This window comes from Coptis chinensis, chromosome 8 (genome assembly GCF_015680905.1).
Source record: "Coptis chinensis isolate HL-2020 chromosome 8, ASM1568090v1, whole genome shotgun sequence".
Lineage (NCBI taxonomy): Eukaryota > Viridiplantae > Streptophyta > Magnoliopsida > Ranunculales > Ranunculaceae > Coptis > Coptis chinensis.
The window spans coordinates 86,000,381-86,054,213 of record NC_141463.1 but is presented as its reverse complement, the minus strand read 5'-3'; the positions used below and the strand labels follow the sequence as shown (position 1 = coordinate 86,054,213).

Sequence of the window (53,833 nt, the reverse complement as noted above, 5' to 3'; positions counted from 1 at the left end):
ACAAGCATTTTCAATTGCAAATGTAATGTGATTAATCAAAATTGCAAAGAGATTATTGTATGAAATGAACAAGTAATGCTGTTGAAAATACCGATGCCTCGGTAGGTCTCCGGCATTTTTCCATACAGTTATTTGATAAATCTGTGAATGGAGATGCGTCTTGCAGGACTTGGTGCTGCTTGGAAAGTGGCAGACGCCCAAAAGGATTCAACGGTCGCAATCTTTGGACTTGGAGTTGTTGGACTGATGGTAATATAAAATGACATATGGAAGTATTTGCTTGGAACAACCCATAGTTCATACGACTTTGTAATGGATATGATTAACGAAAGGAATTAAGACATGATTTCCCAAAATCTCTATTCTTCTGTAGGAGGCACGAGTTTGTTCACCGCGATCTTAAACATTAACCGAGAAATAGAACTTTTAGCCGACTCTGGAAGTTCTATTTGAGGTCGGTCATTGTAGTTTTGTTTTTCTTCTCGTATATATCATATTCTCATTCTGTATGTTGACTATGAAATTCCTGATTTTTTTTCATTTATTTAATTTTGTTGCATAGGAATGGTAATGATCAATTGCTACCCTTAACGCATACCGCATTTGCTGCAATATTACATTATGTTGTTTTTTGTTAAGTGTCACTCGAGAATCTGAAAAATCTTGCCCCGGAGTTTGAAGCAAAGAGTGATGATTGTAATGTCATAGATGTTGAGTGGCAATCTTTAACAAAAACAAAATACTTCACACAGTCCCCTTCCATTTTGTTCATTCTTCTCTTGAGTAGTCGAGCTGAGCTTGGACGCGTAACCAAAGGTATTTCTCATGCTTTTGCATCTCTTTTGTCTGTTATTTTTAACTTCATATGTAGCATCTCTATAGCATTTTCAAGGAATAAAAACTCTTCAATCACTCTTGACATCGTCGTGTTTAGTTGTCGCTTTACACTACAAATGAGCAGCTAGCACCATAGGAGATCCCACAGCACATAGTATATACCATATGCAGAATATATGCACCATTGGAGATTCTCATCAAGTTTCTTTTTTATTGTATAGAATTCAATATACTCTGAGAATTATAGTATTTTTTTTTTAGTTAAGAAAGTTTAGTAATTAGTATATGGTATCTTTCTGGTAAGCTTTTCTATATATATGAGTTCTTCCTATATATATATAAGAAGTAGTTTTGTTTTATTGATAGATAGAAAGCCGGTAATATTTAAGATTGCCTTTGTTTTCTCTTTGGAGTTATTAATTCATTCCTTTCATCATCAATGAATGCACTTGTGATGTTGGACATTTTCATCATTAGGGACATTAGCAAGAAAAGTGCAACTTAGACCAGATCCTTTTATCATTATATTCCTAAGTATTCCACCTTCTAAAAATTCATGGCTAGAAACTATATGAGTACGAATGGGGAGGAAAATCATGAAATAGAATTATTAAGAAACCAAAGTTATGGTGATGATGTAAAGCATTTACTAGATCGTTTTAAAGTGGTTAATGACACCAACCAAATTAACAGAGAGGTTCTCGCTTTCCTCGAAAGTAAACCATTCTTTCTCTCCTTGAAGTTTGATTAGGCCCACTACAAATAGAGGTAGGTCCCGGACAATTGTTTACTTGAAAGAAGATATGTTTGCACACAATAAATGCTTTCGATTGGGTTGTAATTGGATTGGTTTTGGATGCTATCTTTGAGTTCATACAAACACTTTACTACTTTTTTAGTACCTTTGTAGGACCTAGAACCACACTTGCCTAATATTTATCCAGTTCGTTGATTGCCATATTATATATGCTGCAATTATTGCGAATCATTATAAGTAGTACTTGGGGCAGCCTTTCCCGTTAGATTCTTATCAAACCTTAGAGTGAACCTAATGTTGCGGTGGCTCATAACTCTAGAAACTTTTGAAAATTATGAACCACTTCAATCGGGTTATGACTAAATTCTCTAATGGATTTTACTTTTATCACGTTTATATTAGCTACTAACATAGCGCGAATCTTCAAATCCACAATACCTAGAGTAGCATTGTTATTGATTCATGTCGATCTTTACAAGTCTATTCGGATAGTATCAGAAAAAAGGAATCAGCTGAACTTGCCTGGGTATCTAAGTCTCAGGTACCCAAAAGAACTTATTATTCAGTTTGAGATTTGCTTGGAAGACCTGATTAATCAATTTCTAGGATTTGTTGTAGGCTTAGCAACGTAAAAGAAGGACATGGCGGACTTGTGATGGTCATATCTACTGATTGGTTTCTCGGTCTTTTTTCAACAAATTAAATGACCATGATCCACCATCTATATTGAGATTATCCTTGAGGCAACAGGTTCTTATGATTTGCTGTGCTGAATCAAAAGCCATTAATGATCCCAAAGGTATATGGCACTAAGTTTTGGTTAAGAGTATGGAACATTGAACTGCAGGTAGAGTCGACCAGACAATGTCTTCTTTCAAACTGAATGTTGTTATTTGTAAGTTGTAACGGTGGTGTCGCCGAATCTTCATTGCTACGCTCTAAGCTATGTATATGTTATTTCATCATTCCCGTAGTCGATGCGTGTGCTGTTACAATTATACAGAGCAATAATTTTGAAATATGCTTACAAGCACAAGTTCTGAAATGCAAATTAGATTGACTTCTACCATGCCTGAATTGCAGATACATGTTTAAGAGAATTAGAGTTTGAAGGTAAAATGACATTTCTTACTCTAGGGGTACTTCTAAAGCTTCTCCCGAGCATAAACTCAGTAGCAAGAGATTGTATGGTTTTGATATTTACTTTGTTTTTCCTTAATACTTTGCTGCAGAATGTGGCTATGTTTGGACGAGGTTCTGTTTGTGATTGCCTTTGTTTCGAGATAGGTTTTGGTGCTTAAGTGGGGAGTTTTTTTAACATTTAGGTATGCAAGGTTTTCGACTTTTGTTGTGATTATAGCTTCATAACTATAATCACAACAAAAGTCCAAACATATCGTCATTCTTTTTTTGTCAAACTTTTATCAAACTTTTTTGTTTCGCTTTTCCTGGAGCTTGCTTTCACAATACTACATCCAATGTGTTAAGTCAAATGACTCCCCAATTTCTTAGCTTATTTGATCCTTTGCTGCTGAACGATAGTGCCTCAGATCAGTACTTTTGATTGCAGGTGAATGCCATAGTCCCGCTTTTGCATCAACTCCACAATCGGCGATCTCTTATGGGTTTTGTGGGAACTGTATGCGGATTTCCGGTATACCTATCCATCTCTATCTTTTTAATGTAGGGCCCACGATAAACATTACTCTTATTTGAACTGTATTGTTATGGGACCCTAATGACACCCTTTGCCGTTCTGATTCAAGACGGCAGGTTTTGTTGGCCCTTGGCCCTCGGGCATTTTCCAGAGGTACATCTTTTGTTAATGCTTCATTTGGAATATTAGTTCTATACTTCAATAAATAATATATAGTGGCCACATTTTAGTTCCATGCTATGATGGTAGTCTATATATGAGCTTTTCTTCTTCGTCATCTCAAGTAAATGTACGTTGGAATATTCTAACAGTTTTCCTTTGTTTATCAAAGAAGTAATTATGGTTTTTTTGGTTAATTGATTGTGTATGTATCACGGTTGTGTTTTTTCCATAAATTTTGAACCGGTGTTGTGTCATTCTTATTTTCTTACTGTAGATTGGATATTGTCAAATTATGGTATAAACTATATTAAGATGAATTTAAGGTTGCACAGTAACATCTCCAATTGCTACTAAGTACCAAGGTGCACAAGGTGCACAAAGCAAAATGTAGTCTATTATTGTTTCTGTGCATCTTTAACTACTTGTTCACCTAACAAGTACTACCATGAGTATGACAAAGGTATCACACCAATATTGTTTCAAATTGTTCATGAACAGTAGGTAGCATGATTGCTTATGAGGAGTCTTTATAGCTTCCCACCATCCACACTTAAAGCCAGTGACTGGGGTGGTAATTGGTGAGTGAGAACTGATGAGAACCATCATACATAGTGGTCATGAGTGCATGATTCTGTATCATAATATAGGCTGTGTTTGATACTTCGATTTGTGGGAGTACAATTTGCACACTTATTTATAACCTGAAATCCTATGGATATTAGTGGACAATTTTTACCACTAAAGAGCTCTAATCTGCAGACTATTGAGTTGTGAAAAGTTTGTACAAAATCAAGAGTTTGACCTAACCTATTAATGTGGAAGTTTCGCAAGGAGTTTATTCCCACCTATCAAAGACGCCCTTAGTTGTTTGGAAATAATATAGTTGGAAATTGATCCCTTAATTTGGTAATTATTTCAACAAAAAGGTGATCTTTTTTGGTATCTATTTGTATTTTGTTATCTTTTTTGTTTGCAATAGAAAGTAGTGTAGTGGGAATGAACATTGTCAATCGGCCCATAATGATTTCAAAAATCACATCATATTTTGAAAATTCTTAGTGTAAGCAATTTGGACGACTTTTTAACTTTGTAATTGTTATTGTTATAATATTATTTATTTGAATGCATTTGTTAGTCAGTGTTCACAGGGAAGCACATTTACCCTGTTAAGAGGAGACTTAGTCGTTAGCTAATACTTCAGAGCTCTCTCTCTCTCTCTCTCTCTCTCTCTCTCATATATATATATAGATATATAGATATTTTTTCTATGTTATATTACATGCAACTCTCTAGAGTTTGCTTTTTATCCATACATTTAGGCCTTAGCTTGACACCCTTGTGACTCCTGTTCTCAACTTGCAGTTTATGCACTCTGGAAGGTGCCTGAACTCCTGCTAGTTTTTATGCTCAAGGGGGGCAAGGTATCACATTTTATCATTGGGGGCGCATATTTGATGTTTTCGGGTATTAGTATACCTGCTGAAGGAGTTCTTCCTTTTCAAGCTGGGCAACCATGGGCGCATGCTGGGTCCCAACAATGTAGCTCCAATTGCAGTAAGCAATTGTTCCATGGACTTCTTTTCGATTTCTTCCCGCTTCAAATAATGATTATTTTGGTGGAGTTGTTTGTTGAATACTACTGAATATTTGACAGTCGGGACAACCACTATGAGTAGCACCGAAGACTTGAAAGCCGGTTTATGGAAAGGCTTTCTTAATAACCCATTGTTCACCGGTGATTCACTCTTGCAAGTATATTGAGCAAAATTAATTGTTTTTCCAAGTTGGTCCAAGATGTATATGGTTTATTTATGGAGGGACTTTTGTGCAGGGAATCTGCGAGGAAGGTCATTCGTTTTCCAATGCTAGATTTCTAGAGGATGGGATATGTTGTGCTTAAAGATCCCGCTTTAGCATTGAGTGGTCCGATAACTGATTCATGTGGAGGCACATGTAATACTTCAAGTCAACACAATGGCACACTCACAACATCATCTTGACAAGCCCATATTGAGGATTATATAACTGAGGAAATAATTTCGAAACAAGTGGTTTGAAGATAACATGAGATACTTGTTGAGGCAACAAGCCCTCTATTCTTTTGGATTATGTAGAACTATTTCAATGCAAACTCACATCCGAAATGAATATGCAAGTAATTATACTTGCTTTATAAGATTCATTATTAACAACATTTTCAAACAAAAGAGGTTTGAAAAGTTATGCCAAACTATCAAATTTAATCGAAATAAGTATTTGTCATACATATTAATTTTCCCCTTTTATTCGGATGAGTGTATATCTATTACAACTGTACATGTGTTCATATTCATGTACGTTCCAATAAGATTTATTTGTCATTCATGTGCAGAGCACGTGCATTTTGCTAGTGTACTTAATTAATAATTTGGTTAAAATTTGTAAGATGATAAAATTCAAAAGTTTCGTTTTTAAGTTTTATGTGTTGATGTATTTTATGAATCAATAAGAAATGTATATGAGACAAAAATATGATGTGGTGTTAGGGGTGGGAATTTGGCCCTAACGACCCTAACCCGGCCCTGACCGACCCGACCCTAAGCCCTATAAAGCCCTCACAACTAAAGCCCTCACAAAGTTTAGGGTAGGGCCGGCCCGACCGTAATGCCTTATAGGGTACGACTAGGGCTAAGGTTCTAAAACATAGGCCCGACCCTAATTCAGCCCTCATTAGTCCGGCCTTGTTTCACACTTTCACTATAAATATACATATCATAATTGTCCAACTATTTGTTAAATATTTTCAATTAAAATAACATTGTCCTTTGTAATTTATCACTTACACCTAAATGTACTTCCAATAACTTGTCTTATATAACAAAAACTTGTCAACTTAGCAACTGTGAAGAACAATGAGCACTAATCTAATAAAAAATAAGACTTTATTCATTTGATCATCAAGTCAAAGTCCATAACTTATTATTCTCAATTTCTTTTCTCACTTGCTTCTTATGAATTATATTTTTATTCACATCCAAGCCAAGTCTAGAACTAAAGATTTTCTTCCACACTATTAAAGCGAAATACAGAGCATACATTTGTAACATAGAAACCAAAAAACAACTTTTGTCAGAAAAATGACATTTGTAATCTCAAACTTTTCTCCATCACTTGTTCAAAAGCCAATATTTTCATTTCCACATACAAAGCTTGAATCACTTTTAAATTAGATGAAAGATAATATTATATTTGTTTGAATCTATTATGGAAACAATTTATGATATTAGAAATAATTTAACAACTTCCGTGGCCCTTAACAAAAGCTATTATGTTTCTTCTTTATATCTATTACTTATTCCTTTAAAATGACAATATAATTATTTGTATATATATTTCAATGTTAAATGTAATTTTAGTGAGGTTTGAGTACAAGGAAGAACAAATTCCGAACTCTCGATGTACTTTAGTTCATTAGATTGTGGATGTGCATTTTAAATTGTTGGACTTATCTAGGATTATTACTAGATTGGTGGGACTTTGAGTTTGTAGATCATTGTATGTTTTTGTAATATAAATGAGTTTTAAAACTGATGTTTAAGAAAATATATATAGGCTCGGCCCCTAAAGCCTTTAAAGAGGGCTTAGGGTAAATCTCCAATAAAAAACCTCCACCTATATAGGTGCCATTAGGATTTTACACATCTAATTGTATAGTATTGTATAATTAATAAATATCTACACTTTATAAATGGAAGAGTGTAAAAAAATAGATTTTAAACTTCGGACGTAGGGTCCCTCTTTAATTTAAATTGGGACGTCACTCCAAGTGACGTCCGATTTAAAGCTTCAAACGTTTTGAAGTGGCGTCCGAAGTTTTAAGTTAAACCGTTATTTTAAGTGACGTCCGGGCTTTTATTAACTAATTAGCGAGGGGAATTCCCACTCTCTATTAGCTAATACACTATTACCCACGGTTTAGCACCCCCATTGGAGAGAGTTTTTTGATATTTGAGGTGTAAAATTTCCACTCTATACGGTTTACACCCCCCATTGGAGATGCCCTTAGAGATTGAGATTTAGACTTGTGACCCTACCGACCCATTCTATCTTTGACTTTAGGGTCACCCCCACCTTAATATCCCGAAAGGTTTGAAATATTTAGGTTGTAGCCCATATGTAGTGTTGTAGGTTGTAAAATAATTTGTGTTTGATTAATTTAAGTTGATTGAAAATTTCATTATCATATACAAAAAATCATATCATATCACTCTAATTTACATTTTATTCTTGCTTATATATACATGAAGAAGTGACCTGAGTTCATATCCCGACAATGTAACAATTTATTATTTTGAACTAGATTTTTCATGTAACGTTGGAAGAGCCCACACAAATCACTAGCATATGCAAAACATAATTTTCATTTTGCTATTTATACAATTGCGTACTTTTTAACAAAATATAAATAAAATTACATAGAAAATTGTGAGGGCCTTAATGTGGGCCTTTGAAGGTCGGGCTGAGAGCCGCCTCATGTTTTCACATCTAGGCCCTTATCATATCCAGCTCTCAAAATTGCATGAGAGTTTAAATTTGAGGGCTATTTCGGCCTATGGGCCGAGGGCTTGAGGGCCTTTTTTACACCCCTATTTACAAGTGAATCTATTTGTTATATAGATGGACCGGGCTTTATTTAAACAGTAAAGACGATCCAATTATCTCATTCCGGCCCAAGTCCAATACAAGGTCTTTAATTAACAACTTTATTAACGGTCTACAAATTTGAAATAATAATTTACTATCATGACCGTTTACTCAAATCAATCTGAACCGTCGATCTAACAAATTCAAAACATTTCTTTTCAAAAAAAAAAGGAGATCCTTCCTCTTTTCCCCCATTTCAAATCTCTCTCACTCTCTCATTTTCCAAACCCTAAAATCTCAATGCCGATAATTTCAGAAGCAGCAAGTGCAATTAGAAGTAGATTTGGGTTTAACAAACCTCCAGATAATTCACCGGCTATACCGAAATCTGTTTCGAAAGATACTCTTTTTAAATCTTCTTCTTCTTCATTAAATTTCGATGAAGTAGAAGAACATGATAGTGTTCAGAGTTTTGAGTTGGAAGAAGATTTATCTTTCTGGAAAGATCATAATGTGCAGGTATATACTCTTTTTTTACTTCATTTATTAGGGTTTACTTTATTTGTTGGTTAGTGTATATAATGTTGGAGTGCAAGTTTTTTTTTTGATTGGTAAGCCTGTTTTAAATGAGATCAGTAACTCTTTGATGCTGGCGGGGTTCGTGCCCCAGACCTCTGGTATCATCACCCAAAGGTTTTACCGACTTTGCTAGTCGGCAACTGTACAAGCTTAGAGTTGCTATCCTGTAATGCTGTTTAGTGATAAATTTGTCGTTTTTTTGATATTATGTACAGGTTATCATTAGAATACGTCCTCTAAGCAATTACGAAGTATCAATACAAGGCAACAGTAAATGTGTTAGACAGGATAGTAGTCAAACAATTACTTGGAGTGGGCCTCCGGAGTCTCGTTTTACGTTCGATCATGTGGCAGATGAGAATGTTACCCAGGTTAAGTCTGTTATTCACTTATATGTATTTTGATATTGTAAGTGGTTATGTAGCCTTAGTACTAAAGTAATGTTTGTAACAGGAAAACCTATTCAAAGTTGCTGGATTGCCTATGGTGGAGAATTGCATGGGTGGCTATAACAGTTGCATGTTTGCCTATGGACAGGTTACTTTCCACATTACCTTTTGTCATTGCATTGTTCTTTAAGGACACTGGCTGCTTCCCTTTCCTTGGCTAATTTTTTGTTTTTCAGTTTGAAACTAGTACATATTATTTACTAAAGCTAGTTCTTTGCAGACTGGTAGTGGAAAACCCACACAATGTTGGGAGACATTGAGGGAGGCACTCGAAGACATAGTGTTAATTGTGGGATGACTCCTAGAGTTTTTGAGCATCTGTTTTCAAGAATACAAAAGGTAGGTTCTTTTAACATAAGCTTCATATCTGTCTTGGTCATCTAGTTATATATGCGAGGTTAACATTGTTTGCCTCATGCTGTTATTTATTTATTGAAGAAACCTGTTTTTAATGGACATTATGCTTGAATTGTGTGTCTCAGGAGAAAGAGTCTCGTAGAGATGAAAAGCTGAAATACACATGTAAATGCTCGTTTCTGGAAATCTACAATGAACAGATCCTTGACCTTTTGGACCCGTCCTCTGTCAATTTGCAGGTAATGCTTAAAGTTGATAAATCATTTTTGGTATTACCTCTTGCTTTTGTCGGGATTCACTATTTGACAGTCCTTTTCTTCATAAATATATTAGTGATAGTATTGTTCCAAGGTATTGGTGCAATGTGTTTTCAGTTGTACTTTGGATCTTTAATGTAGTTTACGCCTTCTTTTTCTTTCTCCTTTTTTACTTCAATTGATATTGCAAAACTTAACCAGAAATTTTGTTGGAGCTTTGCAGATAAGAGAAGATTCTAAGAAAGGTGTTTATGTTGAGAACCTCACAGAATTAGAAGTTGCATGTGCGCGGGATGTTATTCAACAACTTATTCAAGTATTACCTCTATACTTTACCATGTTTTTCTGCAGTAGTTACTATGAAATTATATTTAGATGGAAATTGACTATTCATTTGTTTATCTAGGAATAGTTATTTGTTTATTGGTTTTATACTTTTATTTAAGGTTTTGTTTAAAATTTGGAATTTTCTTTCGATTAGGATTAAAAGATATGTTTTGGTTCATCCTTAGACGGATTGTAGATTTAGAATTGAACGAATTACATTTGAGTTTGTTTGGAAAATTGGTAGAGTATTTGAATTGCAATTGTGTTTGCATCATATTGGGATCAGAGAAAAGTTTTTTGAAACTTTTAAGTTTTTAAAGTCCTGGCCTCCTGGGTTGATTTGCTATTGAGGAATGAGAACAAAAGAAATAGATCTCACCTTTTCCACCACTGTCTTCGATCTGCCGCTGCCACTACTGTTTTTAAAAAATTCTGCTACTTTCACTATAAATTGTAAATATAAGCCGTCACCCACCAACCACCAGTAATGCTCTTCATCTCCTTCTTGGTACTTCGTTTCATTTTCTTTTGTTCTGTTTATTGCAACCTTTCGTACTTTTCAGCCATAAATTTACATTTTCACAGTCTATCTCCTCCTTATATTTCTCATACCTACATACTGGACAGACCCGTTTAATTAATACTGGTCCACTCCATATTTAGTGTACTGTTGTCATCACATACTTATAATGGCCAGTTTACCTTCCTTATTGGCAGATATAATTGAAAACTATATAGACTGAATGTTCTATTCATGTTTGCAGGGATCAGCAAATAGAAAGGTTGCTGCCACTAATATGAATCGGGCAAGCAGCCGTTCTCATAGTGTTTTCACCTGTATTATTGAGAGTAAGGTGGGTAACTGCTTTGTATAATATCTCCCAGTATGAACTGTAGTCTTAAGGATATTATTTCATCAACTTTTACATGGAATCCTCATTGTCTACAAATAGAGTTTTGAAATATGGTAGTGTTTGCAGTGGGAATCCCAAGGTGTTACTCATCATAGATTTGCTCGTCTTAACCTTGTGGATTTGGCTGGTTCAGAGAGGTATTGTGCTGTTGATAGTCCTCCTCCCACCCACCCACCCCCCTCCTCTTCATCTTGTTTTTTGTTTTAAATGACAGACAAATTAGACAAGGGTAACTTTTTCCTGTTCTCACTACTGCCGTTGGTTTTTGCATAATGGTCTTGCCACAGGCAGAAAAGCTCAGGTGCTGAAGGTGAACGCCTTAAGGAAGCCACCAACATCAACAAGTCGCTTTCTACATTGGGGTTTGTCCATCTGACTTACCATGTTTGATTTTATCACAATCTTCATATCATAACTTTTTTATTATCCCATGTCTCATTCAGGTTTTCTTATCTTTAAGGATCTCAAGTTGAGTATGTTTTTATGTTTGCAGACTTGTAATAATGAACTTGGTGAATTTATCGAATGGGAAATCACTCCATGTACCATATCGTGATTCGAAGCTGACATTTTTGCTCCAGGTAGTGCATTTTTTATTTTGTCTAAATACAGTAAAATTTCACTTAATTTTATCAAACCAGATTGTCTGTCAAATCAAGTTTGTGTTTATAATAAGGCTCATCAAATCAGGTACTTAGTATTTTGAAAGTCAGCAAATATTTGTTAATTAAATTTACAGGGCAAGGCTCATGCTATAACTCGTTTCAAGTAGAATTACAATTACTTGAGGCACTCTTTTGTTATAGAAAAAGTTAAAAGAAAAACATCTTTTATATTATGTAGTTCCTTATTGTAAACTATCTGTGGGAAAGGAATATTTTTTTCTTCCTTTTGCTTCTTAAAAGATGGTAGTTATTGTGAAGTTGTGAATTTCAAACTCTGATGTTACATGTGCATTTATACTTGTGATATTACTTAGGTACTTGGTTTAGAAAATGAAGAATGAATGTGAGAGTCGATTGCTTTATTGAATATGCTCTGATCCATGGCCAGGGTATATCTGCAGTCTAACATGGGTCCTGGGCCTGATCAGATTGTTATTATGATTTGTCATTTAACCTTTGTTGAGAACCTGCAGGGGATAAATAATACAATGGATTTACTGGAGTATGTTATATCTTAACATAAATAAACTACACCAGTTTTACTTCTTTACTTAGTTTGTAATTTTATTAAGATTTTAACATCAGAGGCTGTCTCAATTAGTTGAAACCTACTACGACTGAATTGCTATTAAGGTCAAGTGTTTACGAAACAGTTAGAATAATTTTGTACACAAGTATTCATTTTCTACTTATAATTATGCTAGAACTGTAGTGTTACAACACCTGTAACAAAACTATTGGTTATGTTAACACTTAACAGAACTATTGGCTATGTCTATAGTCGGAATTGTACTATAAATATGTCCATAGCAGACATTCATGTGTTTGAACTGGGTGTATTCACAGTATTTAGGTGTTTACTATAGGTCAACTACTAAACATTTGACTCTTTTTTCTCTTCAGGATTCGCTAGGGGGGAATTCAAAAACTACTATAATTGCAAATATTAGTCCATCTAATTGGTCGGTGCTCTATTTGTCAAGTAAAGTATAAAATTTAGACACTGATGTCTTCACGACCTAATCTTCGTTACTATGATTTGCAGCTGTTCTTTAGAGACACTGAGCACCCTAAAGTTTGCGCAGCGGGCTAAGTTCATCAAGAACAACGTATGTTTTCTTCCGCACCAATGTTTTTTTTCCCATTGTGGTCATGGTTTAATCATTTTATTATGTCAGATGGCATACTTATAGTGCATTTTTTTTTCCTTTTTCATCCTCTTCTCTATCTCTTTGGTTTGTTCACTTGCACCAATGAGTTTTATGTTACTTTTCGTATCGAATGTTATATAGAGCTAGGGGTATGGTGCTTAGGTCTATGTAACAAGGCTAGTTGATTCATTAGGAGTTAGGACCATGTCACAATGGTAGTATATTAATTAAGTATTTAAGTTATTCTTAAACTTTGTTATAGATTTGCATTGATTCCTTAAATTTTTTGAACCTTATATTCAGATTTGCATTGACATAGGTGTGTCTATATTCCTTGCAAATATTTAAAAATATCACATACAATATGTGTCTGAACCTTGGATCCAAAAAAAAATGTGGTGTGTTCATGTTTTAGTAAACATAAATAAATAATTTAAACCAACTTAAATTCAGTTACTTTGTTTTAGTAATCCTTGTTTTATTATTAAGTCTAAAAGTTCTATCATATTATTGTATGTATGCAAAGAGGTGTAGCCTCTGCCTATTGAATTTCTCGAAGTACTGTCTGAAAATTTAAGCTTGTATTGGTCATCCACACGAAAGTCAATTTATTTTCAGATAGGTTAGGACATTTGGTGGCTTTGATTTCTAGGCCAGAAGAATTCTAGGTGTGATGGACCTCACGGATGATGTATTTTCACCCTTGTTATCTTTGAAGAGTGGAAAGTTGGTTCCTCGTGCTTTTAGTTTCTTGACTCTTGTAATCTTTTTATTGAATAATGCTCGATGTAGACTCATACTAACTTTGGATTTGCAGGCAATTGTAAATGAAGATGCATCTGGAGATGTCCTCACCATGCGCATTCAGATTCAACAACTTAAGGTACTGATGCCATTCTTGTTCTCTATCTCAGTTTGGAATGGAAGCCAACTTTGGTATTCTCAAAGTGTGGAATCAGGGCTTCAAATAGTCAAAATTGTTGATTATATGTTGTGAAAATTAGTTTAAATTAATCAGACACAATTGTAAGTCTAGCAATTTTTCTTGTAAATGTGTTGGACTAGCTCACATAGAAGTATAGAAGTCCAATTGATAAGTTGAGTGGCGTGGGATACTACAGTATATGCTTAGACATTGAGATAGAAAATGCAGTAAGTTGTGATTTGTGGTTTAGAAGATGCAACTCTTACCGATCAAATACTTTTTTGTGAAAGTTGTTCTACGCATGCAATTGTATGTTTTTTTGCTTTTTATAAGATTGGTTTGAGGATTCTCATAGTTCATTTTTCTTGGAAATTATATCAGAAAGAAGTAAGCCGCTTACATGGTCTAGTTAATGGGGGGACTCAAAATAAGGAAAATGATAGTGGGCCCATATGCTTTCCGGGATCTCCAGGCTCGTTTAAGTGGGAAGCACTTCAGGGATCATTTAGTCCATTAACTTCTGATAAAAGGATATCTCAGGTACTCTTTACTTTGTTTTTAAAGATTGTGGAAACCATGTTGTACAAATTTGTGGTCAATTATTGATATTTAACAACCTTTTCAGAAAAAAGAGTACGAAACTGCTCTTGTTGGGGCCTTTAGGAGGGACCGGGACAGAGAAATCGCTATGCAGGCACTGGCTGCTGAGAATCAGGCAGCTTTACAATTGGTAAATTTTGAACTTAAATAGCTGATCTTTACCCAACTGTACAAGTAGATAAGTACATAGACATTCAGTGGCTTGGCCTTATAGGAGGGATAGGGACAGAGAAATGTGTTGCAGGCTTTGTCTGCTGAGAATCATGCATAATTGTGAATTTCTTGTCTTTCTCACATATGTTCCATTGTGCGAATGAGCACATAGAAATCGACTGCTGGAGCTTTAATTCAAGCTTTAACTCCATGAGGATTGGGATAAAATCATGTTTGGGCACCTAAGGACCTTGAAGCTGTAAATTCACACAGATTGAGTGCCAGGGTGGAATGTAGTAAATTGAATGCTCTTTGAATACATGTGCATGCTTGTGTACTCACATAGTGATAGTTATTCTGGATTTTTGGTATTCTCCTGACAATTTGTGTTTTTGGTAATATGGCCTTTTTGCATTCAGCTTCTATTCAATCTCTTATATATATATTCTGAAAATTTAGTGTAATCAAGGTTTTATGGGTGATCAGGCCAAAAAAAGGGAAGAAGAAATTCAAGGTTTGAAAATGAGGCTCCGATTTCGTGAAGCAGGAATAAAGAGGCTAGAGGCAGTTGCTTCTGGAAAGATTTCAGCAGAGACACATCTTTTGCAAGAAAAGGAGGAATATCTGAAGGAAATAGAGGTTCTCCGTGGTCAGGTTGACCGGAATCAAGAGGTGACAAGGTTTGCCATGGAAAATTTGCAGCTTAAAGAAGAACTTAAAAGGCAAGTTACTATATGTTAACACTTAAGTAATCTGCATTCTTATTTATTTATTTTTTGTGATAAGTACTGTGAATGTCCTGTATCTTGACATCTTTTTCTTTATCATCACCTAAAGGTTTTACCGACTTTGCTAGTCGGCAATGTCCTGTATCTTGACATCTTTAGCCTATTATAGTGTTATTTATTGTTTTGATACTCGTTTAAGGAAATGCTTAAGCTGTTTTGGTCATCATAAGAAGTTCGAAATATAAACTTTGAGTTGATTCAAAATAACAGTGAACTTCATCTTTTCTCTGTCAAACTCTTGACACTTTTGTAGAATGATTTGTTGATGGTTTATAAGAGCATATATACTTATAGATAATATATCAATTTAAACATAATACAATCTGGAGGTACTTCACTGTTGAGTCAGTGAAATAGCTTAATAGATTTGTGAAGTTATGTTAAACTTACTCCTGGTCTTGTGTGAATATGAAAGATCATAAAAGGAGGTAACATCATGACACATTTATATTTAAAATTTGCACCCTAAGGGATAAAGCTTCTTCTTACCTTTGCTACTGGTTTGCACTCTATTTATCAGGTTTAAGTCATTTTATGATGAAGGAGAGCGTGAAAGGATGAGTGAACAGATCATGACATTACAGAATAAGGTGAAATTCTCATTGTTTACTATGACCAATAGTACTTTCTCGTTTAGCATAACATTTCTTTTAATCCCTTCCCTGTGTCTCTTCATGATTCTTTCACTCAGTTATTGGAAGCATTGGATTGGAAACTTATGCATGAATCAGATCCTGGAAAGGTTTGGGTTTAATGTTATTTTTTGAGTGAAAATTATTAAGGTCAATCCTTATAGCATTTGTCCTAAAGGTGTACTTTTGCACATACCAGAATGAAAGTTCAGATTTGGAGGCGCTTGAGGATAGTCTTCTGACATCGAGTAAGGTATGGCAATGATGAATGTATCCTGCCTTTCTTTATCTTTAAAACATTTCTCTGTAGATGAAGTATTCTCAAATCTGTCCACCTTCAATTTATAATAATTTTCTTAACTTATATTTATATATTTTAGTTTGTTTCATATATGTACTAGGTTAGAAGTATATTCCTTAGTTGTATATTACTTATCGGTTATTTTACCACAGGAACCAAGATCATCATGGCGTTCTTCTATGAAAGAGGAGAACGAGTTCCTCCGTTTGCAGGTTAGTAGTTCTTTACAATATTCATACTAGAGCGCAACCATATTTCAAATTCAACCTATATTGGGTTAAAATTTCTTTGATTTCAACACAACTTTCGTTTGGATTAATTGTTGATATTGTTGTTCTGCAGGCTATACAGAACCAGAGTGAAATGGAAACACTACAAAGAAAACTGAACTCCTTCCTCGAAGAGAAAGGAATATTAGAAAGGTCCTAGTTTGATTAGTCAAAAATTCATTCATATAACATGTAGAGTTTTTTCTTCCTGGTAGGTGTGAGCCACTTGGAAGCTCTGGAGATGCTTTTGGCATTGAACTATACCGATATTTCTGATTTCATGAAGTGTAGACAATGCTTTGATTTGAACTAGGCAGTGGTCTTTGCAGTAGGTTTAATTGAAAGTCATTGGCAGGGGCCATACGTAATTTAACTAATGAAAACAACACATGCTGGGGGCTGGGGCAATGCACGTAATTTAATTTGCAAATTACATACCAATTGTTCTCATTATGTTTCACAAATTTTGCAGGAGGATTGAAGGTTTGGTAATAGAGCTAGAAGAAGAGAAAAAATCAGCTAGTAACATCAACGAAGAAATGCGGCAACTCCAGCTGCTTGGCCTTCCACCTTATTCTACAACAAATGATCACCCATCTGATGTTACTTTCAATGATCAGATGGAGCTTAAAACCATGGTGGATGCAATTGCTGCTGCAAGCCAACAAGAAGCAGAAGCTCATGAAACAGCAATTGCCTTGGCCAAGGAGAATGATGATCTCCGTGCGAAGTTAAAAGCAGTAATTGAGGACAACAAGAAACTGATTGAATTGTATGAAGTTGCTTCTGCTGAAGTCAGTAAGGTTAGAGATACTGAATTACAAAAAACTGATAATCACCACATTCATCTGGCTGATCAACTTAAAGATCTGCATGAAGAAAATGAAAAACTAATGGGTCTATATGAGAAAGCTATGAAGGAGAGAGATGAGTATCAAAGAATGATCTTCTCTTCTGGACAATGCAATAGTGAAATAAAAGAAGAATTTGACTGTCCAGAAAAGCTTGTTGAAGTGGATGGAGGAAGAGATTACAAGTTTGATGAGCTTCCACATATGACTGGTGAGGCAAATATGTCAGTGGAGACAGGCATCACTGGTTTGATTGAGGTGGAAGAGTCTTGTATACCTAGTGATCCCATCGCAGATGCAGAAAGCCAGGTTGAAGCACAAGCAAAAGATGTTACCCATTTTGAGAGTTCTGAAGATGAAACGAGGCCATATGCGTTCAAAGAGGTGGAAGTTTCAGAAGACCTAGTTATGGCTAGAAACAAGCTGGAAAATGCACGTGATAAGCTGGAAAATGCAGCTGAAGCTTTACCTTTTTTCAGTTCACTTGAAAGAATGCTTATCGTGGTAGATATACTCGGAGACAAAATTAAAGTTGCAGAGGAAAGCATTTTGGCTAAGCAGCAAGAAATTGCAGGTCTGAAACACATCTCTTCTCAAATGCAGAACAACAAATATATTGCGCAGAACAAGTTAGTAGCTCTAAAAACTTCTGCATCAGACTTCTCCTCCTCAATCGTCTACTGGGAACAACGAGAAGCTCGGGCAAGAGCAAGAGTTGATTCTTCCCATGGTTATGTTATCAAGAAGAAGGAAGCTTTAGTTCTTCTTCAGGCTCAAAGGGCCGAAAATGGGGCTGCTATAAGGAAGGCTGAAGAAACTGAACTGGAATTAAGAGAGTACCTTGCTTCTTTGAATTCCAAACTTGAGAAGGAAAATTTAAGAAAGGAGTCGGAGAAGGTTTTGTTTACGATTGAAAATTTGGACAAAATAAGCATTTCAGCACAAAGAAACTGGCACTTTGATTGTAAAGCTACTGAATTACTCAAAGCTGAAGAGGAGAGAACCCGGCTGCATTCAGAGATGAAGCAGTACAAAGAAAAGCTTAGTTTCGTGCTAAAGGAAATCGAAGATCGTAAGAGGAAATCAAAGAAGTTTGAGGCTGATATTGAAGCAGTTGAAGGTGTTATATTGACTGGTACGCAGTCTGTGAAGGAGATGGAAGTCGCATATCAGACTGTTATCGAAGAGAGAGAAGTACTGAAAGAAATGTCAGAGAGTGGGATAGATGAAGTGCAAAAGCTGATTGTTGAATGTCATCAGTGTGTCTTCGAATCAGATTTGAAGGACCGTGAAATAGAGATACTGGAACAGGAAGTGCAGAGTGAGAGTAACAACATTGAGGAACTGAAGGCAAACATGGTTACTGCAAACCAAAATAAGGCTCAATTACTGGATAACACAAGGAGCTTTTTTAAGATCGTTAATGAGGAAAATGAGTCGTGGTCTATATCTGAGAAACTTGAAGAAGTTCTTCAAGAGGCTCGGATGTCTGTTTTGGAAGCGGAGTCATTACTTGGTGATGCTAAATAGTTTCTTCACATCCACGTACTCTGTATTTTGTTAATAGCAACTTGATATAAACAGTTGAAGTGTGTTCAGCATGTTCTAGAGCTTATAGAGTGCTTGTCACGTTATTAGATGGAAATAGTTTCTCATTTTCACTCTACATTCCTTGTTCTGAAACTTCTAGCTCATACTAACATGACACTCGGGTTTAAGAATCAGGTTGCAGTCCAAAGTTGTGAGTCGATGCATTTATCCAAAGCTTCCACATCTAGAATGGTGCATTTCTTTGTGACACACAAACACCAAAAAAAGGTTAAGAGAGATGCACTTGAAATATCAGAAACTATATAATCATATCACCGATATGTGCGCAATATATCGGCATGTTTTCTTAATTTCGTGTTTGTTCAACGTTCTTGCCTTCTTGGAGATTAAAAAAAAAACGAAAAAAGAGAGCAAGGAAAAAAAGAAAGAATGGAGAAGCTGGAATCTAGTGTTCCATGCACACTGAAAAAAATGATTGCAGAAAGCACAGCAGAAGATCTTCCGTCAACTTGTTCTTCTCTTCTAGACTTCTTCCTTTCTCTGCAACTCTTTCACACTGTAAGTCTTTCTCTCTTTGCTTCTTTCTTTCTTTGTTATAAACTGATAAAAATATGTTCTTTACTTCATGTGTAGGTAGTTGGAGAGCTAACTGATACTGAAAAGGCACTTTGTAGTAAGAACAATGAAATAGCGTTGGAGTTTAAGCAGAAGGGTAATGAGTGTTTTACTTCTGGAGATTATGACCAAGCATTGAGTTTCTACACACAGGTTTCTCTCTTTTTTCAGTTATATTTATTAAGATATTGCTTTGCTCTACTTGTTTTATGTAGCTTTTGAGGTATGAATTGGAATACCCAGGGTGGGGTATTTTTTTTTTCTGAATTCATTGCTGTAATGGTGAAGTGTTGTTTTTAGTGAATATGCAGTTTTTTTTTTTTTTTTTTTTTTTTTTTTTTTTGGACAATTTTTTCAGTTTTAATTTTTATGTTTTTAAGGAATTGTTGTTCCCAATGAATAGGCACTACGTTTTGCGCCAATGGATTATGCAAATGAAGCAGAAAAGAGTTTGGTTTCTACCCTTTACATTAATCGGGCATCTACGTTACATGTGAGTGTAATTTGTGATAAAAAGGAAAATTACAAATTGTTACTTATTTTGTTTTTCCTGCCCGTTATATGAACTCCACTTATACGAACTTCAAAGAAACTCCACCACAAAAAACAATGAATTAGAAGCTGATTTTTGGTGGTGATATTCTTCCCACAATATAGATCATCCTTAGAAGAAATCAGCACATTTGAAGATGTCTAGACGTGTCAAAATTTGCTTACAGTGTTATAAAATGATCAAACGGTCCAGATTTTTCAAATTTCAAAACAACTTTTGTCAATGTTAAACATTTTCGTTTGGGCTGATTTTTTGTAGAAAGATTCTCTATTATGAGAAGACTATCTTTACCAAAAATTAGCCTTCAATTCATCTTATAAATCCACTTTTGGTGCTGGAGTTCATTTGGAGTTCATATAAGGTGGAGTTCATATAACGGGCCGGTTTATTTTTTTATCTTTTTTTTACTACAGTTTTAGCTGTAGACATGTAAAGTTGACGTGGTTATTTGTATTTTCCATCTAGAAATTGGGTTTTCTGGTGGAGTGTGTGCGAGATTGCGACCGAGCTGTTGTACTGGCCCCTTACTATGCTAAGGTGACAATGGTTTTTCTTCATTTCACCCCTTTTATGTTTATCTTAGTTTCAATTTAGTTACTTGTACACTGCATGACATCAGCCATCAGTAGAACTAGGAGATCTAGAGTTGGAGAAAAGAGATTGCATATATGTCATGGAGAGGTAGATGGTTCAAAGAGGGAGAAGAAGAGAGATGTCTATATTCCATCCTCAACTCAAACGACCTCCCTTTAGTTAGTCTTGACTCTTGAGTAGTCACAATAATGCATTTTCAAGTTATGGTGCAGTGTGGGGCAAATTCGTTAGTACAATAATAGCTTACAAGCTAAAAAGGAGTTAGGGAAAATGTTCTAACCCTGCTAGTGATGCTAAGTAGACTAACAAACAATCAGGGGAAAAATATAAAGAAAAAGAAGAGTCACTGACTAGAACAAACTCATCTACATGGATATCTTTGAATAGTGATCAATAAGGGCCCATACCATGATTGGATTCTTAATTTATTTGGATAGTCTGAACATATTGTGAAGACCCATCAGTTGTTTTGTTTTCTATTAGAGTAAGGAGTTTCTGTGACAATATAATGAATTGAAGTCAAGTTTCACTAGATATACTATAGCTTCTGATGATTTGTTCATTCCAAATTTTCAAGATACTTATAATATTTCTCAAATTGTGGATTACAATGTACTGCAGGCATGGTACCGGAGAGGGAAAGCAAATGTTTCATTGGAAAGTTACAAAGATGCTATAAAGGATTTCAATGTTGCCATTAGTTTGGAACTTTCTACGGGTGGAAAGCGCCGGATAAGAGACGAGGTTAATATAATTGTACAACAATGTCAAAATACAGCTAGTCCAGTAATTAATTGCAGGAAAAAGAATTTGGGCTCTCTTGGTAGGTTCTATCTCTCCAATACTAATTGTTCAACTTGCTATTTGCTTTTTATCCTGTTGATATGTATGAAGATTATTGACTATGCTATACTTCTGTCTTTTCCTGTTTTTCCTGTGGTTTATGCAAAAGAGCAGCTCCAATCTAGCAAAATTACTGAATTTCCCCCCCATATATATGTCATATCTATATTACATAAAAGTGATAAATTTGACTATATGAATACATGAAGGCCTAACTATCTGATCTTGAGAAGTGTTGGCTCTTACTATTTGCATATAATCTTGGGTTCTTCATTACTTTCTCAGTTTCTCTTGGCAATATCTAAGATGTCCATATATCAGTGTGGGAAACATGGCTCAAGTTACTCATTTCTGAGTAGTGGCATCCTACTCCAATTTTAATGATCCTACTTTATCCTTGGACTATTATTTATGCTCTAATTACTGTTAAGTGATAATAATGAAGTAAAATGGTATTGCATGTTTCCTTGAGGTTTCTATGTAATATCCAGAGGGGCTACAACGGCTCAACCTTACTTGACCATGTGACTAAACTCATATATACTCTGAAACATACACATTCCATAGTTTAGCATTAAAACATTCCTTTCAAGAAACCCATCAAAATTTGGAATCTTGTTGACAAAAAGCAACAATTTGAACCCAAACCCTGTCTTCATTCATCAATGTGGAAGGAAAAGATTCTCTCCTCGGAATAGGAGCCGATAAGGGTGCTTAATGTAAAGTGATTTTATAAAGCGAAAGGAATTCTTTTATTTGCAGGGTATGTGAAAGGAATTCATGATTGGAGTGAAATTAGTAAATCTAGAGACGTTGAGAATAAACACTAGTCAACAAAGACTTAAAACCCGAAAGCACCTTAACATCTCACTGTCCTCTGTGCCTTGTTTCATTTCTTTTGGAATAATTAAGATTTCAGACTTCAAGTACTATGTGATACAACATACGATTTTAGCCACATTGATTTATATTCTAACGTTTGAGTGATATTTTTGTATAGCCTATTTTGTGCATTGATTTTGAGATAGTTTTAGGTGATGTGCTGCAGTTGAGCCCCACCTGATACAACTACAATGCGTATCAACACCAGCTAAAGGGAGGGGTATGGTGTCAGTCAGTGACATCCCTCAAGCTTCCTTGGTTCATTGTGAAGAACCATATGCTGTGGTATGAATGAGTATGACGCTCTGTTTGTATGAAGTATTTGTTCATTTTGGGTTTTTCGCTTCTTTTCCTTTTTTGTTTCTTTGTTCGGTCAGGCTACGTTGACACCCCTACATTGACACCAATACCAAAAAGTGTACTTCCAGTGACTTAATGGCTGATTTTTTGTCCCCACACACACACGTAAAAATATCGCAAACTTAAATACCACTTTTGACATGGTTCCTTGAAATGAGCTGATTTTTTGTGGATATCATATCAATGATGGTGAGATCATATCTACCAAAAATGAGCCATTAAGCTATTTTAGAAGTTCACTTTTTAGTAGGGTTGTCAATTCAGCGTGTCAAACGTAGCCTGACCATTGTCTGTTACTCTGTTTCTGTTTGTTTTTTTTTTGGTTCGAGTTTACAACTTACTTAGCTGTTGACATGGAAAAATGAATTAACTATGATACAATATTGATCTATGCCATTTGTTGTTTGTACTATTGGTTGTGTCATTCATATTGGATTAAGGCAAGGATGATGGTGACGACTGCTCATTGTCATGTGGGACTTGCAAAATCACTTACAGATGTAGGGGAAAATGTGTAGTATAGAGAAAAAAAAGGTCAAATGATCATACTACTATAATCTTTAATAACCCCTACTGGAAGTATGATTCCCTTTTTCTCGCCCCAATTTGATTGACATATTATGGGGGTTAAGTCATGGGATTTATTTATATATCTTTTGGTCTAAAAGTGAATTCAAATTAAAGAAATAAAGAAAGCTTACCGGACTTAGTTAATTGCTGGTAAGTCATGCCACTGAACTGAGTTTTGATTCTTACATGCCGCAGTATAATGCAGATATTGTTGAAGCAGTATCGAAACACTCATTGTCACTTCTGCTTGAATGAACTTCCGAAAGATAGTGTACCTTGTTCCTCTTGTTCGACACCATTATACTGCTCCCAGAATTGTCAAGTACAAGCAAGTGGACAAAATTCTTGGAGCAACATCAACAATAACCTTTTAGATGGAAACCTATCAAACAATGTCGACAGGCACATTCAAAGCATTTATTTTTCTAATAAATGTGGAGTCGCTGTTGCTGATTCAATTGAGTGGTTCATTCCTGAGCACAGGCATGAATGTGGAGGTATACATTGGCCTGCAATATTACCATCTGAAATCATTTTGGCTGGTCGAGTTCTTGTGAAACTAGTGGAGCAAAGGAAACAGTCCAAGGGTACGATGAAGCCCATTGACGCTTTGGTATTTCCATACACTTAGTATATAATGTCTCATCTATAGCACATAACACATCTTTGTCTTAGGAAAGATTTGCATGTTTGTCTCTTGAGGTCTGTGTCTTCTCGTAGGAACTCACTCACAATTATGGACGAATGCCTTCAAAAATTAAACTGGAGTTGCATATATATTCAGTTGTTCTGGCCTATTGTCTTCAGCGCTCCTGTACTGTTGAACTTCCATTGGATGGGAATTTTGCTTCACAAGTAAGTTGCCAACTTTTTTACTGTGCGTCTGGAAGAAGAAATTCTTTATTCTTATCTTTGTGTATCTCATGGAAGCAAGATATCACGCGATATTGTTGGATAATAAAAATGTGTTCACATTGTCTGATCCCAATATTTATATACTGTGAAGAGGATGATGATTGATGACAGTACCAAAGAAGTTGATCTAGTACATGTCTAAGTGGTTCAGTTGCTTTGAATTCATATTTTTTTCCTAAAACAAGGCAACGACAGTTGAAAAACTTTTACATTTAATGTGTGATGCCAATGTAGCTTATAAACTAATTATATGACAAAACTTACATTTAGTAATATCTATCACTTCATTTGCGGACCATAAATCAGTCAGATACTCAGCTTTCAAATCATTTGTGGCTTTTGAACTTTTTGAAGTCTTTTTTTTTTATGCTCGGTAAAGATGAAATCTCATTAAATATGAAAAGAAAGTAGGCCGAGAAAGCCTACTAAGAAACAAAATAAAACTAAAAACATAGCCACAGGAGGCTAACCTGAGAACTACAAATTATTTTACTTCTAAATACAAAAGCCTATTCCATCTCACCACAAAATACTCAAAAGGGATACTCCTAAACTCTTTAAAAATCTTAGACCACTGAAATAATAGAGCCTTAATAGATATGATAATCTCCTGCTTAGATGTGGAAACGCCTTCAAAGTGTCGACGATTTCGCTCAATCCAAATACCCCACAGAATAGCAAATGGTAATAAGCTCCAGAGACGATTGCCTGATGAGGTAAAAGGACCATGACCCCAACCCTTCAACAAATCCACCACTCGCCCAGGACTCACCCAATAAAAACAAGACTCTAAATGGAAAGAAGACCAAATGTTCCAAGAAAAAGGACACCCTAACAAAACATGATTTACAGATTCATCATCTTTCCTACACAATTGACAATAGTTAACAATAATTTTTTTACGCTTCCGAAGATTATAGATGGTAAGAATACGCTCTAAGGAGGCTGTCCAAACAAAGAAAGAAATCTTGGTGGGGACTTTAGCTCCCCATATGACTAGACTGGGAAAAAGGGAATAGGAGCACAACGATTATGAGAATTTGACCAAGTAGGAATGCTGAAATAAAAAGACTTAACAGAAAAAGTACCTTTCTTGCTCGGGTACCACACTCTCTTATCACAGTTTTGTGTCACAGAAGGTAGCGCATCAAGCCTAGCCATAAGGGAAGCTAACACATCGATCTCCCAGTCATTCAACAAGAACTAGATAGAGAATTCCTCCGTATGTTCTATGACTCATAGCTCATTCTCCAGATAATCTTTTCAATTATCAGTTTTGAATGATGAAACATGTGTACAATCACAAAGTTATCATCAATACTTTTGATTAGCTACAATCAAGCCCCAAAGAAATTTTTTTCAACAATTTAGCAATAAAAATGATATCTGAAAGGAACTGCTTGAACCCCGATCAACAAGTTTTTAGCATAATAGAGTTGCTGCAGGGGACAAGAGTAATCATCAGTTGTCACCTTTAAGCTAACAGACTTATCGGTTGCCAAGAGTTCGTGATGCATGAGCATAGATACTTATCAGACATGCTGGAAAATTGCTCGTTTCAGTAGTTATTCTATGTTAATACTAGCTTCTAAATTAGGAATCCTGGTTTTAATAAGGATTAGTTAATAGGCTATTAGTAGGTAGTAGATACTATTTTGGATACCGATGAGAATTAGAAACAAGTTTTTTCTTATATGAAGGCATTGAAATCTCATTACTATTGGGTTGTTTATTGATTGATTAATTGAGTTCAGTTGATGGAAATTTGATTTTCCTTTGAAACCCTAACTTTGGGTATTTATCAATTTAAATTCATTGGTGTTTATTCATTGAAGTTGCTTCCGCCTTTGACCATACATCAGTCTGTCCTTTGAACGTCATATAACTTCCCTGATTTTTGCATATTGTGACAAGATCTATTCCCAGTATATTTTACACCTTTCCTCTTCTATGCAGCTGGTGATACTCATATCTCAAATCAGGGTAAATTCTATGGCAGTTGTCCATATGAAATCACAAGATTCATATAGGACACTGGGACAGTCTGGAAGTTCACCTAGTAAAGATACCCTTACTACTAATATTGAACAGGTCAGTAAACTTAGAATTGTATAGCGTTGTTGTTATGTTACTCTTGAAGGATCTCCAGTTTCTTTACTTATGAGGTATCCTTGGATGTTATGGACATTTCATGTATCTAGTTCTTTGTAGAGCGAAGGGAAACATAAGGAAAAATGTTTATAAATGAACAATAATTTTCATTGAATGATACCCCTTTTTCCATGTAATTGGAAATATATCTGAACACATTTGAATGTGATTAGTAGTTTAATTGCAGGTGCCGACTAGCAAAGTCGGTAAAACCTTTGGGTGATGATACCAGAGGTCTGGGGCTCGAACCCCGCTAGCATCAAAGAGTTACTGATCTCATTTAAAACAGGCTTACCAATAAAAAAAAATAATAATAAAAAATCGGTAGTTTAATTGGTGGAATGGATTTGGTTGATTTACGACAGTTCAAGTAATATTTTTAAGATTGGATTCTCTATCTGTGTAGTCCAATCCCATTTCTGCTCCCCGTAATAACTTTTTTCTCTTATTATTTGGTAATGTTTTGGTTTCGATAGGTGAGAGTAGGTCAGGCAATCTATTCAACTGGTAGTTTATTCAATCATTCATGTCAGCCAAATATTCACGCCTATTTTCTTTCACGCACTCTCTTCATACGGTCAACAGAATTTGTCACAGCAGGATATCCACTGGAGCTATCTTATGGACCACAGGTATGATATAAGGCTCTACTAATATCTCATGCTGTACTCCTTATTTGTCCTCAAGATTGTTATAACAATTTCCAAGCTTTGATTTTAGTGTGGAGTTATGACGTTTTCATTCATGAAATGACGTAGATGATAGATTGATAGACCCAATCATACATGTGCCACTTGTATAATACTTCTCTTTTGCAGGTTGGGCAGTGGAACTTCACTGAAAGGCAACAATTACTAGGCGATCAGTATGCCTTCAAATGCCAGTGTAGTGGTTGCTCAGAATTAAACTTCTCAGACCTTGTTAGAGATGCTCTTTCATGTTTAAATCCAGGCTGTTCTGGAGTGGTCTTAGATGAACATGTGGCTTTTTACGAGAACCAGGAAGGTCGTTGCTTAGAAGATGTCCCCTCAATTTGTAGCTTGGAGCACCGTCATCCGGTAATTGTTACGCCCAACTCGAATTATTTTTGTTACTGTTAATTTCAGTGCATGTATTGACTAAACAAAAATAACTTGGTTCTGTATATTTCTGTTGTTCGTGGAACAAAATCCAGAGTAGGTAATGACGTAATGTGGTAGTCCTAGTATATGAGCGGATTAGCGGGTGGTATACCCACAACTACTGGTATTTTAGGAAAAGATCTGACTGGATGCTGCAGTTGTCCTTTCTTGGACTTTCTTTTGGACACTGAAGCCAGAGATAAACAAACAGCAACCATTCGAAAATGTATAAATATGTCACATCATCTGATAGGATCATTGTTAATTGTCTTGCATCCAACTCCTATCTTTATACCGTTATGCTGCTGGTATTATTTTCCTAGCTCAGATTATATAAAATTTGCTCTCCTTATAATCAGTAATCACCGTTATCTGTGTTACTGAAATATGTGCTTGTTCTGAAGGTTGACAAGATGAAAAGAGAAGCTATAAAAAAGGTGGGCCAACTCTTGTTTGAACAAAAGGATGGTACCCGTTGCATTGATCATGGATGCTGTTTGAATTGTGGCTCTTATCGTAGTCTGGAACAGTCACGGATAGTATCTGAGAAAGCTAAGAGTAACATCAATAGGTATATAAGTTTTAAGTACTTCATTGGTGATTTCAACTAAGACTGTTGGATTATTATTGGAATATTGCAGTCACTGTTCTCAATTTCAACAGGTTGCAGGATACAATTCTTACAAAGCATATACCAAGGAATGTACTCTTCGACGCTGTGAGAGCTCTTCAACTCCTGAGGTCAACATTGCATGCATATAGCAAGGATATTGCACAGGCAGGTTCCTTCATCTTAACATGCAAGTTGTACACAACCTAAAAAAAAATAGTCCCCACATATTAAGTTGTAATGGAAATATGCCTAGTCAACCATGATTGTATCATCTTGTGTTTTTAATAAAGAAGTAATTATCATAATATGACAATAAATTTTGGGGGAGGAGGTGTATGTACATGGCTGTAACATACATATGGTTATCCAGGCAGAAGACAATCTTGCAGAGGCATTTTCTTTGGTTGGAGATTTCCAGCGTGCCATGCACCACTGCAGATCGTCAATTCAGGTACTTTTATCCTCAATGACTAAATTCAGGTATAGAGTATTGTAGTTATCCCAAATGTGCATTTTGTGATGGGCCATATTGGTTAGACTATTAATTATAGTGATTCGTTGTTCATCCTTGTTGTTTCGGCAATAATTTACTTCAACACAACGAGAGCAATATGATGAAATATACAGAAAGAAACATATGAGAATTGATGGTTGGGAGAGATGAAACTGAACCAAGATAATGACTGCCTATGTACCCAAGATCTATTATCTAGGGATCAAGTTTCAACGTAGTTCCTTATTATGAGAGAGAATGGTTTTTTCTATGAATTGGTAGAGAAAGTAGAGTCTATGAAAGACTTGTCCTTTTGAATGATTCAAGATTTGATTTTTTATAGATTTGTCTATATCTAATTGAATAATAAATCTGGACATATTAAAGAATAAACCAATTATTGAATGAGCTAGGGTTAAGGACGTGGGCTTAACTGCTGGACTAGGCCTAGTATTGGGCTGGATTCATGGACTTAGTGAGCCACAAAGTGGGGGTCTATATATCGCCCCCAACATACAATGCTTCTTTAAATATAATGATTCATAATATAATGCTTCTTTAAAGGTGAAAAGAAGCATCCCATCAAAAACTTCTGGAACATCTGCTGCTGCTTTTCGGAACCTAGTAACAAAAGTACGTAACTTTTCGTCACGTTATTGCTTGATGTTCAGAAGTGAGTCGACATCCTTTGGCGCCATTGTTACCAAGCACAAAACGGTATAAGTTCGTGTTTTTAAACTTCGTGGGGCATAAAAAAAAACGGTTTAAAAGCGGTAAAAGCGGGTTTTAAAACGATAATACGTATAAGAAACGGTAAAACATGATAAATAATATAATAGATAAGGAGTTTGATTTTCTAAAAAGTGGAAAAAAATAGACACATAAAATAAAAATAATAATAATACAAATGAAAGAAAATTCAAATACATGAAAGTATCAAATTATCATTACTCATTCAAATACTAGAAGTTTTAAATTGATTGCCAAAACACTATTCAAAATAAGATACTACTAATTACCAACCATAATGACATTTAAGTCAAATAAGTTAATAACTTTAAAATTTTCAATTAATTATTAATAGTCCAAAGCAAAATAGAACGGTCTCAATAAGTCAATCTTTTTCTTCAAAAAGGTAAACTCCAATCTTTTTTCTTTTCTAGCGTTTTCTTTTAGATTTTAAACGTTTTTAAGTTTAAAACGGGTTTAAAACGCTTTAAACGCCGCGTTTTGTTGAAAAACCCGGTTTTAAACGGTTGCGAATATCTCGGGTTTTAAACGTTTTAAACGGAACAAAATGATTTTTAGTTCATTGTATTGGTGAATTGATCTTGAAGGCAAACAAAATGATTTTTTAGTTCATTGTATTGGTAAACCAAGGCAACTAATGATTCTCCTTTTAGAGTTGATGGAAAGAGCTTTCACATGAGCGGATTATCTCCACCCCATAACACCAACTTATTTTTGAATGATAGAACATGCAAGTTAGGATCTTCTTCCGACTCATTATAAAGTTCAAAATCAGGTTGTTTGAACTCGGGATGGTGGTAAGCTTCCTGAATGTCGAGCGAAACTTGTCAAGTACACCATCATTAACTGTTAAGTTTTTCATTCTGACATCCCTTGACTCTCTATCGTTAAGTTCTTTTGCAATCAACTCTTTCAACTGTTGTTCTGTTAGAGTTAAAGTGTTGGCTCAAATAGTTGGACGCCCCCGGTCGTGCCCATGTGGAAAATGATACTTTCCATTGTTTCTTATTGGAGTTAGAGATCTTTGGCGGTACGCACGATTAGCTCTGATCGGTGATTATTTTTCTCTATCTCTGTAACCAGCCTGTCTAGGCCGGTAGTCACCCTTGGCAGGGTGGTCGGTATAATTATACCGCTCCTCCATATTTTGTTGCTCTTGTCTGCGATGCCTGCCTTCCCAGTCATGTCGGACATATCTCGAATGGCGGTCTTCCTTGAAATTGCTTCTCAGAGGTAAATCTTCCATTTGAGATCGGACATGTCTAGGGTAGTAGTTATCCTTGCCAATCCGATTCTCCTCATAAGTTCGGGTAATAAGGTAATTACTCTTAGAGCGTGCACTATTTGATGTGCTTGAGAAATAGCACGTTGCTGAGGACGATGAAGTGGATCTTCAAGACGGTCCCATATATTGGAATGGCCTGCGTTCTTGCGTGGTCGTCGAGATGTTGTTGAATTGGCAACATCGTCCACCGGCCTTTGCCTCTTTGATAGTTTCCTTCTCAAGTTCCTATTTAAATTTTTGATTCATCGTAACTCACGCTCAACCGTATTAGGGGTGTATTGGCTGTTATTATCACCTTTTCTGTTAGTTGGTGTGAGAGTAATGTCCACGTCCATATCCATATCAACTGAAGGATCGACATGGACGGATGGCGGACCGCATGAAGGATGACTGACTTGTAGGTTTTCTTGTTGCAAGACTGTTAGGGGTGGTGGCGGCGGCGGCGGCGGCGATGCGGCTGCTGTTGGATGTTGAGAATTGATCCTACCACTAGGAGCAACTCGATTGTTCAATGACTCTCTTGCATTGGCTGACTTGAATTTCGAGGGTTGCGATTTTTATTGGTAGGAGGAATATGTTGATTGTTCGGTTTGTTTTTTGTGCTTACCATCTTGATTGCTTTACGTGATAATGAGTTTTAAAAAACCCATTCAGTTTCATCTCCCCAACATCAAATTTCCTCTGTTTCTTAGTGTGTTATTTATCATTTGCTCTCGTTGTGTTGAAGCAGGTTATTACCGAAATATAATTGGCAGCCGTACCCAAGATCTATTATCTAGGAATCAAGTTTAATGTAGTTCACATTATGAGAAAAAATGGTTTTTATATGAATGAAGAGGTCGAGTCCTCAGAGGACTGTGTTTGTTTGTGTCACAATAATTGTTATCTCTTTGAACTTTTATCCTTATCATTTTATAATAATGAACCTGGATATATTCATAAATAGACCAGTTATTGGGTGTAGCTAGGATTAAGCCCTTGGGCTTAATTGATTTGGGCTGGATTCGTGGGCTTAATGAGCCACAAAGTGGGGGGTCTATACACTTGCCTCAAGTGATTTTTTAAAGATACTGATGAGAGCACCCAAAGAAATTTGTTTATTAATATGTTGTTAGACTTACCTTTTCATGTTTCTAAACCCCCATCCCCAGATGAAATAGTAATTAATCATAATTCCCAAGAGCTTGGGGCCCAACTCCTCAAGGCTCAACTAGTGGACTCCAATAAATAAATACCACGACCTTGGGCTTTCTTTCCTCAATTTATGAAAGGGTTAACTAGTACCACCCCCACGAAATTAGGGTCTCCCCCCTAAGTACACACAACAAAAAAGTCAACTTGGGTTGACTGTGTTTTTTAGTGTGTATTTGGAGGGGGAGACCCTAAGTACACACATTTAGTGTTCATAAAGTATTAACACTTTATGAAATCTTTGCTTGGTTTCGGAATTCATTCCTTCACTTGTTCCAATATATCCATATTTGTCAATGTTATATAACTCCGTTAATACTTGATACAATTGTTTGACTCCCCAGAAATGAGGCTAAATGCTAATCTTGTACTCAAGGCATTATATTTTCTCTTGCAATAGTGCTTTGTTTAATTTTTGTGGTTTTCTTGGTAACAGATACTTGAAAAGCTATACCATCCCAAGCACATCGTCATTGGAAATGAGCTGGCAAAGCTTGCATCACTTGAGCTATCCTTGGGTGAGTGCACCAAAGCTATGGACAGCATAAATCGGCTTGAGGAAATTTTCTCGGTGTATTATGGATCTCATGCGGGCAGAATATTTCCGTACTTGGACAGCCTTCAGAAAGATGCCAGCAAGCTTTATGAGGATGAGCGGCTCCTCCATTCTAGCAGCTCTACGAAGGGTGATATCTCCTGGTGTGTACATCTTCAATTTGTTTCAATTTCTTAGTAATATACTTATATAGCGTGTTCTTTTCAAAGTGATATCATCTTAATTTTTTCTATTGTCTAAACTTCCTTTTAGATATTTTTTTGCAGAATTTAACCACTCATCACCACAAAATCTACAATAACACAAAGTGCCTCATCCCAAATGAAGATTGAAGCTAAAAATTCATACCTTTAACACAAATAGCAAACATATGACGGTACAAGAAGAAACGTGTTCAGAAATGCACATGTCTGGTACATTCACATCTCGGTGTGGATTTCACTTCCCAAACCATTTGTGTGCCTATTGAGTTGTACAATATGGACGATTGCTTTTTCTGGAAAATGATGGTGATTTAGATCTCTGTGGGTAAGGAAGCTCTAAAGTCTAAACAACTCTTTACCTGAGGATTTTGTGTTTGCAGGAGTAAGTGAGCAACTATCAGGGGTGCTCCTCTCTTTATTTGGTCATCCATTCCAACAACAAGAGAGCTATTTTTGTTTTGATAAGTAGTCTTTATTGATAATGAAAGGTGCCATAACACAATCAGATACAAACAGTGAGTCAGATCCTCATGAAAAGTACAGAGTGAAATGTGGGAAAGAACAAACACACAGCCCACCCTGCTCTTGATTACAGCCAACGTGTATCATCTACCCAGAATCACATTGTGCCAGTCCAGCACAAGGTCCTTAAAACGGGACGTAGTTTCTTCCCACACATGATGTGGATATCGTACCACAGTAGCCCCATCACTTCTAAGACAGACTTGTAAACAGAAACTGGATGTTCCTAAAGATATGGCCATTTCTCTTCTACCATATAATCCATTTAACTGCGTAAGGTAATAACCGCCACAACTTGGAGCCAAACTCATTCCCCCATATTCTCGGCCAACTATGCAACAAGGGCTGAAGAGAGTCGTTCTGTGCCATTTACGAAAATGCGCTTGCAGTCGAATCAAATTGTGCCCACAACTGCAAAGCAAAAGAGCAATGCATAAATAGATGATCCACAGACATGTCAAGTGTGTTGCACATGGAGCAAGTTGGCGGAACAATGGTACCTCTATGGATAAGAGCATCTGCCATCCTTGTGCGACCAAGTATGGCACACCAGAAGAAATTTCCACGGGTGTCCACGCCAATTTGACAGGGAATGTGTTGAAGTAGAAACCACATTATTGCAAACCTGGGCAGTTAAAGCTTCATAAAAAGAACTCGTTGTGAACCTGGTATTATTCGACAAACGCCATGAAGCGTTGTCTTCTTCATCTGTAAACTAAACCGTTCTATCTCCCAATCATTGCATCTTCTTCTCAGAGATAAATTCTATGCCAATTGATAATTGTCTAGTTGAGCAAATTCCTGATGTAACCCCTCTTGTTTTCCGAGATTTGAAAGATAAGTGAAACTTTTCAGCCAAGGGTTTGTCATCGAGCCATATATCTAACCACAACATACATTTGTGACCATTACCTACTGTGAACTTTGTACCATTTCCAACAACAAGAGAACATGCAGTTAAGTTTTTTCATAATGTAATTCCCTAACTAATTTAACTGAGAATCACTGCGATGTATTTTAGTTAAATGCTCTTCTTGATATATATTACGTAGTTAAATGCTTATCATTGCGGTGTGTTTCAGTTAAAATACAAATTACGTTATAATTCTCTAATTCTTATCATCCTCATCGTGTATCGTATCAAAGAGTTATAATTCTTAGCATTCTTATTACCTAAAAGTCTAAAACTAGGGCTGGTCATCGAGCTACTCGTGTCTATAGTTCGTGATTCCGAACGAAACTCCGGAATTCCGTTTGGAATTTCGGTTTTAAAAACCGGAATTCCGAATATAGAGTCGAAATATCCGAAATTCCAAAAGAATTTGAAATTCCGAATATAATAGGATTGAAATTTAATAGATTTCGGTTTTGGATTTATCGGAATTCTAAAATCCCGAACCATGCTCGTGTCGAGTACTAGGGTGCTCAAGCTCGGCTCGTGTATCTCTTGAGTCGAGTGCGAGTTGAGCTCAAATTTTGTTTGAGCTGTATTTCATGTTCAAGCTTGACTCATCGAGTAGCTCAATGAGTCTAGATTTTTATTCTTCTAGACTACAAATTTGAATTCAATCATACACTCTAGAGTTTGATTTGACTTGTATTATGTATAGGCTCGACTTCAACCACAAACTAGAGATAATTGAGCACAAATACTCTAACTTTTACCTCAAGACCAAAATAACTTGCTAAACTCATTTAAATAAAATACTAAAATGCAACTACAATTCATTAATACCACAATAACCACTATCAAACAACTATTTCAAGGTGTGTATATTATAAATACAATCAATATGTGTTGAGTAATTATAATCCAACACACTAACATAAATAATTATCTCAAATAAGCGTTAATATAACTATGTAAAGTGCGAACTGCGTGTAGCTCACGAGAGTCTCGAGTTCGAGCTCAAGTTTTAAAATGTATTCAAACTCGACTCATATTATTGAATAAGCGAGTTTAAGTCGAGCCTTCGAGCTGAGCTCGAGTTACTCACGAACATCTCGACCAGATGACCAGCCCTACCTAAAACAATAGTGAGTCAATGATAATCATTTAAATATCTTATCAATTAGTTAAATGCTCAGAGTGAAATGATCTTAACTTTTCATATGAAAAGTCTAGCAACGGGTACTTAGAAACGATTTGAATAGTACAGTAACTGGTTTAAGCATTTGCCCAAGTGTATTTTTTTGTACAAAGGTTCTTAATTAGTGTTTCCCAAAGATGCATTCATGCATACTCAATATTTATCCCCTTTGCACTTCTTTATCTCCAACTCCACGAGGCAAATTTTTCACAGGTGTTGTATTTCGTACAAATGGATAACCCGTCTGAGATACCGCTATGGGGCTTCTTACAACATGGATCCCATCTTTCCATGTGTATGACCCAAATGAATACCCTCCTGTAGTGCTATTTCTTGCTCTGAGACTTCTCTTTGCTTTGATAGTTATTGTGAAGCTTTGTTTCTCGCCCACACGGTTGAAATATAGTATGTTTGGGCTTAATTTGACTGAAATTCCACGTGGCGCCCTAACACTTGCTCTATACACACTCTTTCTGCCACCAACATTAGTAACAGTCCTCTTCACTATCTTGGTACCTCTGAGATGGGAAATTGCCAGAGATGGATGGTTGAGATCGTGAACTGAGGGTGGCACCTTTGGACAGTGGAAAGAGGGAACAACTTTCTGGTCTCCAATACTACACAAGTAGAGAAGGTAGTCTGTGAAGGAAGCATCATATATAAGGCCAGGGTCCGCGGCTTTTGTTGGTCGAACATGGCCCGATCCGAAGTGGAATGGGTTTGCAACCTCTCCAGAGGCAGTAATTATGGGTTTACCAAGATTGTTTGTTAATGTTGCTGCCATAAAACATGAAAAATGTCAGAATTACTCAACGGCCTTTTTTTTGTGTATATGGTTCTGAAGCGTGAATATTTTGGTTACCTGTAGTCATAAGAGCGGATCTTATGGCAGCACTACTCCATGTAGGATGAACAGCTTTGACAAGCGCGGCGAGACCAGCTACATGGGGGGCTGCCATTGAAGTCCCCGAAGCCATCATATATTTCATATATCCCAAACCTGCATTATTTTGTTTCTCCCATGCTCCTAATATGTACGCTCCAGGTGCTGCTATGTCCGGCTGGTCGTAAATAATTGTCGTGTCCAATTCAAACGCAAGTTCCTCAATTGTCACTCAATATTCACAACTAAATTATGCCACCATACTAGAGACGGCCATAATTTAAACGGAAAACAAAGTTTGATACGTACATATTGTTACCATTATGAAATTATATATTTACCTTGAGAATATCTTCGTCGATGGGATTTGGACCAGTTGAGGACCAATTTGCCATGGAAGGTGCTGGTTTAATACCTAAAACTGTCATGGCTGGCTCAATTTGGGCTACTGAATTGTTGGAAGATTTAATGTAATTAAGAATTGTGGTTGCACCATTAGCTCCAACTGACGTTGATGGAAGGTTATAACTGTTAGTATACAAATTAGTATCTCCAAGATCTGGACTGTTTGCTAATATCATACCAACACCGCCAGCTCTTTTCACCTCCTGTGACTTGTTAAAAGGCCTAATCGCATCATGGAAGTTTGTCATGCAAACTACAATCTTGCCTTTCGTTTTCTCCGGAGACAAGAAACCTGGAAGGCATAGCCTAAAAGAAAATTTGTTATCAGTTTGACTTGTGATTTACGAGTTAAATGCCAATTGAAAATCAAGCAAGATGAATCATTACCCGGCACTAGAATTCGTGAATAGATGGGGTTCAACCACATCACCAGCATAAACTAGAGGGTACATTTTCTTCTCCAGTTTGTATGGAGTTCCTGATTCGCCCTAAAATTAATCCAAACAAAATTGATAAATTGGACCATACCGTTTAAGTGTTTAACCCCGAACTCAAGTTAACTCGGACAAATCAAGTATAAATTGGACCAAAAGTATCTCTATTTGATAGATATTAATATGATCACAGATAGTACCTCGATCTTAATGCCGTTCCCCAACACAACAGGTGAACTAATGATTCTGTCAATCGTACTAGCAGCAACACTGATGACCCATGGAGCAAGATTTCCCGCAGAACCACCAGCAGGCCCACTATTTCCAGCAGAACATGAAACTACAATATTCTTTTTGATTGCATGGAGAGCCCCTATTACAATTGTATCCCTTGTGTGATTAACAGGGTCGTCTAATCCAAGTGATATACTCATAACATCAACCCCATCACCGATAGCGTCATCCATTGCTGCAAGTATGTCAGCTTGGACACAATCGGTACCAGATTTCTTATTCTTAATACGATCTATTAGTGGCCAACATACTTTGTACACAGCAAGACGAGCAAGTGGAGCTCCACCTGTTGCTGTGCCTCTTGCAAATTCACCAATGTCTGATACGTTTTCAACCTTTCGGCCTGCAGCAATAGATGCGGTGTGGGTTCCATGGCCAAAGCTGTCGCGAGGTGATTGGAAGTCAAAACTATTATTCAGTTTGTCGTGAAAGTATTCGTAGGCTTTGAGATAGTATCGTGCTCCAACAATTTTCCTGTTAAAAAAAATTCATAGTGACGGTGGCATGATAATCAACTCAATTATGTACATATTTTATCAGGCATGGTTTAAACTCTAGATATAGGACTAGTTATTTGCTCCAGAGATAATACATGATAACCAATTTTTTAAGTGAACAGATTATTTTTCATTGTAATGAAGTAATTAGGGGTTTCTTTGCGAAAAAGAAATTACCTATTACAATGTGAGGAGTTGAAAGATATTCCAGCTTGACAAATTCCTTTCCATGACTTTGGCACAGGCCCTAATCCTTCGTCGTTGAAGCTCCTTGACTCTGGCCATATACCTATAAATTGGCAGAATAACATACCGCACATTTGACATTTGTCATTGACTCATTGTTGAGTATAGTTACATAATACAGATTAAGGAACAAATCCTCATCATGCCATTCCTAAATCTAGAGGGAGTCTATTGATATTTTCATCACGTACTGAACATACTACTTGAACATGTAAGATAACTATCCAACATACAAATTACGTTATAATAAGTAGTTTTTTGGTAATGATTTGTTTTCGTAATTTTATTCTGTAATTCCGAATACTCTTTCAAAATCATATCATAGTAAAAGAGAAAAAGTATATAATCTCTGTCCGTTAACTTATAGATTTCTCATTTCATATATAGGCATATAATCAGTGGAGAAGTCATAAACATATAGATTTTCTAATATTTGGGCAAACATTAGTAGGACTTAAGGATTAAGGGAATTGAACTAGTAGAATAATCTTTGCAAAAGCATAATAGCAAGTCCAATGGGGTGCTATATGGGGCTGTTAAAAGCCATATAACACCCCAAACACCAAAATGTCATTCCAATTCTAATGGAGCTGTTAGAAGGGTATTAAATTTGGTTGGTGTGTTAAACCTAGCCAAATTTGTGGCATTATCTAGCAGCATCCATAATTATAATTTCTACCTTCTGTATGTTAAATTTCGACGGATAGCGCACTTTCTGCCATCTGCTTTAACTTTTAACTTAGTTTAGAAAATATTGGACGGACGACACTTCAACTTTAAACCCTCAAATGGAACCGTTTTTTTGTTTTCACACAGCAAATTTTCTAAACTTAGCTAAAATTGCCAAAAAAAAAAAAACTTAGGTGGCACCTTTTAGAGCTCTATTTAGCAGCCCCATTGGACTTGCTTTGAGGAAAAGAAACAAACAACCAAAGAGAACAAATTCTTTTATTACCGGTGTCTATCACTCCAATAACGATATCCTTCCCATAGTTGGCTTTTCGCGGGAGATTTCCTCTCATCTCACTAGCAATACTTCTACCAAACTCACTTCCACCTTCCAGACCCATAAACTCCCATGACCTTGTTGTCCTAAGAGAAAACATATTTGGTTTGTCTTCAGCTACAAAAACCACTTCATCTTTCTCTGCAATAATGCAAACATGTTATATCGGCAAGTATAAATTGTATACAACAATGAAAAACCATGAATTTTTATAAGAAGGAAGCAAGCTGTTGAAAACTTTTGGGCTTTAATTATCAGATAAGTCTCAACTATTAATGAACTAGCTAGGTTGATTGTATAAGCACACTAGGACAGTGTAGAACTTATTTCTTACCTGCAGAATTGAACTGAAAACAAAATTTCCAAATATTAAATCTTTATGTGTTGCTAAGCGTTTTATATTGCTACTCAACAACGTTATTAGAAGTACCATGATAATGGGTCTAGCAAAAAATGGGTGTAGAGAAGATGCCATCAATCTATTTAATTAGTTAAAAGAAATTGGACTAACACCCGAAGCACAAATATTTATAGTATGTGGTGAGGGGATATGATGTTGTAGTTTGAATCAATGAGCAACCATGGAGCATTATCTGAGTGGAAAGAACATGTTGGGGAGTACAAAATGTGTGAAAGAGGCCATGGAGTTTATTGAAAAGATGTCGTTTGATACAAATGTAGAAGGTTGGGAATCTTTGGCGAATCTTTGCAGAATTCATGGTGACATAGAACTCGAGGATGATTGTGCCGAGTTAATTTAGTAGTATTTTCAAATTACTCATGTACATAATTCACTTCTATAGTTCTATAGTTCTATGTATACTTTCATATGACAAGTAAACACTAGCTCTACCTATTATTATGAAAGAAGTAGATAATGCCCAGTGACATGTTATCTTTAAGTGTTTTAGGCAATTTTAGCGATTTTTTTTTTTTACTAAAAGTGTTTTAGACGAGTAAAATATCTAAAAGAGCCCGGGGAAGCTGGATCCAAAATCTAGTGATTTCTCTAATCTATTGGCTATTTGGGTCGATCTCTCCACTCTATTTATTATAACATGTAATAAATACCTGATAAGAGTTTGGCTTCTTCTGCTGTAAGCACGGCAGCAAAACCATTGACACTATTCTTATAACTGTACATAATATGAGATCCACCTTGTTCATTTTGCTTAACTGAGAGGAGATGTCTGTGGTGAGTGTCTTCAATCTCTTGGTGAGTTTTTGACCCATCATGGTCTCCAAGGTACACTATGTACAACTCTCGTTTCTCACATGAAGCCAAAATAGGAAGAAAAACAAGAAAGGAAACAAGGTGAAGAAGTTTCGCAAAGTTCTTCATATTTCCTTTTCTTTTTGAAAAATTTCGTAGGTGCGCAGTGATAACTACTTGTGTGTGTGATTGGGTTTTTATAACTTTGCGTTGGAGGGATGTTATCACATGAAAAGTTGAGGTATGACGTGATTATAACAATTTTAGTTGGCTCTGTTTACATACATTTTCCTGATTTTTCTCCTCAACAGCGAACTTTTCCCAACTCCTAGCTATAATCCTCAAAATGACTTTTGCTGAAACTAACAAATGGTTAGAAGTAACCAAATGTCTTTGGTCCTGTGATGGAGATGGAGAGTATTGCTGTCCAATGTCAAAAAAGGTTAGAATGGAAAAACTGGTTGCCAGTGATTTTTGCATGGACAATCGGCCGTTTCTAACAGTTGGGCATTTGATGAAAACCCCAAACAAATAAAAAACACACTTTCTCTCTTCCCCTGCTTGTCTTCCTCCTCTAAAACCACGGGCTGCGGATACTTTAGAAAATCGAAAAGCGAAAAGGGCATGTTTTTTTTGAAATCCCATTCTTCTTATTCTTCGCTCCTTCTCACAGCCGTCGCAGTATACTAGTCTATTTCACCATTTATGCTTCAAGGCCATTTTCAGTATGGTGGAACTTCTTGCATGATAGGATAGTTACAATGGTTAATAATGAGTGTTGCAACAGTTCGAACAAGCATCACGCGGAGTCGGCGGAGACATACAAGGTCTCACTCACTCTCTTAAATCAAATCCAAGTGACATTATTATTCGAAACTACATACAACCAGGACCATTCCTTGATGAAATTATTCTGTTAGTCCTCTTCTTCAATTTGTTGACCAGGCCATTTATCTTCTAAATTCTCAATAAAGGTTGAGACAGTTATTCTGAATCAAAGATTCAATCAATTTGTACGTGCGTGTCTGCTGGTTAAATTGTATTCGTGTACTATACGTATTCTAATGCCGCTACAAAATCATGCCATAATCAACGGAAAAAATGCTCACAATTCACAATTCACAATTCTCTACACTATGGCAATAGCCGAACTTCCTGAACCCAAGTTTTGGTATGATCTATTTAGCGGTGAGGTATCAAATTTTAAGATCCTCTTTTAGTTAATCAGTTTCTGTTGAATGAAGAGTAAATTTTGGATCACACAGCACAATCTTTCTAATCTTCATGGTGGTAACAGTGTCGAAGTGATGCACTCATTAAAGTTTGTATACCGTCCTAAACCATTAAGGCATATAAGATTTTGCTATCTCAAGGTTTAATTGACGTCCTATAAAAAAAACAATAATATTAATTGTACATTTGATCGTTGACGGACTTGAATATCTTAAGCAGATGAAGGAAGTTGGCTTGGTCTTCGTAAATGCATGTGTCAGGTTTAGGGGTGATTTCGGATGAAAGGCTTTTGGAAAAACAAGAAATTAGCCGCAGGCCCAATTTCGTTTCAAAACAATTCTAGAGGACACTAGAGGACAGTGTTTTTTTTATAATCACTCACAAAACCAATTTCCACGTTTAAATAGCTCACGAACCCAATTTTTAAATTTTAATAATTCTTAAAGACAAAATAAGTTGGCCCAGTATTTTTATTTTTTTTAAATGCCACTCTCACCATTTGGTTTGTTTTATAAGGCAATTAAAAGTTTTTAAAATTACCCTTCCTCTTCTTTTCTTCAGAATGAGTGAGAGGGAACCGGCGAAGTAATTGGTGCTGCCTTGTGAGAAGGTATTTGTTACCTGTGCTTCTTGCTGATCACTATCAATCATGTCTGCCCATCTCAATGCAAAGAATTCACTGATTTTATGAGGATCAGGTGACTTTGTGTGTTTTCATCACACTATCAACATCAAGGCAGCAACTCACTTGTAGTCCACTCCTTGAATGTTGGTCTATTTAATTTTGAATTGCTCAACAGCTAAATGTTTGTCAACGAGATCTTCAAATATCAGATGAGATTACTGAACGAAAAAGACCATTTCTCATTGAGGGTTTAAGGTCTCATGCATTAACTTTTAAGCCAGGGCGATTGTAAAAGTCTTATTAGCAGCTTCAGTGGATCGATTTAGATTTTTCTAGTAAACATGATGGTTGTGAGGGAGTAATATTCTCCTTCAGGAATATTAAGCACGTGTTCATTCCTACCCCCAAGATCGCTTCGTATTGAGCTCGCTTCATGTAGGTGGTCTACCTCAGCTCGCTACAAGATATTACAGGTCGAACAATTGACCTCAAATAGAACGCCTCATCTGATGACACCATCCCTTATCCGGAGGCAATCATTACCAGAGCCATACCTGCACTTCCAATCACCGTGATATACGAACTACTCCAACCAGTCCAATAATTACATAATTCCTACCAAAACCAACCTAACACTCATTCTTCATCTCTACCACACACTTGTGCATGGCAGTGCACGTGTCTCGTGGATTTGTATCCTCAATATCTATAAATACCACCTACATGAACTACGTCGGACCTGATTCTTCTCTCCCCCCAGAATCAAGAGAAGATACGTAGGAAGTTCGCACATTAACGAACTCGGTCTTTCCCAAATCCAATCCCATTCTTCTTCCTCCCTTGTATGTAAAGGAAAACTAAAACGCTCCTTTACATTGGCGCCGTCTATAGTCTCAATTTCTTGAGAAACCACTTAACAAATCCTTAAACCCAAAAGAAAAAATATTCAAGCCCACGAAGCATGGCAAGCCTCGAAGCTCAAATTCAGAGTTTGGCTGGTCAGCTAGGAACGATGAATGAGCAAATCACCCTGCTCAGGCAGGAGAATGTCACTCTTTGCGCGCAAGTGGACACGCAGAATCCACCCGGTACCTTAGCAGAGGACAACATCAACGAAGTTAATCAACAGATTAACGAATTGTCACAAAGGATCGATCAAAGTGCAGTCAAGAAAGACGTTTCCCAGATCGTTCAAAAGATGCTAAAGACATACCGGGCGTCTCCGTTCACTGCTGAAGTACTTAACAAAGCTTCTCCTCCATATTTCATTCAACCACGTTTTCCAATGTATGATGGTAGCACGTGTCCTGGTCAACACGTGACTTGCTATATTCAAAGCCTGGCACTATATAGTGCACCAGAGTTCGATCACCTTCACTGTCGTTTGTTTCCCACCAGTCTCAAAGATAGTGCGCTTGATTGGTTTTTTTTCACTCGAGCTAGACTTGATAAAGACCTTCGAGCAGCTCACCGATTCGTTTGCTAGTCAGTACGTTCATAATATGCGTAAAAAAGTTGATATTGATTCGCTGTTCCAGCTCTCACTGGGCAAAGACGAAACAATTTGTGAATTTCTAGGTCGGTTCAAAACCGAACTACTATGCATGGAAACGGGTCTGAAAGAGTCAGTGACTGGACAGTCAAGCGTGATCTGATTGATCCTAGCAGTTCATGTGGAATTTTGTTTTACCATACCATATAAGAGATGAATTTGCCGAAGTCAGTCTTCATAGATCCAATCGCTCCTCTCTACGGGTTCAATGGCTCCAGAGCCGACCCAATTGGTGATATTATACTCCCAGTCTCTGTGGGATCTAGAGAGAACAAAGTCAGCTTCAATATGCATTTCAGCATCCTGGACATCAAGTCGTCCTACAACGCCATCCTCGGACGGCGCTGGATTCATCAAATGCAAGCTATACCGTCAACACTGCATCAAGTTCTCCGCTTTCCAGGCCCTAGGGGAATGATGGAGTTCGAAGTAATCAGCTCGAGGCTTATAATTGTAACCAAATCCTCTCAGCGAACAAGACCGCTAACTCACCCATCGGCACAAGGAACGAGCCCACCAGCTACACAATGGCCAAAGACTTGGTCGCGGAGGTCAGAGCAAAAGCACCAAAACAGAGCGCTGGAGGCTCCAGTAAGAGGATCTATTCGTCTGTACAGACTCCAGAAGTCGCCTCAGCATTTGTCGCTCCACCAGTCATAACCCCAGAGGTCGCTCCAGTAGTCGTTGCTCCACCAGTTATGCCTCAGAGGTCGCTCCACCAGTCAGGACCCCAGAGGTCGCTTCAGTAGTCGTTGCTCCACCTGTCACGATCCAAGAGGTCGCTCCGTCATGCGTTATACCACGATACAGATTAGATATCACTCTATCCCCTGTTGTCATGACCACAAAGGCCACTTCAACCCCTGTTGTCGTCGCCACAGAGGTCGCTCCAGCCGCCAAATCCACCATCTCTTAGAACGACAAAGCGTCACCAGAAATCAATCCTCTGGAAGACGCGTCATAATCAAAGGCAGCATCCAAACCTGCAGACAGAGAGTGAGTGAACTTAAGAACAGAAGATGACCCTAAGTTCGTGTATGTAGGGGCAAATTTAGACCCTACACTCAGGGCTCAACTTGTAAACTTTTTAGCAATGAATAAAGATGTTTTCGCTTGGTCGTATATCGATGTACTGGGTATAGATCCTAATGTTGCATGTCATAGACTAAATGTAAATCCTAATGCTAGGCCACGACCTAGAAGATTATCTCTGAGATTTCAAAAAGCAATCAATGATGAGGTTGACAAACTCAAGCAAGTCGGTTTCATCAGAAAGGTCGATTACCCAGACTGGATCGCTAACATAGTAGCAGTTCCAAAAAAGAATGGCACAATTTGCCTCTGCATTAACTTCACCAATGTCAACCAAGAAACACCTAAAGATAACTTCCCTTTGCCTAGAATTGACTGACTTGTGGACCAGACCTGCGGCCACGAGCTCCTGTCATTTATGGATGCATACAGTGGATACAATCAAATCCCACTCGCTGAAGAAGACCAAGAGAAAACGTCATTCATCACTGAACAAGGAATTTACTGCTATAATGTCCTCTCGTTCGGCCTCAAGAACGCTGGAGCGACTTATCAACGGCTGGTCACTGACATGTTCCAGGACATGTTAGGGGATACCATGGAAGTTTATATCAATGACATGGTCGTCAAGAGCAAGAAAGCAGGTGATCACCTCACTCATCTTGAGAAAGCGTTCTCCAGGTTACGCCAGACTCGAATGAAGCTTAATCCAGAAAAGTGCCTTTTTAGAGCGTCCTCAGGGAAGTTTCTAGGGTACCAAGTATCACAAAGAGGGATCGAAGCTAACCCAGACCAAATCAGAGCGTTCTTGGACATGCCCGATCCACAGACGAAGAAGCAAATACAGAAGCTATCAGGAATGGTTGCAGCACTAAACCAATTCATATCCAGGGTGACAGACAAATGCTGACCGTTCTTGCAACTTCTTAAAAAAGGTGAGCAGTTCTCGTGGAACGATCAGTGCCACCAAGCGTTCTCCACCCTCAAAGAGTACCTGACTACACCTCCCGTCCTGGCAAAACCAACAGATGGCGAAACACTGGGCTGTATCTAGCAATATCAGACTTTGCCATCAGTTAGGTTCTCTCCAAAGAGGAAAACAACTCAAAGAAACCGATATATTTTACAAGTACGATGCTAACTCCAGTTAAAAAGAATTACTCTTACATTGAACGAGCAGTACTCGCATTGTTATATTCTGCAAGAAAGTTCAGGCCTTACTTTCAAGCGCATCCAATCAAAGTACTCACCGACCTCCCGTTGAAGAAAATCCTTCATAAGGAGAATAAGACAACTCGCATGGAAGTATGGGCCGAAGAACTCGGGGAACACCACATTAAATCCGTCCCACGTACCTCACAGAAGGGGCAGGTCATTGTAGATTTCCTAGCAAATTTCCCTGTAGACGACTTACATTGGGGACTAGAAACAGATATCCCATCCACAAAGAAGAATGACAAGACCATTTGGTCTCTCTTTGTGGATGGGTCTAGCAACCCCGGAGGAAGTGGAATCAGAGTTGTCCTAGTATCCCCAGAGGGAGCAATGATGGAGAAATCAGTTCGCATTGACTTTGCAACCTCTAACAATGAAGCGGAGTACGAGGCATTAATCATGGGGCTTCGCATGGCGCTGCAATTCGGCGTACAAGAGCTCCAAGTCTTTAGTGACTCGCAATTGGTCGTTCGCTAGGTTGTTAAAGAGTTACTTCCGGCTTTCAAGAAAGCCACCATACATCATTTTTTGCGCGATGAAAATCGTCATGCGGACAATTTAGCTTACCTGGCTACCTAAACACCGAATCGCCCCTCAGGCGCGCCAAGTTCTACTTATTGAAGTAGTTGATTGACACCTTACCAAGCCGAAAGCACGCTTTTTAGAGGTCACGCGACGTGCGGCTTACTCTCCTCGAGGGTCAGATGAGTCAAACATGGATGCAACCCATCATAGAATACATTCAACATGGTACACTCCCTGAAGAGCGTGCCAGAGCCAGACAAATGCCATATCTGGCTCGCCGTTATTGCTTGGTCAATAACAAGTTATTCCAAAAATCTGCTGGCGGACCTCACTTGAGGTGCATAAGCCCAGAACAAGGCCAATTAATTTTTGCTGAAATTCATGAGGGAGAGTGCGGAAACCATGCCGGTGGTCGCTTTTTGGCTCACAAAGCGATCTCCCAAGGATATTTTTGGCCTCGAATACAGATCGACGCCAAAACATATGTCCTAAAGTGCGTCAAATGTCAGACCTTTGGCCACAAAATCATACAACCAGCTCGTGAGTTGATCAACATTGCGAGCCCTTGGCCATTTCACATGTGGGGCATGGATATCATGGGACCGTTCATCCCACAAAAGAGTATCGGGTTTCGCTTCATCTTAGTTGCAACTGATTACTTCACTAAGTGGGTCGAAGCAATTCCTTTAGCTCATGTCAAGGAATCACATGTTAGAAACTTCATCTGGACTCATATCATTACCAGATTTGGCTTGCCAAACACATTGGTGATGGACAATGGTTCCCAATTCAAGGGAAAAATAGCCAAGGAGTTTCTGGCCAAGTGGAAGATCGTTCATGCATTCTCCACTCCTCAGTACGCTCAAAGCAATAGCCAAACAGAGGCTAGCAACAAAGCAATCTTAGAAAATCTAAAGAAAAAGATTGAAAAGAACAAAAGCCAATGGCCAAATAAGTTAGAGAACATTTTGTGGGCTCATCGCACCACAGCTTGCTCCAGCACAGGTAAATCTCCATTCTCCTTGTGTTATGGCATAGAAGCCGTTATCCCCACCAAACTGACAATCACTACGACTCGATCAGAACTCGTCGAGTCTGGACGTAATGACTCCGTCCTAGCACGAGAGGTCGATTTGTTGGAAGAATGGCGCGACCTAGCCGCCATCAGAGTGGCATCTTACCAACAAACTCTGAAGAAGTCCTACAACAAATGAGTACGTCCTCGATCTTTTCAACCTGGCAATCTAGTTCTAAAAAAGACTAGAGATGACTCCAAACTAGCACCAACATGGGAAGGATCATACATAGTGGAACGAGTTGTAGGCAATGGAGCGTACTGGATCAAAACCCAAGAGGGGAAATCATGTAGGTGGTCTACCTCAGCTCGCTATAAGATATTATAGGTCGAACAGACGACCTCAAATAGAACGCCTCATCGGATGACACCATCCCTTATCTGGAGGAAATCATTACCAGAGCCATACCTGCACTTCCAATCACCGTGATATACGAACTACTCCAACCACTCTAATGATTACATAATTCCTACCAAAACCAACCTAACACTCATTCTTCATCTCTACCACACATTTGTGCATGGCAGTGCACGTGTCTCGTGGATCTGTATCCTCAATATCTATAAATACCACCTACATGAACTATGTCAGACCTGATTCTTCTCTCCCCCCAGAATCAAGAAAAGATACGTAGGCAGTTCGCTCATCAACGAACTCAGTCTTTCCCAAATCCAATCTCATTCTCCTTCCTCCCTTGTATGTAAAGGAAAACTAAAATGCTTCTTTACAATGGTACCGTTTTGTCAGGTAATCCATGGATGGTTTCTGCTTCGCCATTAGCCCATTACCTCCTCTCCTCTGCGGAGTAGTGCCCTGCTCACTGCTCAGGCTAGGCTTGCTCCTTTTTTGCTGGAAATTTTTTTTCACTACCCTTGTTAAAATGTCCATTCAATGCGGATAAAGGAATTGCATCTACTATATGAGAGTGATTGTTCATAGTTCGGTAGCTATGAACACTCATTGTACATAACTATGAGCTATAAACAATGAGTGTTCATAGTCAAAATACTGTACTATAAACAATCAATATTCATAGTCATGAGCTATGAATATTCTTTGTTCATACCACAATTGGACTTTGAACAATGATTGTTCATAGTCATGAGCTATGAACATTCTTTGTTCATATCACAATTGGACTATGAACAGTGATTGTTCATAGTTCGGTAGCTATAAACACTCATTGTTCACAGCTATGAGCTATGAACAATGAGTGTTCATAGTCCATACTGTACTATGAACAATCAATGTTTATAGTCATGAGCTGTGAATATTCTTTGTTCATGCCACAATTAGACTATGAACAATGATTGTTCATAGTCACGAGCTATGAACATTTTTTGTTCGTATCACAATTAAACTATGAATAGTGATTGTTCATAGTTTGGTAGCTATGACCACTCATTGTTCATAGCTCATAGCTATGAACAATGATTGTTCATAGTCCATACTGTACTATGAACAATCAATGTTCATAGTCATGAGATATGAATATTTTTTGTTCATACCACAATTGAACTATGAACAATGATTGTTTATAGTCATGAGCTATGAATATTCTTTGTTCATATCACAATTGGACTATGAACAATGATTGTTAATAGTTCGGTAGCTATGAATACTCATTATTCATAAGTCCATATACTGTATTATGAACAATCAATGTTCATAGTCATGAGCTATGAATATTCTTTGTACATACCACAATTGGACTATGAACAATGATTGTTCATAGTCATGAGCTATGAATATTCTTTGTTCATATTATAATTGGACTATGAATAGTGATTGTTTATAGTTCAGTAGCTATGAACACTCATTGTTCATAACTATAAGCTATGAACAATGAGTGTTCATAGTACATACTGTACTATGAACAATCAATGTTTATAGTCATGAGCTATGAATATTTTTGTTCATACCACAATTGGACTATGAACATTGATTGTTCATAGTCATGAGCTATGAACATTCTTTGTTCATATCACAATTGGACTATGAACAATGATTGTTCATAGTTCAGTAGCTATGAACACTCATTATTCATAACTATGAGCTATGAACAATTGGTGTTCATAGTCCATATTGTACTATGAACAATCAATGTTCATAGTCATGAGCTATGAATATTCTTTGTTCATACCACAATTTGACTATGAACAATGATTGTTTATAGCTCCAATAGGGATGAACACGCTTTGTTCATACTCTACAATAGGTATGAACAATGAGCTCGCATCTTTTGTATATGAACAATTAATGATTGTTCATACTATATACATTGGGTTAGGGGTATACTTGACCTTTCATCTACCCGACCTGTTTTTTATTTCGCGTCAGGGCATACTTGACCTTTCATCTACCTGGTCCTTGAGAGTGATTATGAAAAAAGCTTGGGTTTGGGAGTGATTATTTCACTCGCTTTGTCCTTGAGAGTCACTCAAATTTCCAACTTTTTTCTGATGGCAATATCCTTTCCAAATTTGATCCAATTATTTTTCAGATGACATTTTTTTTTTCCGAATTCGGAAAGTTCAGAAAATTGAAAAAATTTCAGAAATTTCGGAATCCGCAAAATATGGAAGCAAATCGGAATTTTAAATTATATAATCGGATTCTCTTAGAATAACCATTTTTTATCCAGTTAATACATTCATTTAGCAATCATTTTGAAAATGTATTGATTTTAAAAAATAACTTAGACCTTTTAACACTTTCATTCAGCAATTTTTTTCTTCATGTTAATGCATTAATTCAGTAAATAGGAATATGGGATAAATTGAGACATGTACTAGAATGAAAATATTGATTTTTTGAAGTTGTGAGAGAGACAATGTTATACTTCTCTAGGGTTTTTATTTGGTTTGTAAACTATATGTAGTTTTAATTTAGTAACTATATGAAATATACCGCTATATGTTAAAAATTCGGAAATTAATCGGAAATCGGATCGGATCGGATTTTGAAAACATATCCAATTCCAATCTAATTATTTTTCTAAAAAATCGGATATCGGAACACAAATATCATTGCCAAATTCGGAAAAATATCGGATCGGAATTTGGAAAAATTGGGTTTTCAGAAAAAAGAGACACCCATAGTCAGGCTACAACAGACAAGCTCGAACAAAATAACAATAACTTTTTTATATAGACTCTGTAAATTGGTGGAGGGACGGGTTCAAATACTTTCACAAAAGAGGTGTGAAGCACAGTTCGTATACTAGTAAGGGCATCTCCAATGGAGGGGGGGGGGGGGCTTGTAAAATTACACCTCCACCTAGGCTCCACGTAGGTGCCATTAGGATTTTACCACTCTAATTGCATACTATTGTACAACCTATAAATATCCACACTCTATACTCCCCAATGGAGAAGTGTAAAAAAAATTGGATTTTAAACTCGGACGTCACTTAAAGTGACGTCTCTCTTTAATTTAAACTGGTGATGTTCGAGTTAAAAAATTACAAATTATGACTTTAGAATTAGAAAGGGACGTTACTTAAAGTGACGTCCGAATATTTTTTTGTTCGGACGTTGGTTAAAGTGTCGCCCGAGCTATTTATCAACTGATAGTGAGATGCCACCTCCTCTATCAATTAATACTCTATTACCTACGGTATACCACCCCCATTGAAAAAAGTTTTTTGACAGTTGGAGTGTAAACTTTACATTCTATATGGTTTACACCCCCCTATTGGAGATGCCCTAACAAAAAAAAAAAAACCATTCGTCAAACAATACCTATCTATTTCTCTCTCTTTCATCTCCCATCATATCTTAAGGATCTCCAATACCAATTCAATTACTACCACATACACATGCAATAATATTGAAAATCATAGAGATGGGAGAAAACACAATTAAGTCAATAATATTTAATAAATATTCTTGAACCTGACCATGACCATGACCATGGTGTTACAAAACTACTAGAATAACTTTTTTTTGATAGTTAAAAACTACTAGAATAACAACATAGCAGTGGGGCGTGAACCTGACCATGGTTGCTACCTGTTGGAGATTGCATTAAGATAAACACTGACGGAGCCGCAAAAGGCAACCTAGGCCAACTACCTTATTAATTAGTATACAACATAAACATTGGCAACACAACAAACTATCTTGCAGAATGCTCGGCTATATTGGAAAGCGTGGAGGAGGCAATAACTAACAAGAGGTTGGCATTCTTTATGGGTGGGAAACTGCTTTTGTTGCAACGACAACTGCTTTCAATACAGGGAAGCTACCATGGTATATGCAAACAAGGTGCAGACTACTACATCAGCAAACCTACCTACATAATCACCATCACTTAATGGGAGGTGAATTTGGCAGCAGATATTGCGGCCAATGTAGGCGGATGAGTTAAACAGACCACCAACAATCCAAATTTGTATCAAAGTAGTCCACCATGGCTCCATAAATGATTAAATGGGAGGTGCTAGAGATGACCTATCATAGGTTTTAATTTGGCTGTAAAAGTAGAAACTTGTGCTTTTGGCACCAAAAGTTTCTCAACTCTTGTACATGAAACTTTTACAGTAATACAATTTCATTATTTTTTTTTAAAAAAAAGTGAGCAAATAAAGCAATGCATTTTGTTAGTTACATGCTTTTTTATTATAAATTTTCTTCTTAAAAAGGAATTGACCACCACCCCATCGGCTATATTTACACTAAGTACAAAGAAAATTAAGCGACACTGACTTTAAAAAAATATTCAAACTGTCATGCAAAATAGTTTGAACATAATTTGCTCTGCTGTGGTTGAAAGCAGTTTTCCCCCTCTTTCTCTAAACTTCAAATTTTAAATTTTCTTCTATAGAAGCTTGCTGAATTTATCTGGTATAATTGTTCTTACTCTTCTCTGGCCCCTTGCTGAGTTATTTTGTAGGTTTGTCTTAACCCCCCCCCCCCCCCCCGAATCGGATCCCCCTTGGGGCTGGTTTATATGGATCTCATGATAGGGGTTTCAACTAGTAGGTTGGAACCAGGAGAATCATCAAAATCCAAAATTGAAGAATTACAAGATGAAATGCAGAATCTCTTCTGCTCTAAGGAAAAGAGAGTGGTAGAGATTGGCTGTAAAAATGAAGTATCTAGTACTGAGGGGCAGACCACCTTGCTGGGTAAGTTGTTTGGGGGAAAAGTTATACCCCTACAAATCCTGGCAGATGAACTGCACCGGTGCTGGCAAACGCGAGGTAGTACAAAGGTAGAAGCTATATCAAAAGGGGTTTATAAACTGATTTTTGAGAGCTCTATGGAATATGATCATGTCAGGAAAAATGGTCCTTGGATGGTACAGGGGTTTATCATCTCTGTTAAAAAATGGAAATCTACTGAACTAGTGGATGAATAATGGAAATTTGACATGGTAGATTTTTGGGTCCAGATCTATGGAATCCCAAGTAATCGGATAAACGAAGAGAATGTCAAAAAGGTGGGTCTCAGTCTGGGAAAAGTAAAAAATATAGACCTTCTGTGCTCGTCGGAGTTCAAAAAACCGGTGGCAAGGGTTAGAGTTAAGATGGATATCAAGGAAATGCTTCTCAAAGGAGTAGATCTCCGAACGGAAGTGGGAGAAATTTTCCCAGTAACTTTTAAACATGAAAAGCTGGATATTTTCTGTTATTTCTGTGGATGCATTGGGCATGATATTCACTTCTGCTACCGACGAGAAAAATATAGTATGGATATGAGGAAGTACGGTGGATCTCCAAGAGATGTAAAAAACAAATTTTCTTTCATGATGCGCGCAAATGTGTTCTACAATGGGGTGGCTAGCTCATGTCCTGTGTCAGTGACTTTCTCTGGTACACCACAAAAACCGAGATACGACCAGATTCCAGCGAGGAACAGAGGCTCACCGGCGAAGAGGAACTGGAATGGGGCTGGTCTTTGGCAACACCACCAAAAAAAACACACGTGGCATCTAGCTTTGTTGACAGCCATAAGGCTTCTGGGGAGAGAGAATCAGGTAGGACAGTGGACAGAACGACTATTTTGAAAGGCTGGAGGCTGAGTCAGTGACCGTTACTGTAGCGGGGAAGGGGGCCCAATTTCTTCTGAAAAGAATAAAGGGCCAAAGTTGAATGCCCAAGCCCATGAGGAACAAACCGGACAAATAGCAGGACTGATAACACTTGGCCCATCTCATGGGGCCTTGGTAGTTTGGAACTTGGATGAGAACTGGATGGGTATGGAAGAAGATGTGGATATAGGTAAGGGAAGTGGGCTGAAGGAAAAAGGCCTGATCCATGATATGCCCATAATTTCTGGAAGGCCTGAGGCTTGGCACGATATGGGTCAGGATATTGCAGAAAGAGGAGATCTAGAGTTAGAGATTGCTAGCTTGGGAACTAGGAAAGTGGTATGGAATAATGATGCCTCGCCGAAAAACAGTTGTTCTCATTTTTCCGAGGCAATTATTCCTCTATTGGAACACAATGAAACGGATGGGACTCAGCGTGCTTCGATCAA

General features: G+C 37.1%; 4 protein-coding genes and 1 long non-coding RNA gene across 7 annotated transcripts; 4 read left to right on the top strand and 1 right to left on the bottom strand.

The window, feature by feature from the left end:
* Window positions 1–2,026: 2,026 nt before the first annotated feature.
* LOC147483834 (uncharacterized) lies at window positions 2,027–3,180 on the top strand. The gene is made up of 5 exons (XR_015206671.1): window positions 2,027–2,135; window positions 2,213–2,393; window positions 2,678–2,707; window positions 2,827–2,919; window positions 3,165–3,180. It is a non-coding gene; the product is annotated as an uncharacterized LOC147483834 (long non-coding RNA).
* Window positions 3,181–8,426: 5,246 nt separating this feature from the next.
* On the top strand, window positions 8,427–18,975 carry LOC147483833 (kinesin-like protein KIN-12E). Its single transcript, XM_086576395.1, has 22 exons — window positions 8,427–8,555; window positions 8,831–8,986; window positions 9,069–9,152; window positions 9,285–9,403; window positions 9,547–9,660; window positions 9,902–9,994; window positions 10,770–10,859; window positions 10,986–11,056; window positions 11,207–11,281; window positions 11,413–11,500; window positions 12,488–12,546; window positions 12,630–12,693; window positions 13,553–13,618; window positions 14,042–14,200; window positions 14,286–14,390; window positions 14,900–15,135; window positions 15,722–15,791; window positions 15,893–15,943; window positions 16,033–16,086; window positions 16,287–16,346; window positions 16,477–16,556; window positions 16,876–18,975. Exons 4-22 carry the CDS (start codon window positions 9,308–9,310, stop codon window positions 18,782–18,784), a joined length of 3,540 nt encoding a protein of 1,179 aa, XP_086432521.1. The 5' UTR covers window positions 8,427–8,555; window positions 8,831–8,986; window positions 9,069–9,152; window positions 9,285–9,307; the 3' UTR covers window positions 18,785–18,975.
* A 196-nt stretch (window positions 18,976–19,171) lies between these two features.
* Window positions 19,172–32,965, top strand: TPR9 (Tetratricopeptide repeat (TPR)-like superfamily protein). 3 transcript variants are annotated; one of them, XM_086576398.1, is made up of 16 exons: window positions 19,172–19,363; window positions 19,443–19,573; window positions 19,824–19,913; window positions 20,439–20,510; window positions 21,189–21,390; window positions 22,459–22,577; window positions 23,428–23,835; window positions 23,943–24,077; window positions 26,094–26,228; window positions 26,765–26,920; window positions 27,107–27,346; window positions 27,814–27,980; window positions 28,073–28,191; window positions 28,397–28,473; window positions 32,178–32,440; window positions 32,564–32,965. In XM_086576398.1, coding segments are annotated over exons 1-16 (2,418 nt in total). In that variant the 5' UTR covers window positions 19,172–19,260; the 3' UTR covers window positions 32,565–32,965. The 3 variants fall into 3 exon arrangements, with proteins under 3 accessions (XP_086432524.1, XP_086432522.1, XP_086432523.1); XM_086576396.1 differs by having other exon boundaries at window positions 19,173–19,363; window positions 19,439–19,573; XM_086576397.1 differs by having other exon boundaries at window positions 19,173–19,363; window positions 19,439–19,573; window positions 32,550–32,851.
* Window positions 32,966–35,117: 2,152 nt separating this feature from the next.
* On the bottom strand, window positions 35,118–41,974 carry LOC147483831 (subtilisin-like protease SBT5.6). The gene is made up of 10 exons (XM_086579654.1): window positions 41,945–41,974; window positions 40,376–40,513; window positions 39,212–39,224; window positions 38,827–39,018; window positions 37,803–37,914; window positions 37,035–37,602; window positions 36,788–36,888; window positions 36,337–36,706; window positions 35,975–36,173; window positions 35,118–35,889 (listed from the first exon to the last, which is right to left on the bottom strand). The coding sequence occupies exons 1-10, from the start codon at window positions 41,972–41,974 to the stop codon at window positions 35,273–35,275; spliced, it is 2,340 nt and encodes a 779-aa protein (XP_086435780.1). The 3' UTR covers window positions 35,118–35,272.
* A 3,692-nt stretch (window positions 41,975–45,666) lies between these two features.
* On the top strand, window positions 45,667–46,224 carry LOC147483830 (uncharacterized). The gene has a single exon (XM_086579653.1). The coding sequence runs from the start codon at window positions 45,667–45,669 to the stop codon at window positions 46,222–46,224; it is 558 nt and encodes a 185-aa protein (XP_086435779.1).
* Window positions 46,225–53,833: the final 7,609 nt, after the last annotated feature.

Bases quoted from the DNA above. Each gene is read 5' to 3' on its own strand.
- LOC147483833 (XM_086576395.1), top strand. From the start codon at position 9,308: ATGTTGGGAGACATTGAGGGAGGCACTCGAAGACATAGTGTTAATTGT. The intron at 9,995-10,769 runs GTATTACCTCTA...TCATGTTTGCAG, and splicing joins TTATTCAACAACTTATTCAA to GGATCAGCAAATAGAAAGGT. The intron at 14,391-14,899 runs GTAAATTTTGAA...ATGGGTGATCAG, and splicing joins ATCAGGCAGCTTTACAATTG to GCCAAAAAAAGGGAAGAAGA.
- TPR9 (XM_086576396.1), top strand. From the start codon at position 19,235: ATGGAGAAGCTGGAATCTAGTGTTCCATGCACACTGAAAAAAATGATT. The intron at 20,511-21,188 runs GTGACAATGGTT...AATGTACTGCAG, and splicing joins TGGCCCCTTACTATGCTAAG to GCATGGTACCGGAGAGGGAA. The intron at 28,192-28,396 runs GTTCCTTCATCT...TTATCCAGGCAG, and splicing joins CAAGGATATTGCACAGGCAG to AAGACAATCTTGCAGAGGCA.
- LOC147483831 (XM_086579654.1), bottom strand. From the start codon at position 41,974: ATGATTGATAGTGATCAGCAAGAAGCACAG. The intron at 37,603-37,802 runs GTAATTTCTTTT...TTTTTTTAACAG, and splicing joins AACTCCTCACATTGTAATAG to GAAAATTGTTGGAGCACGAT. The intron at 36,174-36,336 runs GTAAATATATAA...ATTTACGACCAG, and splicing joins TCGACGAAGATATTCTCAAG to CCGGACATAGCAGCACCTGG.
- LOC147483830 (XM_086579653.1), top strand. From the start codon at position 45,667: ATGCTAACTCCAGTTAAAAAGAATTACTCTTACATTGAACGAGCAGTA.